The sequence below is a fragment of the Pinus tabuliformis genome, chromosome 7 (assembly GCF_031772625.1).
Source record: "Pinus tabuliformis cultivar Carrire ecotype Pingquan chromosome 7, CPIR1, whole genome shotgun sequence".
Taxonomy (NCBI): domain Eukaryota; kingdom Viridiplantae; phylum Streptophyta; class Pinopsida; order Pinales; family Pinaceae; genus Pinus; species Pinus tabuliformis.
In genome coordinates this window covers 765,484,021-765,556,109 of record NC_142293.1, presented here as the reverse complement: position 1 = coordinate 765,556,109, position 72,089 = coordinate 765,484,021, and positions in this window count along the sequence as shown.

Below are 72,089 nucleotides of genomic sequence, written 5' to 3'. Positions count from 1 at the left end.
GCAAAAATACCAACTTCCTCAGATCATATCTCCGCAAATATAGTGCGAAAAGCTCTGAAATTCGGACCCAAGGTTCAGTGCGATTTCTTCTCAAATGGGTTTTTGTTTTAGCTTCTGAAATATTGCAGAAAAAAATTTATAGCGAAAATTCCACGATGACATATTTGGAGCAGCGAAACCTTAGAATCCAAAGCTCTGATACCAAATGTTATGAAACCAGCTCAAGAAAAGATAGAAAAGATAGATCAACGCCTTAGAATTCAGACTCTTCAAGGGGGCAACCTCCTTTACATTACATAAATGAAAAATTCTTGGATGATTCAAATGAAAAAACCTCCTTTCTATATATAGGAGTCTAAGGAGTCACAATATAACCCAGCCGACCTAACAATAATAATATAAAGCCACAAAAATAACAATAGAGGGATTCTATGGGGCACAGTGATAACAATATGGAGATAATAGGGGCACAACAATATTAATAAGGGATGCAACTACAATAGTAATGGGGTAATCACTAGTATTATAGGGACCCAACACGCACTATCCTCTGCAAAAAGGTGACTAAAATAGGAAATTTCTGGAAAACATTCCTTCAAAGATGCATTTCATATCCTAATCCATAGTAGTTGTTACAAAACTGAGAGAGGTTTTTGTACATGAGGATGTTATCAAAAAACACCTCTTTCATTTTTTGAAAATTCGTTTTAACGGTTCGTAAACCATGTTTGAATTTACTTTATTCCATCATTTAATGATGTTTAAATGCATGATTAACTAAATCAACCAGTTAATGAAACTCAAATTTACATTTTGAGGGCACATTTACTCTTGCAGACCCATTTATTATTTCTAAACTACTAAATCCTATAAATCGGTAAATTTAAATTATCAAAACAAATCATGTTACAAAAGACTCTTTGACTCAACAAATCTTAGAAGTGTGAAGAACATGCTTATCTAATAAAATAATAATAATAAAATTATTTTTCTTCTTTTTGCTTTTTACATAAAATACATAATGATACAAGTGCAATGATAATTATGAAGATCGAACCTAGTTACACTTTTCAACAAGAACCACCCCATGAAATACTTCTAAATGGTAGCATATAGGCACTCCTCCCTGCATCAAGACCGCTCCCATAACATACCCACTCTCATCTATCTCCACTTCAAAGGTTTGTTGCAAGTTTGGTAACACCATAACTGGTGCTTGACGAATCTTCTTATTTAACTCCTCAAAGGCCCTCTGTTTCCCCTTTCCCCGTTGGAAACTCTTGCCATTCACTCTTATGGTGTGGAGTGGCATTGGCACTGCTAAAAATGAGTTTATAAATTTCCTCAAGTACTGTGTTGCCTTGACGAAACTCCTGACCTCGGAAACATTAATAGGCACTGGTCACTTCATTATGGTCTCCATCTTGGCAAGATCTATCTTTAGCTCTCCCCTACTTATCACATATCCTAGATATACCAAATATTGTTGTGTAAACTCATACTTATTGAGATTCACCAAAAGTTGGTGCTTATTTAATGTCTCAATATATCATTCATTAACCTGATAAATGTAGTTGGTGCATTGGATACGCCAAATGGCATGACTAACCACTCATGCAAACCTTGCTTGGTTCTGAAGGTAGTCTTCTAGGTAACTTCTTCTCTGACTCGAACCTCGTGATATTCGTACCTTGAGTTTAGCTTGGTGAAGTATTTGGCTTGCTGCAAACCATCTATCATGGGCAAGGGGTACCTATTATTGAGCGTAATTTTGTTTAATTCCATGTAATCAATACACATTTTCCAAGTCTCCCTTATTTAGCATAATAATGATGGGTGACCCACATGGTTGGGTACTTGGTCAAATGAGATCTTGTTCCAATAATTGTTCCAACTAGTTCTTCACCTTGTTTGCCTCTATAATAGACTACATGTATAGCCTAATGTTTGGCAATGAATAGTTTGACAATAGTTGGATCGCGTGTTCCACTTAGGCAGTAGCCCTTTAGGCTCTTGGAACACACCCTTGTACACCTGTAGTAACTCTTCCAGTTGTTATTTCTATTCCTTAATACACCCCTCCAGGGATGACTTTACTCTCATTAACTCTTCTATAGATTGATTCTCTTTTAAAACAATAAAACATACTTTTTGCTAAAACTAATTAGTTTCTTGGCTTAGTTGGCACTTATCAGTGAAATTTTTGACTTACCCTTGTGTGTGTTAATGGTGAAGGATTTTCCATACTTAATGAGGTGGTACCAGTTGGTTCTCCACACAAGGATTCCATCTCGCATGTACATATACAGACTTCCAAACACCACTTCACATACATAAAGGGGAAATACATCTAGTTCTATTTCATTAATAAAATAAACATTGATAGCAAATATGACTTTGCATTATTGGGTTACCTTCATTTATGTATTCTTATTTACCCATCCCGTTGGATGTGGTCTTGGATGATCACGAACTTCCAAACCCAATTTTTTGACCAGCTCTATTGCAATGAGGTTCACCTATGATCTTGAGTTAAACAAAGCATCATTTTTCATCTTCTTGACCTATGTCTTTATACGAAATAGTTTGGTCAATTGGTTCTCTTCCTATTGCTAAAGGCTACTCAGATTCACCCCATTTTGCATTGATGTACAAACAATCTTCTCATCCACATCTGAGGTTTTTTCCACCTGGTTGCTTGAATTTGTGGTCATGATTTTTTTTATTTTTTTTTTTTATTTTATTTTTATCTTAGAAACTTTCTTTCTATTCTTTGGGTTGATCTATGGATGTGTTATGAACATAAATTATGTAAAAATAGATAATAAATAATAATCATAATAATATATAGTTAAATAATAATTAGTTAAACAAAGAGGTGTGTCTCTATAGACATGACTCTTCGTGAAAGGGTACTTACCTGGCTATATATACAGGACCCTCATTCTCATTTGTATCACCTTACATCAATTATTTTATACAATATACAATTACAATTACTTTCCTACGATGGATGTCTTTATCTTCGAAGTATTTCAAATATTTCTGTTGCGTATACGACTTTTCGTCATTACATTGATATCAGAGCTACATCTGATCCGGCCTTTGGCTATCAACCTATTGTCAACCTTGTTGTCGTCGTGCTTTAGGCGTTTTGCTACACCAGTCTTGGAGATTCTCCATTCCACCGGTTTCGCTACTAGGTCTTTGGCTATATATAATAAATAAATAAAAAATTAATTACATTACCAAATATATATATATGCACAAAACGCTTTGGCATTATGTGATGCTATAAAGTGTTTAATGATATTCTCTAGTTTAATGTGACATGGCCGCTGGCGGGCAGGTGGCACGCGCGCATCCTTGCACCTGCACAGAGACAGAATAAAACATATTTACCACAGTAATTACAGGCTCTCGCGATAGCTGTTACCATTTCTTCTTACTTGTCAACATTCGGTCCCTGTGCGTGTGGTCAACTGACTCTCCGACAATTTCGATGGCGATTTCCGTCTATGGATAGAATGGATATCGAAGAGGAGGCGTTAGTTTACTCCCTGGACCTGTATGAGGGATAGTCTATCTTCGGCAGTCGCAACCCTAACCCTAACATAGAATGCCCTACTCTAAATAGGTTATCATATCTGGTTTCCACGCCGATTGTTTCGCTACCTGGATCTTCCTCATCACCTTTACGCTTCGGATCACTCTCCCTGGAAACATCTAGCCTCGCTTGTCCCCCTCTATCCCCTGGTACTCTCAATCTCCTTACCGTTGTTTCGCCTCCATCACCCGCCCTTCGCCCCTCCTTGTTCTATCCCCCAATCTTCATCTAACCCTAATCCCCTCCCCTCAGGCTGTTTTGACTTGTCGGTCATTAAAAGGCAAAAGCTTCGACTCCACAGACAGATGCGGGATCAGATCCGCTGAAATAACACCCATCGGCACTGAGAACAGGAAAAAGAAAGGTTAAGTGCGTGAAAGCTTCAGCAAAGGACCTCACCATTACATTCGGCGAAGATATCCCGATGGGTGAGGTGGTGGACAAGGTTAACACGGTTCTTGTTGGGAATGTTAGAGGAAGAGCATACTCAGCGACCAGGCTCACCAACTGGGTAAAAGAAATATGGGGGAGGCATGCTTCAAGAACTGCCAGAGGTTCAGAGCCTAGCTAGAGTTGGTTCGCAATGCATTTTTCCAAGGCAGACTACACTGAATTGATACTCGTGAAATACTGGCATATCAAGATGGCACTAGTCCTTCTCAAGCGGTGGTCTCCATTATTTGATTCAGAATGGGAGCAGATAGGAGCAGGTCCCATATGGGTGCGACTACCAGGCCTTCCACTTCAATTCTAGTCTAAATTTGTGTTTATAAGGATCGGAAATGCCCTAGGCACCTATCTGGAATACGATAAAACCTATGTGCAGACAAAGAATCGTGTGTTGGCAAGAACCTGGTACACTTGGACACAAGGGAGGGCTTGGAAGAGAAGATTACCCTCAAGTGGAGGCATTATACCAAAGTTCAAATTTTGGATTATGAGGAAGTCCCATTCCGTTGTAGGAGGTGCCACAAGGTAGGGCATGTATTCAAGGAATGCCCTTTGCTCACGAAATCAGCAGAACCTCTCGGCTCACCAGCACCTCAAAAGGGAAAAGCTACTGCTACTGCATCTCAGAACAGCACCCCAGTCCCTAAACAGCTTAGTCTCGGTGAATCATCAAAGACAGCGGAGGAGCTCCAGAGTTCGCCCTCGCCCCCACTGACTCGAGCAAGAACTGTCGCTGCTGTGGAGATGGCAAGAAAAGCAGGTACTGCTCCACTCTCTCCCCTTTCCTCTCATTTTACTTCTTTGTCACATTCTGAATGTTCATCATTGGATATATCTTCTCCTCTGTCACCTGCTATCACATGCAAGATTTCCTTACCTCCGCCCATCATTGCCTCCACCGCCCCTACCTTGCCTCCGCACCCATCCTCGCCCAGGGCTTCGGCCATCTCCCATCTGGTATTGCCCCATTCTTACAATCTTCGCCCCCGGAATATACCAGATCCTGGCATCCAAACTGGTCTAGGTCTATCCTTCCCTGGACCTACACAATCTACCCAAGGACACAAATCTTACCTATCTAAAGCCATTCAGAAGGTCGGGGCCGAAGTAGCCTCTGGAAAGCAGTCCACTATGGAAGGGGTTCTTAGAGCACTCAACACCCTAGGAGGGGTTCCACCATAAAATGCCTCTCCCTCAACTGTAGAGGTCTAGCTAGTCCCTGCAAAAAACTAGTCATGAGGAGGTTATTTGAAAATGAGCTGACTGATATTATAATGTTGCAGGAAACCTTGGGCAATGCAGATTCTATTGAGCAAACCATATCCACCATCAAACCTGGTTGGCAATTCCATGCCCTGGATGCCATAGGTAGATCTGGGGGTTTACCCATAGGATATAACCCTCACTTCATTAATGTATCTGAGCTTGTATTATCCATCAGATTCATCAATGTTTATGGCCCCTGCCAGCGAAGAGAAGATTTCTAGTAGTTCTTTCTTCAATCTAATATTACATCAGTGGATTAGGTAATCATTGGGGGCGATCTAAACTTCTCCATAGGTTATGGGGAATCCTGGGGGTCACAAGCCCAAGTTGACCCCATGTCTGATTTCTTCAAGGATATTCTGGACCAGCACAATCTTACTGATGTCCCCATGATCAAGCCTATGCCCAAGTGGAGAAACCGAAGAGTAGGGGAAGCGGCCCTAGCTAGAAGGCTTAACCATTTCCTGGTCAAAGTTCCCCTGCTTCAAATACTTTCTAAATATAGACAGTGGGTTGGATCTGGGGGAATATCAGACCATTCTCCTATCTTTCTAGAGATTCTTGGACCTGATGCCAAGCCTAAGGCCCCCTTCAAATTTAACCATGTTTGGTTACAAGATGCGGGATATACAAGTTTAGTCAAGGACTTTTGGACCTCCCACCCAATATCAAATCACAGATCGGCGGCTGAAGGTTTCTGCCATAACCTATCTCAACTTAAACACTTAACCATAACATGGGCAAAGGAGAAAAAAGCCAAGGATGATCAGTCGATTATAGCTATTGAAGCTGAGTTGAACAATTTATTGGATGACAGAAATCTTGGCTTTACCTCGGCAGAAGAGAAAGCAAAGCTGATTGAGCTTGAAAAATAGAAAGATAAGATTCTAAAGGAGAGAGAAGAATCATGGAGACTGAAGAGTAGGGCTATATGGTTACAGGCAGGAGATGAAAATACAAAGTTTTACCAAAACTTTGCAAAAGGAAGGAAGATAGCCAATACTATTTGGAAAATGCCTCTTCCAGATGGAGAGCAAGCTGACAATTTCCAAAAGCTATCTAGGTTGGGCACCTCTCACTTTCAGAATCTGTTTAGATCCCCACAAGAAGCAAATTTGGCTGATATCATACAAGTGGTTGGTCTATTTCCTAGATATGTGGGGGAGGAGGCAGCGATTGGACTTAATTCACCAGTTACCCTGGAGGAACTTGAAGGGACCTTAAAGTGGTTTAAAAAAGACAAAATCCTGGGTCCAGATGGGTGGATGATCGAGTTTTACCTGGCTTTTTATGATTTTCTGGCCCAAGACCTTCTTCAGGTTGTGGAGGAATGTCGGTCTACTTGCAAAATGTACAATTCTATCAATACTACCTTTATCGCTCTCATCCCCAAATCTGACTCCCCTGCTTCCTTCAATGATTTCTGGCCCATCTCTCTCTGCAACTGTCTCTACAAGATCATTACCAAAATCATTGCAAATCGTATCAGGCCTATCCTATCTCAGCATATCCTCCCTGAACAGTTTGCATTTCTCGAAGACCGACAGATCCATGAAGCCATAGGTACTGCACAAGAAGCCATTCATTCCATTCGATCCAGAAGACTAAAGGGAATCATCCTCAAGATCGATTTGGCTAAAGCTTTTGACCGGGTGAGTTGGCTTTACATAAAAATGCTTCTTATTCACCTTGGCTTCCCCCATCATTTTACTACATGGATCATGGCCTGCATATCATCACCCACCTACAGCCTCCTCATCAATGGCTCTGCCTCTCCATTCTTCCATGCTGAAAGAGGACTCAGGCAAGGTTGCCCTCTCTCCCCCCTCCTCTTCCTGATTGTCATGGAATGCCTGAGCAGGCTAATCTACCATGAAAAACAGAATGGCAGATTATCAAGATTAAAGATAAATGATCAGTGTTTCCTGACTCATCTCCTATTTGTGGATGATGTCCTCATCTTCTTGGATGGAAGTATTCGTGATTCGGTTGCCCTTGACAAGATCCTTGCCACTTTTTACAGGGCCACTGGTATGATGGCAAACCATGCAAAATCTACCATTACTCAGGCTTTCACTTCCGCTCAGGAATCCACTTTTGCCCTGCATCACTTCCCTTATAATCCCCGTCCTCTTGACCAGGGCTTCAAATACTTAGGATTCTGGATCAAGCCCTTGAGTCATAAGATAGCTGACTAGACTTGGCTGATCACCAAATTAGAGAAAAGAATATCCCACTGGAGCCATCATTTCTTATCCAGAGCAGGCAGGCTGGTGCTTATCAAATCTGTCCTGGAAGCTACTCCGGTATTCTGGATGGCTTTAGCATGGATCCCTAGAAGCATCCTGGCTCATCTCAAGCAAATTTGCTGTAGATATCTATGGAATGGAGGTCAGGACAAAAGAGTCTTTGCATGGATAAGCTGGAACAAAATTGCCTTGCCCAAAAAGTGGGGAGGATGGGGCCTCAAAGATCTACCCTCTTTTGCACAAGCTCTGGCTGCAAAAATGGGATGGTCTCTTCTTACCAAGCATAACCTCTGGACATCCATCTCCTATCACAAATATATCTGGCCCCTCCAAATAATGGATTGGATAAGATTGCCCGGATGGAATAGGACAGGCATATCCTCGGTTTGGAAAGCTCTATTGTTCTCACTTCCTCTTATTCGAAGTCACCTTGCTTGGAGAATAAACGCAGGAACCAGTGCTCACATTGGGCTGGACCCATGGACTGGGGGAGGGGGTAGATGTTTCCTCCCAAGAGAGCTCACTCTATTACTTAACCAACATAACATCAAGGTAATTTCTCATATTGTGGATCAAGAGAACTCCTTTGTTTTTACACAAGCTTGGAAATCAACCACTCAGCTAAACTTGCCTCCTTACTGGCACCACATCTGGAATGAATATACAAATGCATTGAGTGAATCTCATATCCGCATCAAGGAGGGACCAGACGAGCTCATGTGGAGTATGGCAGAATCTGGATTCTATACCCCAAAGGAAGGCTACCTATGTCTCCTTCAAGACAAACAACCTGAAATCATTCAAAAATGGTGGAAGCACATATGGCAATTAAAATCTCCACCCCGGACCAGACTTTTTTTCTGGTGCATCCTTCGAAACAAGGTACCAACAGGGGATATGCTTACTCACATATCCATGCATGGTCCTCATTGGTGCATACTATGCAAACAGAGCACCGAAACGACCAAGCATCTATTCCTCACCTGTAATACTACAAAACAGATCTGGCAAGACGTTGCTGCTGAGATCAGATTCATGGGAGCATGGGAAGGAGATAGTATAACAATAGCTTGGGAAGCCTGGAACAGTGCTCACACAAGGACAAACCTACCATGCCTACCCCTGATCATTTGTTGGGCAATATGGATGGCTAGAAATAAACTGACTTTCGAAAATTGCACGATCAGATGGCAGAACATAATTGCAAAAATCGTTGCTTCCTATCATGAACTCCCTGAATATTCCCCACCTCGTCCATGCAGACCCTCTGCTCCTGATCCTATAGACTACTCCTCTCCGTGGGCCTTTTTCGATGGAGCAGCCCAACAACATGGATGTGGGGGGGGCTTCATTCTCTACCTTTCAGATCAGCATTACTACAAAGTCAAGTTGGGATTGGGCGAAGGAATGAACAATTTCACAGAACTAATAACTCTTCGACATCTAATTCACTTTGCCTTAAATCATGATTGCAGAGATATTCAGATCTTTGGTGACTCAAATATCATTATCAATTGGATCAACAAGAACACTAGATGTCACGCACACACACTTTTAAATATTCTAGATGAAGTGATGCATTTAAAATCTCTATTTAATACCATCCTTGTTCGTCATATTTACAGGGAACATAACTACTGTGCCGACGGCCTTTCCAAGGAGGCCACGCACCTGCCAAGAGGACAGTGGATAATCCACGAACAGAGGGGTACTACACAGTACCAGTACTATCACAGGCCTTATATAGATCAGACCTACCATCAGGTGGATGGTACCTAAATTTTTGCAGAATTACCAGCCATATATGATGATGTAGATAACTAGTTTTTATTTATGCTCAACACCCTGTGAGGTGTAATTATGTTTTTATGAACACTATACAGCATCATCCTGTGTGATGATTTTTTGGTTTTTTTATATGGCCATTCACAGGAATGGGTTTGTAGATATTATGGACATATTGATATAAATCGCATATGCTGATAAGCATATACTATATGTAATTTTTCATCATATAATGAAAGATTACGATTTTTCTGGTGGAAAAATAAATAAATTAATTAATTAAATTAAAATAAATATATATATAGTAATAATAATAAAAACCCGTAAATGTTATATTTTTTTTTAAATAAAAACAAAATGAAAAAATAAAATATACGGCTTATCTGTCATCCGCAGCATTATACACAGTCGAAGGCCATCAGCCACCGCCACACATAGCCACACAACTCCCTGCCACTACCACCAATGACCAGCCACTTCTCTGTCGAACGCTCCTCGAGCAATCTTCCATTGGTATCTGCATCTATCCACAACCACCATTCTTGTGGACCGTTGATGTTGTCACTAACAAACCACCAAGTATACCCAACACCCTGTCCATGTACCATGCTTTTGTCATCCCTTAATCTTTGTCCACCATATTGAATCTCTTCCGAACTGTCACCACCCTTCTTTTCCCACCATTCCCCTCCACCTCTGTCAAGTTGTAGCCATAATTTTCCTTGTCTACACTATTCCCTGGTCATTCCTCCGCTACCGACAAACCTTGCCGCTTGTTCCACACCATTCGATCGCCTTCATCTCGTTGACTTCCAGCCTACACTTCACTTCCATTCCACCAGTCGTCGTCACACAGTCCGACCCCCACCTCGCTGCATCTGTCCACCAATATGTTCAATGTTGTTCATTCCACATTGTTGTGTCCACGTAAATTAACACCTAAGTAATTTATCACTAGTGTAAGACCACATCACGGTAATAACAATTATACCATAACATTTGGTCAAAAAACAACGTGGCTCGAAGTCAAAACGTTGCGTGAAGTGGGTTCATTATATAATTCGACTTTGATCTAATTGCACCGTAATATATTATACAGTTTATAATAGCTATATTATAAACTTAGTTAATACAAATTAATTAATTAATCTAAACTATTTAAAAAAACAAACAAATAAAAACAAAAACAAAAAACTAAGGTTCAAGGTTATTTAAAAAAACAAAAGGAGAGAGGATAATAATATTTATTATAAGAATCTAAGAAGGGGTGACCTTTAAACCCTAAGCTTAGCGACAAACACAAAAGAAAGTTCATCGTTGAAGAAAGAGTCTAATTTGAAGATGAACAGAGAAACTATGGATTCCATACACAACTCTACATTTTGGATTAGATGTCCATTTTGTGGAGCAGGAGATCTGTATTTATCAATTTTTAAAAATCGCACAATACCTTGTCCCATATGGCGAATATTGTTTAATTTAGAAGAATAACAAGATAGCACCCAGACACAAATTAAAAAATTAAAAGAAGAAATCGTAAAACTTCAAAAAAAGAAAGAAGCGTCAAAAAAGAAATATAAAGATCTCCAAGATCAGTTTCATGAAAAATCAACAAAAAGCAACAAAGAAATTTGGCATCTAAGGAACCACAATGAGAAACTTCTTGCACAAGTCAAAAAGTGTAAAACTAAGAAGCACAAGTTAGAACAAGAAAAAGAAAGCTTTGACAAAAAATTCAACGAAAGTCTATTAAAGAAAGAAGAGGAAAATTTATGATTAAAAGACCTTAACAAGAAATTATTATAACAAATCAAGTGTTTTAAACACGAGAAGCTTGAAGTCCAAAATAAAGTTGACTCAGAAAATGAGGAATGCTTACATCTCAAAAATCATAACCAAAATCTACTCAAACAGATTAAAAAACTTAACGACGATAAGAAATCATTGACAAATAGGTTCGAAGAAATTGTCGCAAAAGAATCATCAAAATCTCTAGATGTAGTAGTCCAAGTTGGAGAAGAAGAAATATACACTGATTCCACTAATCTCACAGTTCATGGAAATCCATATTCTATTGAAGTGAAGTCGCATGTAGAAGTTGTCGTTCAAACGATGGACATTCCGAATGGTGATTCAGTCCCTAATTCAACAATAATGCCTGAACGAAATCAGGAAACATACACTAACATGATAAGGGGAAGTCCAACCAAAAGAAATATGTATCGACATCTGAATCACAAGAGAAAACTTTCCATTCAATCTACGTACCAGTATCACTCAAAAAATAAATGACAAGTTTATATTTCCTGGAATATTGAAGTTTGCAGAATCCAATCCCACGATAATGATTCATCATTCCGCAGAAGATCAATCTAGGATGGTATGATTTGTTCTCAATACGACATTTTATATATCTCTCCAAGGATCATACCAACTTGTATCGACAAATAAGATTGTTCCGAGACGATGAGACACTCGTAGCAAACAAAGAGATCAAGCCCCTTTCATCAACAAGCTTTGAGGACAAAGCTTTTTGAAGGGGAAGGCAATGTTATGAACATAAATTATGTAAAAATAGATTATAAATAATAATCATAATAATGTATAATTAAATAATAATTAGTTAAACAAAGAGGCATGTCTCTACAGACATGACTCTTCATGAAAGGGTACTTACCTGGATACAGGATCCTCATTCTCATTTGTCTCTACAGACATGACTCTTCATGAAAGGGTACTTAACTGGATACAGGATCCTCATTCTCATTTGTATCATGTTAGGCCCCTATACTACTAGTGTAACCCCTTATTGTTATTAGTACAACCCCCTTATTATATTTTTGTACCCATTTAGTCCCCATATTGTTACTATTGTGCCCCATAGAACAATAATAATAACAATAATAATGTAAGGGCACAATAATAACAATAGTGGGCTTCTATGGGGCACAATAGTAACAATATGGGGACTACATGGGTACAGCGATATAATAAGGGGGTTGTACTAATAACCATAAGGGGTTACACTAGTAGCATAGGGGCCTAACATATCACCTTACATCAATTCTTTTATACAATATGCAATTACAATCATTGTCCTATGATGGATGTCTTTGTCTTCTAAGTATTTTAAATATTTCCGCTGCATATACGACTTTCCACCTGGTTGCTTGAATTTGTGGCCATGATTTTTTTATTTTTATTTTTATCTTAGAAACTTTCTTTCGATTCTTTGGGTTGATCTATGGATGCAACTTCCTCCACTTATCCTTTGTATGACCATTAATGTTACAATGGTTGTTGGTATCTTTGCACTAGTGTGTTGTGGATATTGTCTTTTTGTCTTTCCCCCCTTCCACTTCTTCTTCATCTCCTTGAAAGCTTCCTAGTTCTCCTTTTGCTTTGTACCACTTGATTTCCCGCACTTTTGACCTATTTTCTCTAGGTATTGTGCCTGTATACAAGCCTCATCCACCAAACTAGGTTTAAACAATGTCACTTACTTCCATAGATGGTTATGTAGACACCCTAAATACTTGAGGAGTACATGTAGGTTCTCTGGGGAGATACCCAACATTATGGACATCTTTCTAAACTCAGTGATGTACTCCAGTACACTTTGCCCATGTCTCTTCTTGAAGTAATGCCACTAGATCCATTGATACTCGCATGCCTGATAGGATAAAACTACGCCTTTGTGAGATTTTTGAAATCCTCCCACTTAGTCACTAGAGGATCTCCCTCCAACATCAAGTTCTATGTGTGGCTTTCCCATTGGTTAAAGACGTGGCCCTCTAATTTCAGTCGAGCAAAAGAAATCTTTATTCTTCCTCTATATTATTGTTATCGGGAAATCTAGTGTCCACTCAGAGCTGCTAGTCCCACTAAGACTGGTAGCTATCTTAGAAACAAACAAACAAAAACTACTTTCGCTTTCCTTTATGAGAAGTAGATAAGAGGGGAACAAAGGACACCAACCTCAGTCTTGCGCTTGGTTCCTCTTGGTTCCTCTCCTTTCTGACAGATCCTTGCCGCTTTTCTTTCGTCTACCCAGCTTCAAAGAACACCTGTGGAATCAAAGCAGCATAATACTTTCGAAGAACAGAGATCTACAATCATAAACAATATAGGATCATATATATATTGACCACATAAATGCATATATTATCAAACATACAAGAATGTGGAGGAAAACTTGAATAGCTTTATTAATATCAAGCATAGCAAAGAGGATTACAACCAATTTTTCTGACCCAGCGTCATCCTCCCAGCATGAAAGCCCTTCTTCACCTCATGAAAAGCTTAGATCACCCAACACTATGATATTCCACCTAGAAACCAACAACACTTCCTTACAAGATACAAAATTCCAGCCTCTGGATCTCTGGGATGAGGGATCCATATATAGATGATTACAGGGGGGGTGAGTCAGCTTCTGGGATTTCGATTAGTGTCCTCTCTCCAATAGTTCTTGATTCCACTTGGAGATTGATGATCTCTTACTCATCCCTGGGCGAATTCAGAGAGGCAAGTGTCACAGGAGAAGTTTCTGGAAGATTCCATGATGATCCACCTTGCAAACTGTCTCTGCCATTTGTCTACTCTCACCCATCGCACCCTACAGAAGGGCTTTCCAGTATGCATCGCACCTTTTACACTAAGCAGGTGAGATGCATCGCACCCTCTGCACTGGGCAATCTGTATGGTCCAGCTTTGACCAGTTCTGAGCAGTTTTCTGTGGAGAACTTCTAGGAGATGATGTAATCAGCTAACCTTGTTCCTTTAGGGTGGGAAGCAACACTTTTAGGGACTTAGGAGCCCTCGGTTTATGGACATGTATGATTGGGGTTGCAGTGCCCAAAAATGTCTATAACAGTTGCCCCCTAAAGCATGAGGTCGTTAATCTTTTGATGTCGGGTGAAATGCTTTATCATGAGGATCCGAAGTTTTTTCGAGCTGGAAGGCGACCTGTAATAAGATACAATACAATACCTTATCTTCATAATATTTTTCATGATCTAGCTGAGGCGGGAATTCCCATGCTCAGCTTTATAAATTCATTTTCGTGTACATAATACATACAACTGTCTGTGTGGTAGACTGATGATTCTGATAGAGCCATCATCCTTTGATTCGGATGATCATCTATGCAACAATGATGTACATTTGATATCTTTATTTTTCCTGAATATATCACAGCCTGGATGGATGAAACTAGATCCGGGGTCTTCAAACTCGTCCAATCTTCACTTGGAGTACAAGTCGATCCATCTGAAAGATGTTCTGGAGTCGAACATGGAAAGACATCACTTGATTACCAGCCAATGATGTAAGTTGTTAACAGGCGCAAGAGGAATCACCGATAATGATGATGACCCTCAAGGTACTACAGTACAATTCGTGTGGTGTGAAAAAGGGACCTGGCGTCGAACACCACGCAAAATCTCTCGGTCGAAGGCCATTGATGTAAACCTGTCGCCAAAAGTGAGAAACTTGCCATTGAGGCATGCAAGCTTCAAAGTACTGAAAGGGTTGTTCCTAGGTCGACTTCTTGGATAATGAGTTAATGTCGAAAAGAAGTGACCCGTCGTAGGAGGGCCTTAATGAATCCCACATCTATGACATGGAACGGAGTAAATGATTTTGGAGGTGAAAACAATCTGATGATACAAGGTTCAGGGTGGCGGTCATGAAAGAATGGAGCGTGAATGTATTGCAGCAGATGAGACACAGGTGAATTCTCTGAGCGACTTCTCTTGAACATACCGGCGACACTGACATGGATTGGTAGCATTAACCCCAAATATGGATGGTGCGATGGACCAATGGTGATATGACCGGTGAACGGAATAACCCAACCCAACTCGGACGTGGAGTGAAAGTGTCATGTTCAAGAGCGACTTGCTACCAATAAAGTTTCTTCAAGTTTTCTTCCCAATTTTTCCCCAGTCATTGCTGACCAGTACCTCTTTATTTTTATCAAGCTTGAGGAGGATAACATATGCTTGTTCTATAATTTTCCCTTCGGGCAAACCCGTCTCTATGTTTTAACGAACCTAGTGACAGTGAAACTCGTTCTTGTCTATATGGACAAGTTTGTCGCTATTGGTTTTAACGATTTTAACGACAAAGATAACTCAGTCCTTTTCAATTTTAGAGAGTCTGAAAGGGACGTAAAGGAAACTCCAATAATCCTTTTTCGTCATATAATCCCTTAAGTCCGAAAAAGTATAAAATAATACGAAAGGGATGAATTTTCGATAATTTTAACGAGCCGAACAAAACAAGCGCTCGATCTTTTTGTGTAATAATCCCTCAGGTCCAAAAAGATTAAAATCTAGAGGAGGGATAGCAGTTCTAGTAGCTTTAACGAGCTGGAGAGGCCAATCGCTTGGCAATATTTTCATATTTTACGGGTCAGATGAAAAGAGCTTAAAGGAGACTCGAGGAACGAGTGATAATTTCGGGTAGCAGCTGATTCCAGGTAAGGTTTGGAATTTTCAATCATGGCAGTGTCACAAGGATGGCTAACAGAATCACTCATCATAGATGTTCCTCAAAAAGGGTAAACAATCAAATGGAGGCGTATGATTGGCCAAAACAGAGTGGAGGTGATGATGAGAACACGACCAAGGCTCAATAGTTGATGATAACGCATTCACAATGGTTATTTACCGGAGATTGGTTCATTTTTTAATGAGCTTAAACTCTGGGGGAAACATTTGTTCATTTCTTAGGTTTAATTTTTAACGAGCTTAAACTTTGTATAAAAACTGCTCGTGGCGGGTTTATTTTTTAACGAGCTTGAACCCTGCGGTAACACTGCTTGTGATAAGTTTGCATGACCCCAGCATAATAACGCAAATCGAGGTGCATGCCCCCCAAGCTTCATTGCATTCAACACGGTGGTTGGAATGAAGGTTTACCTTCGAGATCTTTGAAAGACTCGATTTGGAAAGGGAGTTGTTTCATTTTTTAATGAGGTTGACACAAGATAGGAACCTTCCTCGGAATCCACCGTATTTACAGTTTTTGATAGAAAATCAAAAATTGAAGGATGATCAAGGTTTCTAGAATAATCTTCGTGGTAATTCGGAAGATGGGAACAATGGTGGTAATCTTCCCATGGTGCCTCTCCTATCATCTTTGATTGAATGATTCCTTCGTCTGTAGAATGTACATGCGACCAAGGATCTGAAGAGGTGCCATATTCCTTAGACCTATCTATCCAAACACTCGATGAGCGTTGATTTGGGTTTTCCCCCCAGGCCAAGAAAATTGATTGCTTCAATATTTCTATTAGGGCAATGATCCATGCTGACAAAATGTTTAGGAATCTTCTAAATCTAGAAGATATCATGTTGCAGGTTCCCACCGTGGCCACTTTCGCCAGATTGTTTGGAGGCGGTAGGGAAAAAGTCCCCATCAATGTAGGGTCTTTTAGTAGGCCTACTTTGATATTTTGAAGCGAATGAGGGCTTCCGTGGATCATCGGAATGCTTCCTATAACTTGTGAACTGTAGGGGAGAAATGTTTGTTAGTCGACGATTGTAATTCCTCCTTGAAAAGGAAATGCAATCTTTCTCAAGTATGTTGGCACAACTGCATCCATAGCATAAATCCAGGGCCTTCCTAGTAGGATGTTGTAATCGAGGTTTCCATCGATAATTTCAACATCAATCTCTACTGTTTTCCCCCTAGTTCGACTTGCAAGTTACTTAAAATCCCGTATGGGGTGTATGTTCATCCATCAAATGCTTTTAATGTCGTCGACGATCGCGACAAGGGTGGAGATCCTAAATTTTTCCAGCAACTCATCGACATAATACATGTAGATGCCCCCTCATCAATAATGGTTCGATGAACAGTTTTGTTGAGGGCTTTCACTTCAATAAGGAAAGCTAGTTGAGCTGGTAACTGAGGGTCATATCTTGTGATTAAAGGACATAATATTGGAATCCATTGGGTCAATCCCACCTATTGCTGATAATAAAGCCTGCTTTTGGGAGGGGCAATTTTGCAGTACCTCAAGTGTCGACATAGCAGATGGCGATTGGGCCAGATCCTCCACTATATTATAATGTTGTGCTGCTCTGGCATGAGGATTAAATGTCGATTTGTGTACTACTCCCTTTGGCGGCTTTATCGTTAGTTCAGGAATGATGGGTGGCACAACTTCGGTCGAAGTTGTTGTCGAACTACTAGGTTGATCATTAGCCTTGTTGTCTGACAGCTGTGGATTCCCGTAATCTTTATTCCTTGTCGATATCAAAGCATCATTTTGCTGCTTCGAAACCGACAACATTAGCACTTGGGACGGGGAAGCATTGTCACTAGCAACCAGATTTGTTCCTGGATTTGGAAACGGATCAGTCAATACTGCCGAGGTTTTTGAATTCTTGAAGAATTTTCTAAGCTCAACTTTATATGGACACTCTCTTGTCCAATGATCCTCATCACATATAAGGCATGGACAATTTGGTTTCATATCTCCATAAGGGTTTGCAGAAGATTTTTCAGGGGACAACTCCTCCTGTTTCTTCTTCTTCCCTTTCTTTTTCTTCTTGCCTCCTGGTTTCTTGGTTTCTTTGCCTTTGTCAGTCGATACGGCATTTACTTCCGAGGCGAGAAGTTCTTCATTTGCATTTTGACCTGAAACCGTACGGGCCTTCTTCGACTTAGCCTTTACGGTTTTCATGTTGGTCGTTCCTATCACGCCGTCCTTGGCATAAGAGTCTTTGTTTGATTTAGGAGGGGGAGGAATGGAAAATTCCGATCTAGGAGCATAAGGGATTTTATCGTAGAGCGTGCCAGACTAAGTATAGATCAAATCTAAATATTGCGCACGAGCAATGACTTGCTCTTCAGTGACGACTCCTCCCTTTGCCACATATTCTGTAATAGAAGGTAACAATGAATTAATGAACCATTCAGCCAACAGCTGATCAGGAACATATGTTTTAACCATTCTACGATGACATCGCCACTCATGAATATGATCAGATATGTGAGTGGCCGTCGTTTGCTTGAAATTGATAAGAAGCTTTGTTCCTGTTTCGTACCTTATAGGTAACTGAAAATGTGTTAAAAAGGTTGTGGCTAGGGCACCGAAGTTATCAAACGAAGCTCTAGGCAATTCGATATACCACTTTTTTGTCGGAACAATTAACGTTCGCTAAAAAAGGCGGAGCCTGATCGAATCATCGTTGAGAGTGTTGGATGAACACCACAGATGAAAGCTCATCACATGATTCGACAAGTCTTCACCTGGATTTCCATTAAATTTAGGAATATCTGATGGAAGTTTATGCGGAATCGCCGGCCACCAAGGGGCGTAAGCAATTGGATCGTTCGTTAGTCGATTTAGATCTGGTAACTCTAAAGTCGCCACGAAAGGCAACTGTTGATTCAGGTTCGGCGAAGCATACCCAGGATAAGATGGGATCGCCTGAGCAGTTGGTCTTTGCATACCAGCATAATGCATTTGATGCTGGTAACTTTGGTAAGGTTGATGGGCATGACCATTATGATATGATTGATGTTGACCGCTTTGAATATACGGCTGCCCATTACTTGCAAAGACTTGTTGCTCAGATCCTCAGTAAGCTTGTTGGAATTGCGGTTGTTGGTATTGTACCAGCCATGGTTGTGAAGCCATGAGTTGTTGTCCAGTACTGACTATTTGACCAAGATGAGGGGTAATGGTCCCCATTTGAACCTGGGTCATTCCACTAGTCGGTGATTGTGGTTGCGTCATCGGGACAAGGGGTTGTTGTATTACGACCTGAGAAACCTGAGGTTGGCATACAACAGGCAACGCTTGTACTTGCGACACCGTCACAATAGCCGGCATAGTGGGGATATTTGACACAGGTAAACTTTGTTGCATCGAGTATACAACTCTTGGTTGTTGAGGCAGGATTGGCACCCAACCGTTGGATGTAATTCCAGCATAACCTGAACTCTGTTGTGAACTCTCGTATGGTTGTTCTCCCGGAGGAGACAATGAAAGGGTATACTGCCCTCCATACGGCAGTAATCCAGTGCTCAAAGGAATGGTTTGCCTTTGGGGACCGGATTGCCCAAATTGACACTGTGAAGGATCAATTTGTTGAGACTCAACATAAGAGATTCCAGATACTATTCCGGACGAACAAACGGGAACAGACCATACTGTCGAAACAGCCCCTGGATGGATTCCATCCAGCGATTGAGAGCTAGTTGCGACAGACGGTACGCCGATGAACATTGTTGGAGTGACAGTAGGAAGTTTTGTCGCTGCTATGTCAGATGACACAGTCCTAGATGTCGACGGTTGTTCAGACATATCTAGTCTATCCAAAAGATTTCCTAGCGATTCTACAGGAACTTCCGATAACGGTAGACTAATTTCTGACGAAGAAGGATATAGGGTGATCCCAACTCCAAAATGCGATGGAGTGCTAGATGGGGGATCCTCCACAATCTCTTCTATTGCAATCAATCCAGGTGGAAGAGGTAGACCGTCAGGTCCGTAAAATATTTCCGGTGCCGAAGAAGGTATAGATTCTGCAGCGACAGTTGTTTGGGTAATAACACCTTCCGAATCAGCTGTAGATGGAGTCGGTTCAGGAATAGAAGTGTTTACCATCACACTAGGATCAGTTGTAATGTCCTTTTGTGGCTGCAGAATTTCTTCTGTAGAGGCAGGGATACCAGAAATGTTTGGAGTAACCAGAGTCTCTGAGGATGTCGGAGTACTTGTTCCAACCAAACCAGGGGACTTCGATCTGGTTAAACGAGTTCGCTTTGCCCGGAATAGTTTCATTTCTGGAGTCAAAGATGGTTGACTCGTAAGCCTCCGCGAACGACGGGGTTTTGATTGACTTTCTTCCATGATTTCGGATTACTCGATCAATTCAAAATAAAGGGGAAAATGATTCTGAATTAAATGAATTTTAGATGCTTTGACACAACTTGCTTTTTCAATTTTTAAGAGTCGAGAAAAAACAAAAGATGACTCTAGTTGCCTTCGATTTTTAATGAGCCTGAAGTGCCAAGTACTCAGATGGACCTTTTCCTTTAAGGAGTCTGAAAAGGAACAAAAGAGACTACTCTGGAAATCTAGACAAAGGGATTACCAAACTAATCACAAAACTGCATAATACTTTTTACAGTACGGTAGTCAATCTTCCTGAATGTTGTGTTCAGTGCATTGCGATCGATAGGGCGGCAGACACGGCTTCCTAAGGATAAAGGATTTATCCTATTGTGGTCTCCCAATATATACTCGACGGTACGTGGGAGCACAAGTCGGTACTGGCACTTGTCGTCTCAAAGAGGAGGAATCACCCAACCAGCAATGAAAGCAATAGTTACCAGGATTTACAATGTCAGAATACGTCTCTAGCCTAAACTTCTAGATGTTGTGCGTTAGGTTCCAAAGTGTTTTTATGTTCATTGAATTTATTTTACAGTTGATCTTGCTTAAGAAATTTGCCTTTCAGGTTCACCGCGTGATGTAGATATACAATTCCTAAAATGCAATCTAAGATGATAAACAATCATTTAATCTTCTTTTTGCAATGAAAATCCTAGCTACTAAAGAAAGAGAGATGAAATTATTTCAACATAGAGCAGAGAGCACACACTAGACACATTGTCCTAAATCAAACCAATAAGCAGTCTAAATGCAAATGCACATGCATGTATTTGTTTTCAACGTTCTTAATGTGTGAATGACAAGAAGAATGCTAAGTACAAATCTGAATTATCTTTTCAAAGCGACAGTACTAACAAATTTCTCTTCAAAAACGAAAGGAAGATAATGACGACACTTTGTTATTTTTAACTGAAAACTACTTTCGACACTTGAAAAACTACTAATTCAAATCAAATACAAGAGTAACTGTATAATCGACCATCCATAACAATATAATTATTTTCTTTCACTGAAAACGACACTTGCGACACTTCCAAATCAAAAGATGACAGTTTGATTGTGTTACTTTTTGTAAAAGAGAATTGTAAATGGCGCACAATACATAAAAAAATTCACAATTCTTTGTACTATGGAGGCGGAATCATGCAAAGGAAGGGAGTTTCCACAGTGGTATACTGATCACAGATAGCAAAACTCTTGAATAAAGCTGAAGAGAGTGAACATAGAAACCAAAATCTGAGAGCAGAAGAGGTCTTATCTGATCAGTGCACCTGCAACACAGGGAAAGTGCGATGCAGCGCACCTACTACACACGGGAGGTGCGATGCATCCAGATTCCCAAGAGGAGAAAGTGCGATGGTCCAGGGACGAGACTTCAACTTGGTTCTTGGTCATAGTTTGCAGCTTAGTTCAAGGATTTAGGCCGAGCTAATGATGGTCAGTAAATAGAAATCACAGGGGCTGATCTAAAGAGGTTACTAGAGCCACCACTAGGGCAATTAGGATGTTTGCAAATCGATTGTTCAGTTTATAAACAAAACCCGGAGATAGACTGAAGCATCATTGATCTGCTTTGCACTTGCATAGCAAATGTAGTTCGAAGGCTAGCTGGCTTAACTTCAGGCTCCGTCCGTAAGTTTATAAAGCAAACAAGCTATTTTCTCCCCAGTGGAGTCGCCATTTTGTTATCGGGAAATCTAGTGTCCACTCAGAGCTGCTAGTCCCACTAAGACTGGTAGCTATCTTATAAACAAACAAACTAAAACTACTTTCGCTTTCCTTTATGAGAAGTAGATAAGAGGGGAACAAAGGACACCAACCTCAGTCTTGCGCTAGGTTCCTTGCTTGCTTCCTCTCCCTTTTAACAGATCCTTGCCACTTTTCTTTCGTCTACCCAGCTTCAAAGAGCACCTGTGGAATCAAAGCAGCATAATACTATCGAAGAACAGAGATCTACAATCATAAACAATATAGGACCAGATATATATTGACCACACAAATGCATATATTATCAAACATACAAGAATGTGGAGGAAAACTTGAATAGTTTTATTAATATCAAGAATAGCAAAGAGGATTACAACCAATTGTTCTGACCCAGCGTCATCCTCCCAGCATGAAAGCCCTTCTTCACCTCATGAAAATATTAGATCACCCACACTATGATATTCCACCAAGAAACCAACAACACTTCCTTACAAGATACAAAATTCCAGCCTCTGGATCTCTGGGATGAGGGATCCATATATAGATGATTGCAGGGGGTGAGTCAGCTTCTGGGATTTTGATTAGTGTCCTCTCTCTTATAGTTCTTGATTCCACTTGGAGATTGATGATCTCTTACTCATCCCTGGGCGAATTCAGAGAGGCAAGTGTCACAGGAGAAGTTTCTGGAAGATTCCATGACGATCCACCTTGCAAACTGTCTCTGCCATTTGTCTACTCTCGCCCATCGCACCCTACAGAAGGGCTTTCCAGTATGCATCGCACCTTTTACACTGAGCAAGTGAGATGCATCGCACCCTCTACACTGGGCAGTCTGTATGGTCCAGCTTTGACCAGTTCTGAGCAGTTTTCTGTGGAGAACTTCTAGGAGATGATGTAATCAGCTAATCTTGTTCCTTTAGGGTGGGAAGCAACACTTTTAGGGACTTAGGAGCCCTCAGTTTATGGACATGTATGATTGGGGTTGTAGTGCCCAAAAATGTCTATAACAATTATGAACACTAAAATAAATTTTAATTGTTGTAACCAATGACTTGACTTCAGAGTGTCAATCTCACCTTGATATGGCGTAATATCAACCTTTGCTTCCTTCTTGAACAGGGACTATAAAAAATTCATGGCACTCAAACTATGTTGTTCCATTTTAGGTTCTTCCTTAGATTCCCTCTTCGATTCTTCTCGATCTGCCAATTTCCCCTTCGATCTAACTTCTATGTTAGAACATCCATCTTCTGTAAATAGCCCGAGCTTATTGGTCAAGACTATCATGAGGAGGCTCATATTAAGTTTATATATGTGACTCGTACTTTTAGCTATTCAAATATATCCTTTGTAGGACCTTGAGGGTTATTAACATATTTGTCAACCATGGCTAAGGTTTTATGACTTTTGACCTAACCAATTTGGATCCCATGAAACTCCTCGCAATATACCCAAATAAACTTACTATGTTACCAATATGATTCATAAATTGATATGGATATTCCATTGGACAATTCGTCCCAACATGTTTGATAAATTTACATCGAAAATTCAAAATCTCTACTATGAGGGTCATTTTCCTTAGATTTGTGGATTTATTAAGTTACTATTATTTTGCATATAACATAGGAAATGAAAAAAATAGAGAATAAACAAAAATACAATCACTCACAGCCATAATAACACAAGATATGACCTAGAAAACTCTTTCAGGAGAAAGCCAAACTAAGAGGTGTGATTTCTTTTCTCTCTCTTTCTCTTAATGGAGAAGGATAAAATTACAAATAAGTGAGACATGTGGCCTCTGGGCTGCTACAGTACACAAACCCTCTTTTTTTTGTCTCTTTCTATCAACTCTCAACTACTCTTGCCATCTATGGAACAAAATGCACTCGAATAGAATGGAACCCTTTTTCCTCCTTGTGGCCTGGTTATAACACAACCTGATAGCCCAATAGTGGTTAAGTTTGACTTTTTCAACTCTTAACTAGAGTTACAATATCGAATCTTATAAACAATTCTTCATCGTTTTTTCCCCAAGAAAAATCATAATTTTATTCATAATGAGAAAAATTACATGTTGTAGATGCTAAAAGCATAAGAATATAATCTGATCCTGATTTCTCATAATCCAAAAACAAAAATTGATGTATTCTTTTCTACCTTTCTTCTTTTCCACTTTTCCCCAACCACCAATGTTGGGAGTGGATATGACCATGGACATTTGATTATCTTTTGAATTTGTTGGACATTCTTTATTAGAATCAGATAACTCTGATACATGAATTCATTTGCTGCCACTTACTTCCTTTCCTGATGTGTACGGATCCTGTTGTTGCGGAGGGTTGTTGGGCCTGGGAATGCATGCAAAGTTATGTTTTATCTCATCCTTTTGTGAGTTGTTCTGAAAGTTCTGTACATTATTGTCTGCAATATTTTCTATTGTCTCTTCTTCTTTTGCTGCTTCTTCCAGAAGCTCAGTTGATTGCCAACCTTTTGGCTTTTGGTATTGTTTCTTATTTATTTTGGGGTCTTTTTAGCCTGTGGGAAGGCACTATGAAGGTGTCCGTAATCCTTGGCTAAGATCTACTTCGATGCATATTCTGGCCAAAGTAAATATGCCTCTTTAAAGTCTATCTACATCAATCTTGAGAAATTTACCCAGGGAGTTCCCTATTCCTTCTAATACTTTATGATGCCAAAAGTGTAGTGGAAGATTGTGTATCCTAACCCATACAGGTATTTTAGATACCACCATAGTGGTGGCATCAAAACCTAGGAACCAAGGGATCATGAAGAGTCTTGCATTGCCCCAGAACCATGGTCCCTCATTGAGGGCATATTCCTTATCTTTAATTGTGCTGAATCTGACAATAAAAAACCCTTTGGAGCATAAATGAATTTGACAATTTGGTGTCCATGTAGAAAATATCCATTGGTGTAGAGCGTTTGATTTGGGCCAAAATCCATTAAATCTACATATGACTGCTTTAGTATGGAAATATGAATAAAGCTCATTTACCTCAGGCAAAGAGACTGTTAAGGCTGGTATCTAGGATTTTTGCTCCACGATATAGGGCCCAGGTAGCTCTGGAGGTGGTGCTGGTTTGGTTTGGGCTTCATCCTTCCCTTTGAATGTGTCTTTAAAAGAGCATGTGCCCTTTGAGATGGTTCCAGAGCATCCATCTTGCAATCTCAGATTGAGGATGATGGTCGAATTTGAGGCAATGCCATAATCCTGTAGTGTGAAATTATCCTGTAAAATTTGTCCTGAATAAATCAAGCTTTGCATGTGTGCTGATATGCCTAGATGTGTTTGAATTTCACACTTTAATTATTGGAGCCTCCCCCTTCCAGATCCACTTGCAAACAATCCTTCCTTGTAGCGTTCTAATAAAGATTTGAATCAGATGTGGGTCTATGGTGAGTGGATTTGTCTAAGGGGTTGTTCTACTACTGAAGGTTCTGGATCCAATAAATCTGGCCAAAATGGTACCCAATCTATCACTTGAATTGCTAGCTCTGGGCCATGGAATATTTTCCTTGGGTCACACTCCAGATCTATCCAATGCAGGTGCCAAACCTCCACTGAGGAGCCAAGATCTTTGAAAGTAAATGGTAGATCAAGCTCAATATTCCTTGGAGGATTGAATATGCAATTTTCCAAAGGAAGGGCCTTATTTGCAAACCCTCGGCTCAGTTGGAATGAGGTTGTTTGTATTTCATCTGATAGGAACAATGAATGGATTTGGGATTTCCAGGCTCCTGTCAGCGCTGCCCATGTATACCCTTCTCTGCGATTTGGGCCTGTGATCCGGAGTATAACAGAGCGAAGGCATGTACAGACCTCCAGATATGGTTGGGACGTTGGCCGATCGGTCTTCTAGATGACCTGATCTGTTAGATCTTTGACGGATCTAAAGATAATACTACATTTCATAGATGGAAGGATCAGCCCAGATCTAAACAAAGACCATGCAGATGCAGTGATCTCATGCTCTGGTTCATGGAAAAAAACGCGTGGGGGGTTGTCTAGCTAAAACCACAAAGGTGATTGTGTGTAGGAAAACAGATCTGAAACTGAGGTTGCTAATGTTCCTTGTCGCTAGATGTTAGGATATTCTGACACATAGGAAATAATTAACTATAACTTGGTCTAGTATAGAGTTAGGTAAAGTGTGTTTCTTTACTATGTACTTTTGTAATTTACAATCTGACGGTCATGATATGTGATGGTTCATTCTCTCCTCGGTATTACCCACACTTCATCTGTGGCTTAACACCCAATTGGTCCATGATCTCTATTTAAAGAGCATGGAGGGTCATTTGTAAGGTGACTGTTCATGAGAGAAGCTTATGTAAATTTTCTTTATTTTACATTAATAAATTGCCTGAAGTGGCCACGTTGGCTCAGGTCATGGACTGTTTCCCTCTTTGAGGGTTTTAACCACGTCACAAATACTGGTGTATTGATCTGTGATCTGTTTGTGAGTGGTGTCCTTTGGTGTTCTATCTGAGGAACTTACCCTATAAATTCCTACACTAGACTAGAAAATCGCATGAGAGATGCTTGCATAAACCCTCTCAGCCACCATGGTCTTCACTCCCCAGAAATCCTCCCTAGACCCTAGACAATTCTTCATCATGATCACATGGCTAACCCATTTTCCATTAATAATGGGGGATGATGTGGTATCTTCTCAAATAATGGTGGTCAAAACAAGAAGGTAAACTTATGAGTGGCATAACTTTTATATACAGACTCTGATTAAGGTGATTCTTGCAACGTTGGGAAGGTGTCGCTATGTAGAATAACACTAGGGGGTGTGGCACCTAAGTAGTGAATGTTTACCCTTAAAAAATGTTGTTTGATGCCTCAAATTGTTTATGAAATTTTTGAGACCCCAATTCCAGAAACTGAGACCTACCAATAAAAATGGTCATGTGAGCTAATTCCTCCTCTTTTTCCACTCTGAAAACACCAAGATGGATGACAAATAATATAATGATCCAATCTAGATCAGACACTATGATAAAATTGGTGTAGTGTTACTCATGTTTGTCTGCAATTACTTTAACTTTGGTGCCCCTGGAATATGATAGATCTTTCCAGGCATATCATTACCCATGACATTCTCATTATCTCAATAAGAAAAGTTTGCAACATTCTTTTAATGTTGTAAGACCTTATGTCTCTCTCCTTTTATTGGGATGGTCATTTAGAGGTGCATATTGGATGACAAATAATATAATGATCCAATCTAGATCATACACTATGATAAAACCATGTAATGCTCTTTGTGTATGTGTGCAATTGCTTTAACTTTGGTGCCCCTGGAATATAATAGATCTTTTTAGGCATATCATTACCTATGATATTCTCATATCTTAATGGAAGATGTTGCAACATTCTTTTAATTTTTTAAGACCTTATGTTTCTCTCCTTTCATTTGGATGGTCATTTAGAGGTGCATATTAGAACTTCAATTGGTAACATTAAATGAGGGGGTGAGAACCTTGCATTCATGCAACACAAATAGAATCACATCCAATGTATCCTTTTGAAGTTTTCTCAACTTCTTGTTGAACCTCCTATTTGTCCTCTTTTTAACAGTTTATCTTCCCTTTTCCATTTATTTTGTCACATATTTCCATTTCATTTCATCGTCCCCATGGATTAAGAGTCATCCAATTCATAAAATTACATTGAAAAAGGTAAATGTCCATCATCAGCTCAAATTTGTATTTTTCTTTGTGAAATTTGTCTAACTAGACAATAGCTACTGAATTGTGCATTTTCTGCAGCTAACCTAATATTCTGCAGTAGGATCCAAAGTTCTATAGGTTCGCATGTGCTAGAGATCAGTGAAAGCATATGAGAAACTGCCAAATATTGTCAATATGGAGGTCCACATATTGGTTACATATGGAAGTTCACAGGATGGATGTATCCCGTTGGGCAAACCTATGGTCAACGTGGTTATGGCTCACCTATTATACGCAGAATATCAAGTGACTGATTCTACAATGAAGCGAGCAAGGATTATTAGCAGGCAAGCGAGATCTGAAGATAAAATTGAATTTGATGATGTGTCAAGAAGTGTCTTCTCATTATTCGCTCCTTTAGTGCAAATCATGAAAAGAAAAACTCTTATTTCAATTTAGAGACTTGGATGTTGATTTCAAATTTAGTTTCTAGGCAGCAACTTCTTAAGTTGTTTAAATTTTAAACATTATAAAAACACTTCATTTGTAAGCGAAACACAACTCAAATATTATTATTATTATTATTATTTAATTTTATTGTTGTGAAGACTCTGTTTACACGTTGCGAATAACATAAACTGTGCTCATGGCATTCTCTTAATTGTTGTTGGCGATTTTATTCTTGTGATCTGAGCTTTCAATACCTCGCACTCCTCAGTATGCCCACCTTAAGACATGTGAGAATAGTGTAGACGTTTTTCATTCTTTCCATTTAATTTATTTATGCTTTTTGTTTAGATTAAAATTATGTTTCATTTATATGTTTTGTTCTTAGTTAGAATTTATCTTGCCTTTTCTTTTCTACGGGCGCTTGATTAAAAAAAAAACAAACAAACAACGACAACAACAACCAAAAATATCTACTTTGATTTTCTTTTCTAGCTTAGCCTCATACTTATGTTTAATAGGTTATGATTAGCTCTGGTTCAAGTATGCACACACTAGTAATCTCTTAGGCTTTCAATTCATGTTCTTGCTTTCCATTTTAGTATAAATTTCATCACTCTTGCTTTCTAGAATAGTTTTTCTTTCACAAGTATAATAGTCTAGATTTACTTTCAAAGCCTCGTAGATTAGAATTGTCTTTAATTCATAGATTAAATTTGCTTTTTTAAAAATCAATAGATTAAGATTGTCTTTGAATTCAATAAATTAGATTTGGTTTCAAGCACAATATATTAAATTTAATTTCAAGGTTCATAGATTAAGTATAGATTTAATTTCAAAGTCTTGTAGATTAGAATTTGCTTTTATGTTTAACAGCATAAAATTTCAAAAGCTTTCATAGTTAGGAATTATAATAGTTTGCTTTGAATTCCTTTATATTTCAAATGTTGCATTGGGTGTTTTCTTAAATATAGTCCTTGAGAAAGAGCATGTATGTGTGCTTACTAAGAACTTTTCATAAATAGGATTTTATTTTCAAATTGCAATTATTTCCATAGAATAGTTTTCTTTATAATTGAAAGTTGATAGCCTAACATTAATGCAAGTATACTTCGCAATTTCACGAATCTTGGATTGGTAATTTAACGCAAGTAATTTAACCAACAATTAAGTTACCCAACATTTTTGGCATTGTTGTCGAGGAAGTATACATAGGTGTTCACTTTTAATTTAGGATGTCTTTCCATTTACACAACTCCGTTTAGAAGGAGCGATAAGACGAGATGTAAGAACCTGCGCATCACGATTGTGGGGTTCTTCCTAAACTAGAGTTGTCACAATTGCAATTCATTATAGTTGCATTCATTCTTTAGATGCATAATTAACTCATATTAAAATCATTTAGGATGCACATATAGAGAATGAGATTCTAGAGGTAGATTTGTTAGTAGATGATGTAATGCAATTCCAACATCACCAACCACACCCGCTAGACCACGCAAAGCCACACCACCTTCCATTACACGCATTTCATCATTTGCAGGTAGAACAAGACTCCTTGAAGTTCAAAGATCATAAATTCTACCTAAAGAATCACCAACTTCATCTATAGAAGTTGTGGTAGAAGAACCTACATCCCCAACTGAAGGAGTCATATTCCTTTCTTCAACAAGTGAACAACTCTTTGGACAAGAGTTAGAAGTACCTAGTGAAAAAGAAGTATAAGAGGAAACTTTTCTTGAAGAACCATTAGTAGAAGAACCAAAGGAACTAGTTGAAAACAATCTTATTGAGGGAAATGCTATAAGATCTGAAAAAACTACAATGGAAGATGGAGAAGGAGAAGAACATAATGGACAGGAAAGACCAATAATTAGTGGAGGTAGAGGTGGTCGAGGCGGAAGAGGAGGAAGGGGAGATGATGGAGGCTTTCATGAAGAGGAGGATCCTTTTGGATTCCCTATTCAGGATATTCATAATATTGCTACCATGCAAAATGTCTCTCCATCTATTCTCCCTAACTTCCATGGTATGAGAAATGAGGATCCAGAAACATTTCTTTTGGAGTTTGAGGTATTATGTAGATCCTTTGACTATTTAATTGATACTCAAAAACTAAAATTGTTTCCTGCTACATTAAAATATCGGGCTCTTAAATAGTTCATGCATCTATAAACTAATTCTATAAGGACATGGATGATATGAAAAGAATATTCTTAGAAAAATACAAGGATTATTGCAGACGTCATGACCTTAGGGAAGAAGTTTTTAAAATGACCCAAAATGAGGATGAAAGCCTCAAAGATTTAGTGAAGAGATTTACTTCTAATGTCAAAAGAGCTAAATTTCATGATTTAGGAGTAGATACATTAAAAACTCTCTTACTAAAATCCATAAGGGGTGAATGGATTGATCTTATTAACTTAATGGGTAAAGGAGACGTGTCTCAGTTATCTTTTCAAGAAATTTGTGAATTATGCAAGCATATTTCAAGAGGAAAGTCAAAATATGGTAGGAATCCAAGAGATCTAGTTATGTCAAGAGTAAGTAAATCTGCATCGGGAATGGTAAGTAGAACAAAACTTGGTAATTTTCTTGATAACTTTAAAACTGATATTTTGGGAAATCTTAGTGAACAACTAGATATGCTAAAAGTTCAAAATAAGCAAAGAGTTGAAAATGTTACTTTATCTATTTTTTGTCCTAGATGTAGGAAGAAACATGCATTACGAGAATGTCCTCTTGACAGTATTGAAATTTGTGTTATATGTGCAGAGACTCATGCTACAAAGGATTTCCCTTCTATACCTAGACTAAAAGTTGTTTACCAAGAGGAAGTTGGGGCAAGTCAAACAAAACCACTTTGTTATGTTTCTTCTAGAAGACCTCGGAAACATCAACAAACAAGTATGGCACAAGATCCCAATGTACAATATCAATATTATACATACCCACAAAGTAATTGGAACACTCCCAATATTATACATGGCAAACTTGGCCACCTCAACCACAAAACCCATCTTGGTCACAAGAATGGCAAGGTTCTTATGGTAGAAACCCTCAGTATCCCCAATATTTTCAACCTTATCTACAATACCAAACTCAGTATTATTCTCCACCCCAACCTCCACAACCTGTCCAACCACAATTTCAACCTCAATTGACTTCAAGTCAACCCCTTCCATTACCATCCACTTCATTTCCTCAAAAATCTAATCAATTACCTGCACAACCACTCCCCAATCCTAATAATAAAACACCTCAACAACCCATTTATAATGTTGAGGCCCAAAATTTTCAAGCTTGTATGATAACTCCTCTAGATTTAAATGATGTCCAACTTAGATCTGGTCAAGTTTTACGAAAGAAAACATCCACAATTGTTATTCAATAATATAAGGATAAAAATAATGAAAAGGAGACATCTCCTAAACATGAAAAGACCCCTTCAGAGGAAGATATTCCTACACAATTAGATTACAAACAACTAAAATCAACTCCTACAATTCCTATAATTTAACAACCCTTTGTTTCCTTACAAAATCCTCCCTTTCCTGAGAGACTTCAAGGCTATAAAGGAATAGAGGGGCAAATAATTTTACCTGATTATAACATGCTATATTAATTGAAAAATATTTGCATCAAGATCCCATTGCTTCAAGTTATAAATGAAATGCCTAACTTTGCAAAGACAAAAATAATAATAATAATAATAAAATAAATAAATAAATAACAATTGGTAGGAAAATTTGCAGATATTATGATGGGGAAACCAATAATTGAAAAATATTTAGATCTAGGTAGCCCCATTGTAAAAATCCATATCAATGGTATTGAAATTCCAAACACTTTGATTGACATAGGTGTAACTATTAATACTATGGATCAATTAAGGTTAACCAATCTTCAATATACTCCAACTTTATTGCAATTAGCAGACAAATTTATTATCAAACCTGATGGTATATTAGAAGATGTATCAATATCCCTAGATTCATGGGAGTATCCTATTAACTTTATGATATTAACGCCCAAAAATAATCTAGGAGGACATCTATTGATTCTTGGTAGACCATGGTTAGCTACAACTAATGCATTCATAAGTTCTAGGTCTGGTGATATGTTTATTTCTAATGGCAATACTACTAAAATGTTCACATTATATCCACCTACAAAAAACAATGACTGAGATAGAAAATGAAGTTTGGATTGAAGATGTTGATGGAGAATTTGAAAACATTCAATCGTTACTAAATATTTCACAAAACTATGAGGAAGATCAATTAATAAATTTCATGAATAATCATTATTCTCCTTCATATTGTGAGCAAAATCACTATGTACATATGCTAGATCAAATTTTTCAATAAGATTGCAAAATTTAATATTTCTCATCTTGACAATCCAAAATATCATTAAACTCTATGGAAAAATTTGGAAATTCTTTGGTAGAAATTTGTCCACATAAAACATTAAATATTAATAATAACTTGGAGGAATTTCAAAAGAAACAATTGATAAAGATGCTAAAAAAACATTCTTCTGCATTTGCATGGGAATACACTCACATGAAACAGAATTGATGCAAATACATGTATGCATCACATTTATATACAAGAGAATGCCAAATCAGTAAGACGACCTCAAAGAAAGATGAATCCTAATTTGAGGGAAATTGTTAAAGAATAGTTACAAAAATCGTTTAATGTGAATTTCATTTACCCAATTTTAGATAACCAATGGGTTTCACCCTTAGTGATTGTGCCTAAGAAAAAAAACAACAACTCTAAAATATTGTTCTACAACGAAAACCGGAAAGGAATGGAGGAATACAACCTAGATCTGAGTCTCCAGATATTTGAGATGGCCGGGATGCAAAAGGGATACCTAAGCGATGACGGGACCAACTCAAGCAGATTTCAAGGCATCATTTTTTAGGGCTTTTCTGCAGGGCAAAACCACAGATCTGGATCGAGCATCCTGACCAAGGAAGATAGTCAGCTACCCAGATCTGCTATGGAACCACCGGATTGGGCCCATAGACGAATAACAGGCCTGCACAAAACCCAGATCTGGGGGAAAATTAGAAAACCCCTACGCCCTGACACCTGGGCCAAAATCGCAGAGGAACGTCGTCCAAAAGGAGATGACCTGGGGTTTGGAAACGAGATGATCCAGGCAATAGATCAAAGGCAACCTCATGAATGGAAGCCAAGAACTATAGGGGACCCAGCAAAAGCGGCCATCTCCCTTGACGCAGTGGTGGGGCTTCTTGGGCCTCTGAAAAATGACCCCAGCCAGTCTGAACAGGAGAAAACAGGGTACCTTCCCAAACCTTGCAGTGATCTTGGGCAGACAGAGAAGGCAGATCCAACAGATCGAGGTCTAGACAATGTGGATCCACCAGGTATGGAGGAAGATCTGATGCAAATTTTTATCAGATCGACAAGAGGCAGACATTATTGCATACAGATCAGCAAGAGGATGAGCATTAAGGAGCTAAAAGAGGAGATCCAGAAAAAACTGGGAACCCCAACAACATACCAAAATCTGATATATACAGGATACAGTCTGTTGGATAATCACACGCTTCAGGACTATGGCGTCACTAAAGATTCAACCATCATACTAAATCTGAGACTGTGAGGCGGATGCAAGGGAGCCAGCTCTAAAAATTTAGGCTCTTTCTGTGATGCAGTCAAAGGAAAGGAACACATGCCAAACAAACTAGCACCAACATCAGAACTACCATGCCCCTACATTGTGGAACAGAAGCCGGAATCTCCAATGCTTACAGTATATATGCCGGAGGTAACTAATCTATACACAGTTTTAGCCCAAAATGCTATTATCTGTAGATTTAATGGGTTCTGGCCAAAGTCTGATGCACTGCATCAATGGATCTTTTCCACTTGGTCACCCAACTGTGAAATTTATTTATGCCCAAAAGGGTTTTTCATAGTCAGATTCAACTCAAAACGATATCGAGATAACATCATTAATCAGGGGCCTTGGTTTTGGGGCAATGCTAGCCTCTTCATCACCCCCTGGTTCCCAGATTTCGATGCAAATACCATGGTAGTTTCAAAAATGCCAGTTTGGGTAAGACTTCATAACCTCCCACTTCATTTTTGGCATCATAAAGTTTTAATAGCCATTGGGAACTCCTTGGGGAAGTTCCTAAAATCAGATGAAGATAGGACTTCTCGGGGAATCTTCACATTTGCTAGAATATGCGTAGAAGTGGACCTGAGTCAAGGACTACCAGATCACATCACATTGAATTTTCATAATTCAATATGGACTCAACCGCTTGATTATGAGAACACAACATTCAAATGCCATGGATGCTTTCAAATAGGGCACCTCCACTGCGCTTGTCCATTGGCTAGAAAGGAGCCTAAAAGAAATAAGAAACAATAGAAAAAACCCAAAGGTTGGCAACATACTGAACCACTAGAAGAAGACGAATTGCAGACAAAACCTACAGGCGAGCAAACGGGACAGGGAAACATACAAGAAGAAAAGACCCAGGAGACTAATTTGGGGCATAACAATATGGAATAGCAACAAGAACCTCAGCTGGAAGTAAGTGGCATCAAACGAACTCATGGCTTCGAAGGATCGAAATCTGACAAAGAACAACCAACGAATACAATGGAAAACCAGCTTGCCATTATTGATACCACTTCCAACACAAGTTGGCGAAGAGTGGAGAAGAAGAAGGGCAGGAAAGCATAGGCCAGCTGGATCATTTTTTCTTTTCTTGTTGTTTCCTGGTTTCAAGAACAGCTCATTTCATGTTTCTTTGACAGGATTGTATATCTTACATCCTGTGGGCTCTATGATTTGCAAATCATACAACAAAAATGAATGCTTAACGCATATACTATGTAACTTTTTATTTCAGTTAATAAAAAGTTCGATTTTTTCTTTGGAAAAAAAAAAAAAAATAAATATCATTTCCCACTACTTTTTGTTGATCAAATATTAGATACTCTAGCATGGAAGAAATATTTCAACAGTGTAAACTTTGAACGGGAACTGATACTGTTACTCGTTTCGTAGAGATAGCAAAAAAGTGACCTGATTTGAAAAGGGGTGATGCAGAACACACGTTTTTTTTAGAGCATAGTTTTTGGCACTTTAATTTTTTTATGTACATTACGTTTTAGAATGGTAGTGATTTTCATGCTGATTTAAAAAAGAGGGTATTCTGCATCACACCCTTTTTTTAAAAGAACTGTTTTTTGGCTTTAAATTTTCTAATGTATAAAATGTAAATAATTATTTTGTAAATTTGATCATTTTTGAAGTGGTCGTTTTCTTCATATTTTCTTGTTTTTTATTTTAATTTTAATTTTTTTGTAGTGAGGTTTTTATTGTTTTGCATTTTTAAATTAAAAAATCGATATTTTGAATTTTCGATATTCTACATATTTATACATCCTTAATTAATTTTTCAATCCACATGAAATAATTGTTTCTAAAAAACAATATTTTTTAATAATGGACATAAAAATAACCATTTTAACATAAATATAACTAGAAAACTACACGTTTTGATAATTTTTTGCTAGAATTGACATGTCAAAATCACAATTTTTATACGAAAATTTTAACTAAAAATGGTTAAATAATAGTTTTTTTTTATGAATTTCATGTCAAAATAATAATAATAATAATCACTTTTTTTTCAAAAAATAATGATTAACTTAAAAATCAATGCAAAAATCACATATTACAAATATTAAACGCATAACAACCCTAATTGAATGTTTTTTCTTCTCATAAAATGTCAAATTCAAAACATTGCAAAGCTTGATTTCCAAGCATAACTTAAATTTAATCAACAATGTCACATAATCCAAACTTTTCGTCCTCTAGAGTTTCATCATTGTCTTCTTCCACAATATTTTCTGTTTCCTTTTGCTCATTTTCCTCTTCTGATGGATCTTTGATGTCTGCGAATCTCCCAATGTATATCTTTCCAAACATTCCATGTAATGGTGGTTGGGATTCCTTTGCCTTTTTTGCCACACGTGATTCACAAAGTCTCATTTCTTCAACCCAATTTCTTGCATTGCATCTGGAATAAATTGAAGAGAATTAATTCTTTGCTGAATGAAATTGCATTGTACTGGATCTTTTTCAATTGCAATGCAATTTCTTCCTTTTTGAAGGCAACATGCTAGTGTTGTACCTAATTATCAAGCAGAAAAGAAATAATGAACTAAATTAGTACAATGACATATTAATTAAAAAATAACATATTGAAATTCAATTCCATATAATAAAACTTACCTAAGCCAGAAAATAAATCCAGAATCCAATCTCTTTCATTTGAACATATGTCTATAAGATAGTTAATCAATAATTGTGGTTTTTGATAAATGTTAACTATCTCTCCTTTTGCTTCTTTGTCTTCATATGTTAGTTTTCTCACAACAGCATCATAAGTCAGTATTTGGCTATGACTCTTTCCGTCTACCCGATTAAAAATCATAGACATATGGCTATCAACTTTTGCCCAAATATCAACATGAATGAACTCACAATCATTTATAAATTGTTGATCTTCATTGTTAAGAAGATTTGACTTTTGCCTGTAACATGAAATAGTAAAAGTTCAATTAACTTGTACATAAATAAATTTTTCAACATTAATCAAATATACATTTTAAACGTCTTACCATGTAAACTGCATCCATGAATTTGTTTTCCCCTTGAAGCTTGACAATATCATTGCCAATTGTGTGCCTGAATGAAATGTCACAAATCTCCATAATGGTGATGACGTGACTTCTTCAAATCCCGCAATCACTTTACTAAGAGCTTGATAAGTATAAGGGTCACTACCATAGTCAATGTTTGGAATATTGAAACCATGGGGAATATCTGCAATGACTAGGGCATAATCCCTTTTAAGTATGAGTTTAGCAATGTCTTCACAGTCACGTTGTATTACTTTATATTGAATAGTGTCTAGCCCATTCCAAATGAAATGATTAAGAGTTGGATCAAGTTGAACATTCTTAATACGTTGCTTCCTCAATCTTTCGATCTTTATTTTTTCAATAAAGGTTTTGAAACTATCTGGCACTCCATTATCATCCTTCCTCATCTTTTATAAAATAAACAAATATATGTGTAAGTTATAAATTAAAAATTGTACACAGGTGAATAAAAATGAATGTATAAATCAAGATACCTTTTTAAATGCAAGATAAAAAGCTTTTAATGTTGATGTAAAACATGAATCTGGATAGTTGCGTACAACATCATCCCAACTATCTTCATTCAACAATCTAACCATTTGTTCTTGAATTTTCATGTAAACTTTGTGACTGCATAGATAAAGTAACAAAAAGTTAATATAATGATATGTATAACAAATACTACCAAGAACAACATGTTTTATTTAAAATATAATTATAATCTAGAAATAAATAAAAATAATTCAACAAACTTACTTTTGAAATTCTTCAGACATTTCCTCCAATGATAATTCCCCTGACCTCACACGAGATAATATTGTTTTGACAATTTTTTCATCTTTCACTCCTTGCATCGCCCTCCAAGGTGTGATAGTCATATCGTCTGGAAGCTGCTTCATTTCAGGAGCTGATTTACTATTGCTACATATCAATGGCTTAGACTTTTTGACCCTCTGGTTTTTAATGGCAATGTCTTCCCACATGCTAAAAATCTCATCAATCAACTTCCAAACATCTCCAGTTCTAAATGCCAATTGGAAAATGTTATCAATACCTCTGAATAAATCACTATTTTTGTTGCCTTTTCTACCTTTTGAATGGTTTTCTCTTCAATTTGATAGCCTATTTCCATACAACATTCATTTCGGAAATCTACAGTAACATTTATCCTATCCTCACCACATTTTTCTTCAAATTCACTATGAATAAATCTAACCCTTTGGATAAAAGTCATAGACAACCTATATTCATTATCTGAATTATGATCCCATGCCACTAACTTTGCTTTTCTATCTGATAAACCAGCATAAATGATACATTTCATTGTTTCAAAACATGGGTTATTGGGATATTCCTCCTTCAATTGTCTTTGAGCTTCTACAGAATGGTTCCCCCCAAGTACATAATAATTGTATTCAAAACATTTTGACTTATCAAATGCTTCTTTGTTGGGAATTTGAAGTGGATCAACAAGAAGCACATAACTAACCACATGAGCATATGTATTGTACCTCATCAATGTCTTCAAGTTGTGAACATGCAGATGATGTGGCTTTCTAACTTGATATTGACATTATCCTTCACTTGCCTTATACGTTTGCCTGACATTAAACTAAAATGTACGACCACCATCAATTAAGTTTCTCTTTGTCAAATTCTCTTGAATGGCATTTTGTTTTGTTTTGATAATGCCATCCTCTAAATCAGCTCCTGGTGTAATGATTTCTCTGCTTTCTTTTGAAGTTTCACTAGGTTCTTGACTGCTGGTGATGATTGCTTCAAAATCTTCAGCTTTACTTTTCTTCGTCATAACATTCCCAACAGATTTATTCTTGGGCATTGTTACTTTTGGTCTTTTACGGCGCTTCTCAATTCCAATTTCATCTTCAGTAATGGTAACATATGCTTCACTATCAGTTTCAACTTCATCGTCCTCAAAAGTAACTTATTTACTCTTGCTAGATTTATCCACCAGAGGCCTTTTTTCTCATTCTTTAGATGTAATTTTGTAGCATCATCAATTACTACATTTTGCTTATTTTCCATATCTTCTTCTAACACTGAGTAAAAACCGCTGACAAATTTCATGATATCATGCTCTATGAAATGAATGCCTCCCTACCTAATTGAACAACTTTCAACAAAATTCTGCCAAACAAAATATTGTATGTCAATAAAAAACAAAGTTAAAAAAATATAGCGAGACACTTTCAAGAACGCAAAATACAAATATAAATAACAATACTTACGTTGTTTTGTGTCATCTCATTTACGATTTGTTTACACAACTTTGTAGATACCTCTCTTGTGTCATACAATGAATATGATAGTCGGTATTTAATCATTTCATGTGACTTTGGAGCTTTTGTAAGTATGTAAACAACTTCAGTGTCCAGTACCGAACACATATCTATGACTCTTCCCATCACCTCAAAAATTCCATTATCATTCGGTATATCAATATACAGATATATATTCACATTTGTGCTTTCGCTTTCTTTCACATACCAGATTCTTGATGGAAATTTCACCTCTTTTGAATTCTTCCAGTCTGAAATCATCTTCATATCACTTGAGGCACTTGAAAGATTTGTAGCCATGAGCTCAGGTGGAGTTCATTCACGAATGTTTCTTGAAGATGCACCTTTAAGAGTCTTTGTTTCAGAAAGATTCACAGAAATTTTCTTTGATGCCATTTTCCTGAAAATAGAAACACATAAATCAGTAAATAACAAAAACATATTAACTTAAATTAACAACGAAAGTATATCATAAATTTTTTATTTGTATAATCAGAATCGCCCAGCAACCCCTAATGGGGGAGCGGTCGGGTCGGCGCCGGGCGAGTCGGTGGGCAGGCGGGAGGTCGGGTGAGGGACGGCGGGGCGGGTGAGGGCGGGTGGGGTCGGCGGGTGGGCCGGGTCGGTGTGGGCGAGAGGGGTGCACGGATGTGGATGGGCGGGCGGTGGGTGGTGGCGAGCGTTTGGGGGCAGGCGGAGGGGGCCAGCCCCCAACCTCCCCATCCTCACCTGCACCCGACCCCCTTCACCCGCCAACCTCCCGATCTCCACCCACACTCGGCCCCCTTCCACCCCCACACGCCCACGTCAACCCTCTTCCCTCACACCCACTCGCCTCTCCCGCACCCCTCTCGCCCCCCCTCCCACACTCCCTCACCCCCTCACACAAAGCCGCCTCTCCGCCACCCCTCTCGCTCCCCCACCTACTCGACCCCTCCCACACCCCCTCACACACTAGGCACTCTCGTGCACCCTCACCCACCCGACATCCCCACACAGCCTCGCCCATGGCCTACACCTCCTTGCCCACCCTTCCACCCCCATCGCCCTCCCTTGCCCTCACCTTCTCTGTCCGCCCACCCTTCCACCCGCGCACGCCCACCCTTCCACCCACCCATGCCCCCCTCCCCACCTCCCCTCGCCCCCCTCCCCACCTCCCCTCACATTCTAAAAGGGTATGCATTAACATTCTAATGTAGAAAAAGTAAATCACGAATAAAACATTCCAAAATTAACTATGTATATATTATATGAAAGTAGTGAAAATAATAAAATTCTTACATTTTATTATTTTTTTAGTCGAAACCTTCATAGATCTATCTTGATTCTATATCTAATAAAAATGTAGAAGAATAAAAAATCATGTAAACATTTTTTAAACTTTACGCTCAAAATGATATTTACATCTTGATATCTACTAAACCCAAAAATCTAATATTTTCAAATTTAAAACAATTTATTTTAATATTTCATTTAATATATGTCTGATTTTTTTAATAAGTACAAAAAAAATATATGTAATGAATATAAAAAAATTGAAAATAAAAAAATATTTGACCGAAAGTAATTATAATATACAGCGAAAGATTTTAAATAAAAAGTATATCACCCAGTCAGGCACGAAACAAAATGAACCGTGCACATTAAAAATATTCGAAAACTTAACCATGAAAGAAGTGAATAAAATTATTTGTAAACAGAAGGTGTATAACAGAAGTTTCCATTAATTCAAAATGAGTAACAACCATCGTGAGATACAACCCTCTATTGCCCTGCCCTCCACCCATCCTACCCCCCCGCTTCCCCTCCTCTCCCCCTCACCCATGCACCCCCGCTTCCCCTCCTCCCGCGCCCTCCCCCCTCCCTCCCGCGCCCTCCCCCTCACCCACGCTCCCCTCCCCTCTCGCATCCCCCCCACCCCTTCCCCCCTGCACCCTCTCCCCTCCCTCCCTCATCCCCGCCACCCCTTCCCCCCCGCGCCCCCTCCCTTGCCTCCCTCCCCCGCGCCACCCCGGCGGCAGGGCAATTACCTCGGCGGCCCGCCCCCGCGCCCGACTGGCAGTCAAGCGATTCCCGTCAGGAGGGCCGCGGGAGGGAGAGAGGGGGAGGGGGCGCGGGGGCGGGGAGGCAGGAGGGGAGGGGGAGGGAAGGGGCGGAGGGCGCGGGGGAGGGGTAAGGGGCGAGGCAGGGGGGAGCGTGGGTGAGGGGGAGGGGAAGGGGCGGAAGGGACAAGGCGCGTGGGTGGGGGAGAGGGGGAAGGGGCAGGGCGTGTGGGTGGGGGAGGTCGACGGGAGAGGGGGGATTGCGCGAGGCAGGGGGCGGAGGTGGAGGGGGTGGTGAGAGAGGGGAAGGTGGAGGGCGAGCGAGGGAGGGTGTGAGGGTGAGGGGGTGGGGAGAGTGCGTTAGGAGGATACGTGGATGGGAAGGAGGTGAGGGGGAAGGCGTGCAGAGGGCGGGTGACGGCGGAGGCATGGGTGCGGAGGGCGGGTGAGGGGCAGGGCATGCGGATGAGGGGGCGTGGGTAGGGGGGTCAATGTGGGGTGCGGTCGGGTGGGTGTGGGGGGATGAGGGTGAGGGGGAAGGCGAGTGGGTGTGGGTGAGGGGATAGGGGCGACGTGGGCACGTGGAGGTGGAAGGGGGTGGTGCGAGTGTGGATGGGAGGGTTAGCAAATCATGTGGGTATGTGGGGGTGAGGGGTCTAAGGGGTTGGTGGTAGGGGATGAGGGTGGCGTTGAGGGGGCGGAATGTGGAGGGGGGGTTAAGAGGGCAGGGTCGCAGGGTGTGGGTGAAGGGAGTGAGGGTGTCAGGAGGGGGGGTGGCAGGCAGGGGGCGAGTTGGGTTGCGGCGCCCACCCTGGCAGCTCACCCGCCCGCTGCGGGGGTTGGGCGATTAATGTGGAGGGGGGGTTAAGGGGGCAGGGGCGCGGGGTGTGGGTGAAGGGAGTGAGGGTGTTAGGAGGAGGGTGGCAGGCAGGGGGCGAGTTGGGTTGCGTCGCCCACCCTGGCAGCTTGCCCGCCCGCTGTGGGGGTTGGGCGATTTGCCCAACCCCCACAGCGGGCGGTCGAGCCGCCGGGTTGCCCCCACACACCCAACCCACACCCTCACACCCCGCCCACTCGCCTGACCTCCCCGCCCACCCCGTGACACCACGACGGCCCACCCACGGCTATTGGGCGATTGAGTTTGATCAGGTCCACCATGCTCACGACAGACGTAATTGTTATTTTGGCTCAAAAAAAATAAATTAAATAAATAAAATCTTTTTTCATTAAGCTAATTTAATATGAAAATTTTCAAGGAAAAAAAAAAAACAAAACAAAACAAAAACAAAAACTTAAACTTACCTTTTAATTGCGAGAATTCTTTGTTGAATATGTTGTTGATAGCAATGTAGCTGCTCCACAAATTCACGAGTCTTTCAACGATTTTCAGAAAACTTGGATGTGATGTGAGTAATAGTGATAATGAAATTTTAATATATAAGTGAAATTACGGAGATGTTTTACCGTACGGTTAATGTGGGATAATTTGTTTTAAAATATTATAAAGCGAATATTGTAGAATTGTTTTACAACGGGTTGAATGTGGGATTAATTTGTTAAAAAAAATAAAAAATAAAAATCAATTGTTTAGTAAATATTATATACTTTAACTATTAAAATAATTAATATAGAAGTTGTAGTTTACAATTTTAATTTTAATGATTTATCTCATTAAAAAATATATATATATATATATATATAAATAAAAAAAAATCGTTTACATTTTTCAATAAATTGTAGAATAAAATAATGAAGGTAAATAGATCTAACAAACTTTTTGGAGGAAAATATTTTCGCAAAAATTTTTGGAGGGCAATATTTTCGCGAAACTTTTTGGAGGGAAAATTTCATTCTTTAAGTTATATAATATATTTAGGAGACTCTCCATTTGTATCATTCAAAGTCTTCTATTTGAAAGGGATGGATTGTTCTGATAGTGAAGTTTCGATTTATACACCATCAACATCTTCATCGCGTAACAACTCTATTCATATTGATGAATATAGCGGGAATTCTTCCACTATGAATAGAAAGTCAATTCTTTCACTTAGTCCTGATTCTAAGGACTGTGAGAGCAACACTGATGAAAGAGGGGATGGAGAATTTCAAATAAATAAAGAGTCACATATTCCACTTAGTCCTACTTCTAAGGACTATGAAAGTAGCAGTGATGAAGAGCATGATGGTGAAGTTCAAAAGAATGGAGTGTCACGATGTCCACTTAGTCCTAATTCTGAAGACTATGAGAGCAACAGCTTTAAAGAGCATGATGGTGAAGTTCAAAAGAATGGAGTGTCACGGTGTCCACTTAGTCCTAATTCTGAGGACTATGAGAGCAACAGTTTTGAAGAGCATGATGGTGAATTTCAAAAGAATGGAGTGTCACGGTGTCCACCTAGTCCTATTTCTAAGGACTATGAGAGCAGTAATGATGAAGAGCGTGATAACGAATTTCAAAAGAATGGAGTGTCAAAGTGTCCACTTAGTCCTAATTCTAAGGGCTATGAGAGTAGTAGTGATGAAGAGCATGATGATGAATTTCAAAAGTATGGAGTGTCACGGTGTCCAGTTAGTCCTAATTCTAAGGACTATGAGAGCAGCAGTGATGAAGAGAGGGATGATGAATTTCAAAAGATTGGAGTGTCATGGTGTCCACTTAGTCCTAATTCTAAGGACTATGAGAACAATAGTTATGAAGAGCGTGATGATGAATTTCAAAAGAATGGAGTGTCACTGTGTCCTCTTAGTCCTAATTCTAAGGACTATGAGAGCAGTAGTGATGAAGGACATGATGATGCACTTAGTCCTAATTCTAATGAGTATAAAGGTAGCAGTGACAAAGGACAGGATTTAGCATCTTCAATAAGTAAACAGTCACATTTTCGACATTGTCCTAATTCTATAGACTATGAGAGTAGCACTGACAATGCACATGAAGAAGAATATCCATTAAACATCGTGTCAGATTTTCCATTCAGTCCGAATTCTAAGGACTACGACAGTAGCACTGAAGAAGGGGAAGATGAAGACTATCCTCCAAGTCAATATTTGAAAAGCAGAGCTTATCATAGTGTGGATAACATTCCTCTTAATGATGATGAAAATCCTTATACAAATGATAATCCAATAATGGAGATGTTGCCAAGAAATATTGTATCGAGGAGTAGGAGCAGACCTTTTCATATCAATGCAAGATGTTCCAGTTATACAAAGGGTAGAGCAGAATATCTGACGAGAAGAAGTTCTATCAGCGCTCTCATTTCAAATGAATGTTGCCAAAAAGATTGCTTGAAACATATGGATTTCAAATTTGCATTAGAAAGCAGGAAGAGATATTTGTCAATGAATAAAAGCATGCAAAATTCACTTTTAGTTGGGTGCATGCAATCTACATTGTCAAGTTATGATTATCATATTGGGAATTTATTTATCTGTAGAAAAGCTTTCTAAATGTTTCATTCGATTGGGAATTTTCGTCTCTCGAGAATTCAAGAAAATTTGGAAAAGGATCCCACATTTTATTTAGAAATACATCATAAAAGAGAGTTTGGGCCATTATCAAATACTGCAATGTCATGGATGAAAGATTTCTTTTCAAAGCATGGAGAGTGTATGCCAAATAGAGAGACAATACATATTCCAGATAATTTTTCAAGACGAGAAATCTACAACTTATACAAAGAATATGCAGAAGGTGCTGAGGGACTTGCCCGGTTTATTACATATCAATATTTTGTGAAAGTATGGAAGAAATAATTCAACAATGTTCGTATTCCTAAGAAGACAAGGATGGGGATTTGCAGTACATGTGCTTCTCTTAAATCAAAAAGGGACAAATGTGAAGGGTCAGAAAGAGGTAAGCATTCATAACTTTAACTTTTAAAATTGTATAGTCATCAACTATGAAAACATATTTCTTAATGAATTTCTTTTATGTTGTGTAGATTTAATTGTTAAATAACTTCAGGATCATCGCAAACAACAAACAAACGAAAGGAAGAAGTTGTACAAGCATCGAAAGAAGTGTTATGATAATCCAAATATATATCTGGGTTTGATAATTGATGGTATGAGCCAGAAGAAAACACTTTTACCACATTTTGTTCGCACACCCAAAAATTTACAGGAGGAAAATTTTATTTAGTTTCACTTGGTCAGTTGTATGGTCTTCAATGGGAAAATGTTGCCAAGGGTGTACTTCATAGCTCCAAATATTCATAATGATGCAAATCTGACCATAACCATAATTCATGATGTGATTTCTCATTGGTCTGGTAATCTTCCTGAAGTTTTGTATCTACAATTGGACTACACTTGCCGTGAAAACAAAAATCAGGTTGTTTTTGGATATCTAAACATGCTTGTTGAATTGAGAATTTTTCAAAAGGTAAAGGTTGGTTTCCTTGTTGTTGGGCACACTCATGACCATATTGATCAGATGTTCAGTCATTTTTCAGTCACATTGAGGAGGAAGGAAGTTGGGAGCTTGCCATCACTAATTGAATGTATTAAGAAATCATACATGCCAGAGCCTACTTTTGATGTGTTGGAAGAAACTGTTGACATGCGAAGGTTTATTCTGGGATCGTATGGTGAAGGGAAATGCATTGAACAACTTAATGACATTAGCTTCCAACATCAATTTTTTTTAAAAAAAATTGATGGGAAAACACTAATATGGGGCAAGAAGTATTCAACTACTGCAGAATGGACACCGTCATCAGGTTTGCAATTTTTGAAGTTCATTCTAGATCATCCAATATTTGCATCAAAAATATTGTTATTACAATCAGTTGGTGAAGTTCAGAATGCACGCAAAAAAAATAGAGATATAAATTATTCTAATTGCCTGGAAGAAATTAAAAAATGTATTAGATATACATATGAGTACTTTGACATTGTTGATTCAGTTTGGTGGGAGTCATTTTTCAATAATCAAAGTGATATCATTTCAACAACAACAAATGAAAATATACCTTTGAAATATCCATTTATTTGGCCACAAAATGTGTCGAATGAACATGAGGAAATAAACATTGTTGAACAGCAACAATCTCAAGGTATTATTAATTCTTCACAGGCAGCAGAAAGAGAGATGTATATTGATTCCAGAAGGTCTCGTGCACAACGTGAAGCCATGGAAGACCTTTACAGGGGTTCAGTACAGGATATTAAGGAGGGTTGCATGATTGCAGTGCTAGCAGATGGAGATCCCAATGGCTATCCATTCTGGGTTGCTAAAGTTATAAAGGTATTTACAGAAAATGAGGATGTTACAAGTGTTGAAGTACATTGGTATGCCACAAATACACACCCATTCAATGGTGTGTATAAGCCAGAGATGGTAGTTGACAAAAAAAATGGCGGAAAGAGAAAAAGAAAGGGTACAAATATAAATCGTCGCCGCACAGACATATTAAAATTGGAGGATGTTGACATACTTGTTTATGACTTCAATTTAACAAAGAGAGGAACTCTTTGCTTCAAGACGATAGAGATTCTGAAAAGGTTGTTACCAGAAGGAACAGTGTTGAGATGGGAGTCTGTTGAAACCAGTTGTAGATCTAGAAGAATTTTGAAACCTGAAATGTTGGGCATGCATGTGGACTCAGATGGGGCACTAGTTGATGAAAGAGAAGAATATGGAACATCTTCGTCAGCATACAGTCACTCATCTGAAGATGTGAATTCTGATGGTGTGCAAGAAAATATGAGTGATTTTGAATAATTGTTTAAGGCAGTTTATATAACTAATGTATGCATCGTATCTTCAAATAAAATTAATGATTTCCATATGGTGTTAAATAAGAAGTTATGAGGCATTTTTATGTTGTTGGATTATATGTCTTAATTATGATAAATTTTATTGTTTAAAATATCTACAATGCAATATTAAATTAGAGATATAATGTATGTTTTATTCAATATATAAATAATGACTTTTGAATTCATTTAGTAATGTAATTTGTTCATAATGTCATGGTCTTTTAATTTTATAGTTGAAAAAATTTCAATTTCTTTTGTATCTAGCATGTTATGGTTGAAAACATGTTGAATTTATACTTAGGAAATAAAAATGATATTCTACCAAAAACATTAATGTTTTTTTCCCTCATAAACAACTTTGTTTGGCACATAAAAATTTGGTTTTACTGGCATTTTTTTTAAAAATTGAAAATTGACCCTAAAAAAAAAAATCATTGTTCCAGTATCATCACTTTCGTTTTGAAGCTATATTTTGCACGAAAATTTCATAGTAAATTTCGTAGTCACTGCCATTTTTAAACATATTCAAAATTGACGCCTAAAAAATAAAAACATCGTTCCAATATACACACTTTTCGTTTTTAGCACTGTTTGTGATGTTTTTTCGGAGTTTTTGGCCAGAGTTCCCGTTTTGAGTTTATAGTTCCTGTTTCAAAGTTTACATTGTTTTTCTCATTTCTTGATAGTTTCAATGGATACAATCAAATTCAACTTGCACTTGAATATCAAGACAAAACAAATTTTACATGTCCATGTGGTTTGTATGTTTACTGGGTACTTCCTTCTGGTTTATGTAATGCACCTGCTACATTTCAGAGAGCAATATTAGGTATATTTTCTGACTTGATCCATGATTGTGTAGAAGTTTATATGGATGAATTTACTATTTATGGAAACACTTTTGAGGAAGCTATGGAAAAATTTGAAAAATTCCTTGTTAGATGTAAAGAAATTAATCTTTCGTGGAGTCGTGAAAAATGCTTTATGATGTTAATGAAGGAATTTTTTTGGGCCATCATATTTCAGGTGCTAGAATTAAAGTGGATTCATCAAAAGTTGGATTTATCTCCAAAAATTTTGTACCAACATGCCAAAGAGATGTTAGAAGTTTTGTATAAACCTTATGTATTAACTTGTGAATCCAGGAAAAGAAAACACAGTTGTTGATACTCCTATAATAGATGGTTTTCCTGATGAATATCTTTTAATAATATCTACTAAAACTCTTTGGTTTGCAGATATTGCTAACTATTTGGCTACAGGGAAATTTCCTCCACAACTATCAGCCAAAGAAAGACAAAAAGTCATCAAAACTACTGCACCCTATTCTTGGATAGAGGGAGAATTGTACTAGACATTACCCAATTTGATCATTCAAAGATGTGTTTGAGAAGATGAAGTACATTAGATACTAAAAGCACGTCATAACGAACCATGTGGAGGAAAATTTGCTGACAAAAGAATTCATATAAAGTGCTTCTCTTGAGATATTATTGGCTTTCCCTTTTCAAAGATGCCAAAGAATATACCAAAAGATGTGATAGTTATCAAAGGATGGGAAGACCTATTAAATCAAATGACATGCCTCTACAACCATAGGTACTGGTAGAGCCTTTTGAAAAATGGTCTCTAGATTTTGTTGGACCCATCAGTCCCCCATCCAAGCCAAAGAGGTATATACTTGTTTGTACTGATTATGTCACCAAATGGGTAGAATATAAGCCACTTAATTTTTTAATTGAGAATGTTGTTGTTACATTTCTTTTTTAGGATACTTTCACTCAATTTCGTGTTCCAAGATAAATTATAACAGATAAGGGTGCTCAATTTACATCTAAGTTGGTGCAGAAGATTATGGAGCAATATAAGACCAGGCATCATAAATCCACTCCATACCAACCACAAGCCAATAGACAAGTGGAATCCACCAACAAAGTACTTGAAGCTATACTCACCAAGACTGGTGCATTTGCATAGAAAGGATTGGGCTAACAGAGTTCCAAAAGCACTCTGGGCATACCGTACCACATGGAGAAATACTATTGGACATACTCCTTATGATCTTGTCTATGGGAAGCAAGTTTTGCTTCCTATTGAATTCCAAGTGGAGACTATTGAGAGAACTATAGGGAAATTATTAGAATGATTTATCTTTTCTTGATAATTGCTTGTGATCTATTTTTACTTTTTCTTACTTATTAACTTATTTACTTTTTATTATGTTTGTATATCATCAAACGACTACCAAAACAATAAGAACAAGAACACGAAATGTAGGTTACAAGTCAGGGCCAAAACCTTTCCACTTGAGAGAAAAACCCACAAATCTCTTCTCTTCTTATAGATTCTTCAGTTGATGAATTCCAATACCTCCTAACCAATACCAATACCCTCCAAGACCAAGTCCAACCTTTCCAGATGATGTGATTCCTTTTTCCAATTCAAACCCAATCAAATCTCTTCCAGGAACACAACTTCGACCCTCGTCTTCAAACTTTTGGCCTCTACTGCAGGTTTGAAATTTCCAGCCTTCCTAGTAGCAGTTGCTACCACACCTGTGAGCTTATTATGACCTCCCAATACTTCTTAAGAACTTTGCTTAGATTTCTCCTTCTTCTAGTGATTTAGAATGGCCTAATGTGACCTTCATTGACCTTCTTTCTCTTCCTTCTTCAAGATCAAACCTATAGAAGAAAAACCCTAGACCAGCAGCAGAAAACCATAGCCTTAGCGTGAGAGAGAAATAGCCCAAACACAAGTCTTCTTCATCCCCTTCTTTCTTCCTCTTCCTCCTTCGCTTGAATGAGTGAGTGATGAATGTCTCACAAGGAGGTCAAGTTCCCTCCTTTATATAGGCTTCTTAAGGTGGACGCAGCTCCTCAAATTAGGCCGAATTCCAAGCTGCTAAGATGACATGGTCTTGAAGGGTATTTTGACACTTTTAATGACAAAAATAATTCTCTTTACAAGTTACAATGTGCCCGATGGGGTCTTCCACTTATGACAATGACTCTTTTGACTTCTTGGCCTAGGACAAATCCTAGAAGCACTCAATGGTGCTTGACCTCTAAAATGAAAGACCTTGAACATGAAACCCATGCTCCAAAAATAATAACAATAATTTTTCTTTCATTTTACAATATACAAGAATCAAAAGTACATTTCATATTAATATGACTGAACCTAGTTACACATTTTTCGATACTCCCTCTTAACTAGGGAGGTATTCATAAATGGTACATGGACATTCTCAATTTGATGAGACCTCGTAAGAAGAGTCGGATTGGTAACCCCTCTATTTAGCATCATATCAACCAACGTTGTCATGTAACAAGGCCTTGACTAATGAGCTCTATCTGTCCACAAGATCAGAGCATAATTTTGGTGAGAACAATGATTAATAGACACCAACGTCATTGTCTTTCTCTGAACATGCCCCACCCGGGTTCTCTCAGAGTATGTTCCACCAGGACTATTCTTATCTTGGATAGTCGATCCACAAATAATATCGATCCTCTATGACCACTCTTATCTTTGATGCCCTACCACATCCTAAAAGAATATCAGATGCCATATGCTTACCCAATCCTCCATTCTTTCTTCCCAAGTGAAGACAAGAATGATGTGTTTGTCTCTCCCTCTCAACTAGGGAGGACATATCAATGAAACCAAGCTTGTTTCTCAAATATACAAGCTTCTTGTTAGGAAGAGATTTTTTCAAAATATCATCTACATGTTCATCAATGGACATATACCATAGTTGCAATACACCATCTTGTCATAGCTTCTGAATGTAGTGATACTTGTTGTGTATATGCTTTGTATTTCCATGAAACATTGGGTCTTTAGACAATCTTATACTACTGGCGTTATAACAATATATCACTGTAGGGTCCATTGGTCCTTTGAATAAGTCAGAAAATAGCTTCCTCGACCAAACAACTTCTTTGCTTATTTTATAGGATGCAATATATTTAGCCTCAACACTACTCAAAGAAACACTATCTTGCTTTATTCTCATCCATGAGATCCTAGAGGATCCCAAACTAAAACATCCTCCTGTAGTGCTCCTTCCATCCTACTCATTGCCTTCCTAATCAAAATATGTATATCCAATCAAGTGGACATCATTCCTCCTATCATATTTCAAACAGTAGCGGATTGTTCCTTGCAGATATCTCAGTATGTGTTTTGTTTCTATCTAATGATCATGATTAGCCTCCACTTGGAATTGACAAAGAACATTTACTGCAAAACATATGTTTGGTCATGTATTCACCAAGTACATCGATGAGCCAATCAATTGTCTATACCTAGAAGGATCCAGGGGGCTTGATTCAGAACTCCTTAGTCTTTTCAAGTATGTGATTACTAGGGTTGTCATTGATTTGCAATCGATCATGTCAAACTTCTTCAACATCTTGATCACATACTTCCCTTGACTTAAATAGATCTCATTAGGTCCTTGCTAGACTTCTAGTCCTAAATAGTAGTGCATCAGCCTTAGATCCTTCATGTCAAATTCTGCTACTAGATGCTTCTTACATTCTTCAATTCGACCTTCCACACCTGAAAATAGAATATCATCCACATAAAAAAGAACGATTATGAACTCTCGCTTCACAACCTTAATGTAGAGGTTCAGATAGGCAGAACTCTTTGTGAAGCCTAATATTTGTAGGTATGCACCCATTCTAACATGCCATGCCTTTGGTGCTTGCTTGAGTCCATATAATGTCTTCTTTAATCTACAAAGATACGCCTCTGTCTTTAACTTCAAATCCCAAGGGTTGCTCTATATAGGCTTCCTCATCAAATGTGTCATTCGGGAATGCAGTCTTGACATCCATTTAGTGGATGTTCCATCCCATTGATGATGCCAAAGGGACCAATGAACGTATAGTTTTATACCTTGCTGTCGGAGCAAATGTCTCTTCATAATCGATGCCTTCTTATTAAGAGAAGCCCCTAGCCATAAATATTGCCTTATATTTATCAATATTTCCATCTGTTGCATGTTTAATTTTGTAGAGCCACTTGGAAGTTACCACAAATTTGTCTTCATGCCTAGGTACAATCTCCTAAACTCCATTTTTCATTATCGATTGATACTCTTCATTCATGGCATCCTTTCATTCTTGGTGTATGATATCTTCTTCAAAGGTGGATGGCTTTGCTTCTATCAATTTCGTCATATAGGTCGCATACCCAAAATATCGTTTGGGCTTCTTTCCTTCCCTGAATGTGCCTTGAACTGATCCATGACCTTCTACATCAAGTATTGTAGACTTCAACCAATTAGGTATCTTTCTAGTTTCAAGGATTGCCATAGGTCGTATATGCCCACTAGGACCTTCATCTTTATGATTTGATTCTTGTTCCTCCCTTATAACTTCTTCTTCAAATATCGAAATTTCTTCATCATCGGAGTCCGTAGGGAGATCCTTTGATTTCTTGAATGCAATACTTTCATAAAAAATCACATCTCAATTGACTTATATTCTATGTCTTTCCTTTATGTAGATCCTATAGGCCTTAGAAAAGTTATTGTAGCCAAAAAATGTCCCCTTCATGCCTGATGGATCCAACTTCTTTCTCTTGTCCTTAGGTATATGAATATAGACAAGACAACCAAAAATTTGGAGATGATCCACGCTTGGTTTCTTCCCAGTGAATACTTATTCAGGAGTCAAGTTATTTAGTCACCTGTGGGGACTTTGATTTTGAATGTATACAGTTGTCTTTATTGCTTCACCCCATAGGAATTTCGGCAAATCTTGATCATGTAGCATTGCTTTTACACTTTCTTCAATGGATCGATTCTTTTGTTCTACAAATCCATTTTGCTCGAGATTATATGGGACTATAAACTCTCTCTTAATCATAGAATCCTTACAAAAGGCTATAAGTTATTTGGAAGTATACTCTCCCCAATTATAAAATCTTAATATCTTGATTCTCCTTTCTGTAAGGTTCTCTACTTTAGCTTTGAATTCTTTAAATTTTGTGAAGACTTCATCCTTGGATTTCATTAAGTAAACCCAAGTTCTCCTTGAATGATCATCTATGAATGTGACATAGTATAGATGACCTCCAAGTGACTTTGGAGTCATAAGACCACAAACATCATAATGAATAAGATCCAAGATTTCTTTTGACCTTGAAGCACTGCTTCCAAATGGTCTCTTGGTGTTCTTACCCAATGCACATCCCTTGAAAATTCCTTCATGATCTTCTTCCAATTCAGGGATGTCATTTACTATGGTATTTAGTGTTGGTAATATTTTGTAGTGGAGATGACCAAATATTCTATGCCAAAGTTCACATGGGTTAACTTCAATGTGAACCAAATCTTGATCAAGGGGAGTTATCAATCTATAGAGTCTTCCTTCATGGATCCCAATCATTATAGAATCTTCGATGCTTGCTTTTTTACCCCATAATACAATTCTTCCATCAATGAAAGCCACTCTATCACCTTTATCTTCTAGACTTGAAATGGAAATTAAATTCTTACGAAAACCTGGAACAAATAGAATGTTGTTGAGATGAATATTTCCTCCATTCTCTAGCTCTAGTGAAATTGACCCAATTCCTCTCACAAGATAACTCTTATTATCTCCAAGCTCTATAGAGTAAGAGGACTTTCCTTTTGATAGTGTTTTTAGTTTATTTTGATGGTCGGTCATACGTCTTGATGCTTCACTATCGATCACCCAAATACTCTCATCTTTAAATGTGTCAGTGACTGCTGAGGAGAGTCCTTCGTCTTTTGTCTTGATCACTTACTTCTTTAGAGTAAATAGAAGGTTCCATACTTCTTTGAAGCCTTTATTGAGATGACTTATTACCTTTTAAAACTTCTTTAGAAACTTCTTCAATGTAGTAGATATCTTCACAATTCCCTTAGCCAACCTCAACTCTGATCCCATGTTGAGAAATATATAGGGAAATGATTAGAGTGACTTGTATTTTCTTGATAGTTGCTTGTGATCTCTTTTTACTTTTTATTACTTATTAGCTTCTTTACTTATTATTATGTTTGTATATCGTCAAACAACTACCAAAACAAGAGGAACAAAAAAACAAAATGTAGGCTACAATCCAAGGCCAAAACCTCTCCACTTGAGAGGAAAACCCACAAATCTCTTCTCTTCTTATAGATTATTCAATTGATGAATTCTAAGACCTATTGACCAATACCAATACCCTTCAAGACCAAGTCCAACCTTTCCAAATGTTTTGCTTCCTTTGTCCAAGTCAAACCTAGTTAAATCTCTTCCAGTAGCACAACTTCAACCCCCAACTTCAGAATTTCGGCCTCTACTACATGTATGAAATTTTCGGCCTTCCAAGCAGCAGTTGCTGCCACACATGTGAGATTATTTTGACCTCCCAAGACTTCTTCATACCTTTACTCAAATTTATATTTCTTCTAGTGCTTGAGGATGACCTAATGTGACCTTCGTTGACCTTCTTTCTCTTCCTTCTTCAAGATTGAACCTACAAAAGAAAAACCCTAAACCAACAACAAAATCCTTAACCTTCCTTCGCACGTGTGAGAGAGAAATAGCCCAGACTCAAGTCTCGATATGTTTATGAAACTTGAAGGTGATATACAAATTGCAAGTGAAATTTTATGTATTTTGGGTAATGGATCAAGTTACAAAACACATAAACAATTGATTTTTAAACTTAATTAACATCCAAAATAAAGACAAAATACCATATAAAACCCATAACAACAAACATGGTAAAGGATTTCACCCCTCTCCTAGGCTACATCTCCTGGTCCAGCTTCCAATGCATGGCATCTTTAATTAAGTGCTCAAATTTGTGTTTTCATGGCTTTACAATGCTCATAATGCAAAAAAAAATGTCTCCAATGGATCCATAACTGTCAAAAACCAGCATCTGGGTTCTTTTTGCACCTCATTTGGCCAAAAAATGAGAAAGTTATCCTTGTTACAAGTTTTTCACAATTTCCATAGCTAATCATCCTACGATTCGACCCAAACCCGGCTTGAGCGCCCCAAACCCAGAACCGACGCACAAACATGGCCTACAATCCCACCCGATGGGTGAAATTGTCAGACTGTTAACTTGTTCACTAATGCCCAATTTCTGAAAAAATGTGGTCGTATAAGCGCCATGTGCCCAAGGGCTAGGGCTAACCACCCACCCTTGCCGGTCGGGCCCCAACACCTAGCGAATGTTCTCATTAACGCACCCATAGAACCAGAGGTTGGTGCTATATTCCTCTGCACCCAAAACTCCGCAAGTTGTGGTTATGTGACAGGTTATATGACCCGATGTTGGCCCCAATGCAAGCACCTAGGGCTAAGCCCCCTTCTACTCCGCCTTGGTGGTCATATTGGCCACATGTGGCCTGAGGCTGGCCCCCCACTCCGTGCTCTAGGGATTGGCCCCTTCCAATATCCGCCAATAGTCTCCTTGCCATATTTTGTTAGGGTCCCACCCTAACCCCCTTATTTATGTCTTGGGATCACGTCATAGTCAAGAGTCAATAAAGCCCATATTAATATTTGTAAGTGGTTAACCCGCAATTAATGACGGGACCATAGTTAGTTGCAAATGGGCGGAAGTATTAGATAGATGGTAAATGGGCGGTAGTATTAGATAGATGGTATTAATAAAACCCACGATATTGGCCCGTGGTATTGCATGTATGAGTCATATATAAAGGATAGAGACTCCATGCGAGGAGCATCGTGTCTTGTTTTGTAATCGAGCTCTGCTCTATTGGAGGTTGCCCCCTCGAAGAGGCCTGTGAACATTTCTCTCTGAATAATAAAATCATTGCTATTCTGTGCTCTGGGTATATTTCTTCGCATATTTTGTGTTCTCGGTATCTTTTCTTCGCAAATTCTATGTTTGGGTAGTACTTTGCAGGTTAAGAGCATAACAAGTGGTATCAGAGCACTTTCCAGGGCTCGGTGGGATCTCCAAATTTTAGCAATTTTTTTTTGGCTAGAGACGTGTTCCGGCGTCTTTAAACCACGGGATCTGTCGTTAAGCGCATAAACCTGCGGATTTGGGGAGGCATGCACGCAAGAAATACAAGAGGTGGTCACGTCTGTTGGACTCCCTTGTAACCCCTGTGGGTACCCCTTCGAGTAGTAGCGCATTAGACAGAACCGCGCACGGACTGTCTTCCACGTACCCTCTGGGTATATAGGAAGCTCCCTTGAAACCTCACCATAGATAAACCTTCGGCCGTCTTGTGGCTACAGTACACCGAGAACAACACTCGGAGATATTACTCGCCCGTACGATAGGGTAGTCGGGTTGTACGGCTAAGGGTACGGTCGATCCTCCTTAGTTAGAGCCCTGAAACATTGGGCCGAGTACTACTGTCAGACCCTTATGTATATTGCGATCTGTAGCGCCTGACACTCCTCAAGACCATAGTTCCCTTTCTATCGGGGGATCACACATCACCTATTCCAGATCAGCAAGGGCAGCAGCAGCAGACATCAGTCCCGCAGCTCCATCAGATCAGCAGCAGTAGTTCTTCCACCATTCAGATCTCTCAGATCCACCAGATCGGAGTAGTTGTGAAGGGTTCCTGTCCCTAGATATAATTTTCACAGGACTTTTGGCGACAGTGACATTCTGAGGATTTGGCGACTGCAGTATTGATCAGGAAGGAGTAAAACTCCGTTAGGAGTTTTCCAAAAAAAAAAAAAAGAGTCTGAGATCTTCCGGGGCGCTTATTGGTGACCTAGCCCATCAGAATCAGGACGACGAGCTGAGCAAGGTGGTACCATTCAATTTCTTAGTAAAAATTTTTTAGGCGGTCCCAATTTTTGTCCTCGGGTTGGTGTATGGTAGGAACTCGGGCCCAAGCGATGGCCAATGAAAGGATCGACAAAATTGAAGAGCATGTGCACTCCCTCCAATCGGCGGTGAAGCTTATCGAACTTGAGCTTAAAGGAATAAGTAACCAGATAGTTGATGCACTCCCAAAGGGCAAGGAGCCAGCCCACGAGGAGGCGTATAATGGCCATGAATACCATGAGGGTGAGTCTAGCCACTCTCATCACGTCTGGCACACCCATCCACCACCTAGTCAGCGACCTCCCAAGTTGGATATGCATAAATTTGACGGCTCTCACACGTCCGCATGGCTAGCACAAATGGAGCAGTATTTCCAATTGAATCATATCATAGATGAGGGGACTAAGCTTATGGTGGGCACCATGTACTTGGACAATGAACGATGGCAATGGAAGGAATGGCATCAGCGTTGCAATGGACAGTTTCGGGATTGGGCCCAATTTGCCAAAACTCTTCGCAGTCGCTTTGAACAGGAAGACTCTTTCTTGGGGCGTCTCACTAAGCTCCGACAGACAGGTACAGTGGAGGAATATATTACTTCTTTTGAAGCCTTAGCCTTCCGCACTAAGGGTCTCACAGATGAGTTCTACATGGAATGCTTTATCAGCGGTCTTAAAGAAGCCATCAAAGCTCAGGTTCTACTCCACCACCCTCCCACATGGACAGAGGCTTGCCAGGTAGCCCGTAAGGTGGAACGTGCATTAACAGCCCAATCCAGCCGCCCCAACTTCCCCGCTAAAGGTCGTCCCTCACAGGCTCCCAATACGACTCAGACACTTAAGATTCAAAAGGTGTCACCTGCGGAAATGGCTGAAAGAAGGAAGCAAGGACTATGTTACTACTGTGATGAAAAATATTCCCCAGGTCATAAATGCAAAGAGCACAAGTTTTTTCAAATAGATGCCACTGACTACAGCTCCACCGAGGAAGATCCACCACTTGAGGAACCGGAGGAGATCGAAGAAGATAACCAAAAGGAAATTGTATCTGATGAACCAATTATTTCGCTAAATGCATTGGCAGGAATTTCTTCCCCTCAAACTCTCAAAATCAGGGGTTTTCTTAAACATCGCCCAGTAGTAGTCTTGATTGATAGTGGAAGTACCCATAATTTCATCCATCAAAAGATCGCTGAAGCAGCACATTGTTTCGTCCGGGCAGTTTCTAACTTCCAAGTCCAGATTGCAGATGGGGGCACAATGAAATGTGAAGGTCGCTGTGAAAATGTCAAAATTCAAATGGGGGATTATCAATTGAAAACCCACATGTTTGCAATACACATGGGGGGTTGCGACATTGTCCTAGGCGCGGAATGGCTCCGCACTCTTGGGCCAATCACAATGGATTTCCAGGAGTTATATATGAGTTTTAAGCAGAACAACTCCACACATACCCTCCGTGGACTACAGGCGGGAGCCCCCTCTATCATCAGCTCGCATAGAATGGAAAAATTGTTAAAAAAGGGCCGTCATGGAGTGGTAGCTCAATTTAATGCCATCCAGGTAGTAGACACCATGTCTCTGCCAATTCATCCTGAGATGCAACAGATTTTAAATAAACATCGGACGGTCTTTGACAAGCCTCATGAGCTTCCACCCTCGTGAGGGGAACATGATCATAGCATCACATTGGTTCCAGGAGCCCAACCCCCAAATGTGCGGCCATACAGATATCCGTTCACCCAAAAGAATGAAATAGAAAAAATCATCAAGGAATTGTTGGAAGCAGGTGTCATTCGTCCCAGCATTAGTCCTTATTCATCCCCAGTGGTCATGGTCCTCAAGAAAGATGGGGAGTGGCGGATGTGTCCCGACTTCAGGGCCCTCAATAAGTTAACAGTCAAAGATAAATTTCCCATCCCAGTGGTTGACGATTTGCTGGATGAACTCAATGGGGCTTAATTCTTCACTAGGTTGGATCTTCGCTCAGGCTATCACCAAATTCGCATGAAGGAAGTCGACATTCCCAAGACAGCTTTCAGAACTCATGAAGGCCATTATGAGTTCCTCGTCATGCCATTTGGTCTCTGTAATGCCCCCTCTACTTTTCAGAGCCTTATGAATCACCTCCTTAAACCATATCTCAGAAAATTTGTCCTTGTCTTCTTCGATGACATCCTCATCTATAGTGGCACTTGGGCGGCACATCTTCAACATGTAGATCTACTCTTGCAACTGCTCCGAACGCATAAATTATTTGTCAAAATGTCTAAGTGTTCGTTTGGCATGGACGAAGTTGAGTATTTGGGCCACATTGTGGGGCGTGAAGGTGTCAAGGTGGACCCCAAAAAGATCCAGGCAATGCAAGAATGGCCTCAACCTAAGACCTTGAAAAGCTTGAGAGGATTTTTGGGTCTCACAGGCTATTATCGTAAATTTGTCCGCAACTATGGCCGCATAGCGAAGCCCCTAACGCAACTCCTAAAGAAAAATTCCTTCTTCTGGAACGAGGAAGCACAACAGGCATTTACCGCTCTCAAAACCGCCATGTGTTCCACTCCTGTCTTAGCACTACCGGACTTCACCAAATCATTTGTCATTGAATGTGATGCTTCAGGAACAGGTATTGGAGCGGTCTTAATGCAGGAAGGGCGACCATTGGCTTTCACCAGCCAACAACTAAGTGGGAAGAATCTGGGCCAATCTACCTACGAGAAGGAAATGATGGCCATCTTACATGCAGTCGAGACCTGGCGACCTTACTTGTTGGGGCGACGTTTCCAAATCCGCACAGATCATCACAGTCTTAAATATTTTTTGGAGCAACGCCTATCTTCCCCACAACAAAATAAATGGTTAGCCAAAATGTTGGGATATGATTATGAGATCATTTACAAGAAAGGGAAAGACAACAGGGTAGCAGATGCATTGTCGCGCCAATTTGAGGAGGAAAGTACTCTGCTAGCAATTTCCCTCCCCATTCCCGACTGGATTGAAGAGGCTCGCAGGGAATGGTTTTTACATCCCGGGCTCTCCCAACTCATTTCTCAATTACAGGTAGATCCTAATTCCAACAAGGGCTACTCGTGGCAGAATGATATTCTTCGCTACAAGGACAGAGTCGTAATATCGCCAACATCCACCCTCAAAAGTCGCATTTTGGCAGAATTGCACTCATCTCCCATTGCAGGACATTCGGGCTTTCAGAAGACGTATGCTCGCACCAGAAGATCATTTTTTTGGGCCAGCATGAAACAGGACATCCTTACTTTCGTAGCAGAATGTGACGTCTGTCAATGCCACAAAGGGGAAACCGTCAACACACCAGGCACATTACAACCATTGCCCATTCCGGCGTCAATTTGGACAGAGGTCTCCATGGATTTCATTACAGGTCTTCCAAAGTCTGGGAACAAGTCAGTCATCATGGTGGTAGTAGACCGACTGTCGAAGTATGCTCATTTCTGCGCCCTACCCCACCCATTTACACCAACCTTGGTTGCTCAAACTTTCATGGATCAGATCTTCAAATTGCATGGCATGCCCACTTCTATTGTGTCCGACCGTGACCCAATCTTCACCAGTAATTTTTGGCAGGAGCTCTTCAGAATACAAGGCACTCAACTCAAACTCAGTACTTCATATCATCCGCAAACAGATGGTCAAACCGAAGCCGTCAACAAATGTCTAGAAACCTACCTTAGGTGTTTCACTTCAGAAAAGCAACACCTTTGGGTACAGTGGTTACCTCTGGCGGAGTGGTGGTATAACACCAACTATCATGCCACCACCAAAATGACTCCCTATGAAGCAGTCTATGGACAACTTTCGCCTTCCCCTACTTCTTATCTCACGGGGTGCTCCAAAGTACAAGCCGTGGATCAACTCCTACAACACCGCGCAACCATGCTTGCCCATCTGCGCGAGAATCTTCATCAAGCTCAGAACCGTATGAAGCAACAGGCTGACCAACATCGCTCAGAGCGCCAATTTCAAGAAGGGGATCAGGTCTTTTTGAGGCTACAACCATATAAGCAAACATCACTCAAAGACAAGGGTTGTCAAAAGCTCTCCCCAAAATTCTACGAACCATACCAAGTACTTCAGCGCATTGGAGAAGTGGCTTACAAGTTGGCTTTGCCACCTACAGCAAAAATCCACCCAGTTTTCCATGTATCGTGCCTCAAGAAAGTGATTGGGAACAATTGCCGAGTTCAAACCAGTCTACCTGAATTGGACGAAGAAGGGTCAATCTGGCTTCAACCTGAACAGGTTCTAGACACACGAGACAAGCACCTGCGCGGCCGCATGATTAAGGAGGTCCTCGTCAAATGGAAAGACACCTCTCCGGATGATGCAACTTGGGAACCAACCACTATTCTTCAGCAGTTTCCGCAGCTTCAGCCTTGAGGACAAGGCTGGTCTTAAGGGGGAGGGCATGTTAGGGTCCCACCCTAACCCCCTTATTTATGTCTTGGGATCACGTCATAGTCAAGAGTCAATAAAGCCCATATTAATATTTGTAAGTGGTTAACCCGCAATTAATGACGGGACCACAGTTAGTTGCAAATGGGCGGAAGTATTAAATAGATGGTAAATGGGCGGTAGTATTAGATAGATGGTATTAATAAAACCCACGATATTGGCCCGTGGTATTGCATGTATGAGTCATATATAAAGGATAGAGACTCCCTGCGAGGAGCATCGTGTCTTGTTTTTTAATCGAGCTCTGCTCTATTGGAAGTTGCCCCCTCGAAGAGGCCTGTGAACATTTCTCTCTGAATAATAAAATCATTGCTATTCTGTGCTCTGGGTATATTTCTTCGCATATTTTGTGTTCTCGGTATCTTTTCTTCGCAAATTCTATGTTTGGGTAGTACTTTGCAGGTTAAGAGCATAACATATTTGTGTGGGTTGTGACCAACGCTTGGGGTTGGGGCTAAGTTATAGCCCACGGTCTTGCCTCTTGGTTCTCGTGGGCGCAGTGACCAAGGTTGGGGCTTAGCCCCAACCGAACCCACAACATGTTTTACGTGCCATTTAAATATATGATGTGAAACATATGGTTAAGTCACATGTGCGATGGTGCGTTGGTGGATGGTCTTTATTCTTAGTGGGAGGTTGCTGGTTTGAATCCTGTTAGGCCCGATCTAACCCAAAACAAATTTTTACAATACATTTGGGAGGCCACGTGTCTCTCCAACATTGGACTACTTCGACGAACCCACAACCAATATAATTGCACCATCCACGAACAAATAAAAAGGAGACACTTGTCAACAAACCATTGGCCAATAAAAATATAATCACCCTGTCTAGTCACATGCCTAGTCAACGTACAGACTGCTGACTAGGCATACTTGCAACCCAACTTTAAAAATTTTCCTATTTAGGAATTCGATCAGAACGTGATATCAAGAGCATATGATATTGGTTTTGAACAATTCAAGTTTCGTTGAATTCAGACTGTCGAGATCTATGCACTGGTACAAGTTTCGAGCACTTTTGAACACTTTGAATTTTGAGCACTAAACTGATCCCTTGGAAGCTTTTGGACCTCCAAAAGACTAATTTCAGTGAAATAGATGAGGTTATGTTTCCCTCATCCTTCCAATATCAATCCATTTGGCTTTGCCTGGATTTGTACCTTGGAACCCCATACGAAGGTGCTTCACGTTCCTTCTTCTTGAAGTTCTCGTTTCTCTGTCAAGGATAAAACCCTTCCTATAATTCTTCAAGATGTTTAGAAGAGAAAACTTATGTTAAAGAAATATGAACATTCTCTCCTCGGTCTTCAATCAAGGCTTATTCAATTTCAAGTTCAATTCACCTTGAATATTGTAGTCATAACGATGCTTAGCATGTCTAACCTTGCACTTGGCTTGACTCTTTACCAAATGTGATCGTCATCGCCATGCACCATTCTTCCTCAAAGCCAAAACATTATGAAACCCACAAGAAGATATTTTAGAACCAATGTCCTCTTTGTCAAATAGCTTTTGCATCTGCTTTTTGACCCTTGCATTCTTTAACACTGGCATCTTGTTCATACCAATGTTCAACAATGATGCATCCTGCTACAATTGCACTTCATATTGTTTTCCTATTTTAGGAGGCAACATGTTAGACTCCTGAAACATCTTATCACATGGATTAGCAACCTCAATGAAATCAGATTTCAAACTTGATTCATATCCTTGAAAGGCTTCAGATTCATCAACATCTTTATGTTTAATCATCAACAATGTAAAATTCTGACTAGCATTTACAAACCTCTTCATTTGTCCAGCATTCACAAGAGATAAATTCAACTTCTTGCTATGTGCTCTAACAATGTACTCAATCCCATATTTAAACAAGTGGTACTTGTTCTCATGGTGATGAAAGATGGCTTTCCTGTCATATAAGTATGGGCTTCCCAAAAAAATCCCACAAATGTCAAGTGGTACCACATCAAGTTCTACCTCATTAATAAAATTTGCAGTGATGGAAAATCTAAGTATGCATTTTCTTGTCACTTGCAACTTGGAATTGTCACATACCCATCCCAAAGGATAAGGTTTAGGATGAGTAATGGTTTCCAAATTTAGTTTCTTTTCAATTTCTTCTGAAATGAGATTTGCTTGTGAACCACTATCAAACAAAGTATCTACTTTGTTATGTTTTGTGATGATTTTAATATGAAACAATTCTTTTCTTTTTCTTTCATTTTGAGTTTCAATGGGTTTTCTAGAAGAACTAGTACTTGCAATTGAATCCTTACCTTTCAATCCCATGGCTATGATTTTTGTTTCATCTCCAGAATCAGATCCTAGATCTTGTTGTGTAGTTGTAACAATCTTTTCTTTCTCCTTGTTATTAAACTTTTTGGGTCTCATCTTAGGATGAAGTTTCCAACAATGGTCTTCATCATGGCGTTCTTTTGAACAATGTTTACATGTGATCTTTTCTCCCTTCTTCTTGACTGAAGCATTCTTTTTATCCTTGCCTTTAAACTTCCCTTTTCCTTTTTCTCTAGACTTGAATGACTTCTCACTAGTTTCTTCATAAACATTTTTCCCTCTTGCTTCTAAATGAGTTTCCTGTACACAAACTTCATCTAGTTTTGTAGGGTTAAACATGAGAATTGTATGTCTCAAGTAACTATGCAATCCTCCAATGTATTTGAGAAAAGTATCTTGAGAGGACAAATCTATACCCAAAATCAAAGCTCTTTTTCTAAATTCTTGAGTATAACTTTGCACATTTTGACCTTTAGCTTGCCTAAAGTTTTGCCAATCCATAATAGTTTTTTGCATGTATGTTAATGGATAAAATTGCCTTCTTATTGCAACAACAAAATCATTCCAAGAGGATAAAACCTTACCATGTTTCTTCATGTCCTCTTGAGTTTTGGCTTCCCACCAAATAAGTGTTGCACCTTCCAATCTAAGAGAAGCAAGCTGAATTTTGGTCTCATCATCATTGATTCTTTGTATCTTGTAATACACTTCAATCTGACGAATCCAATTATCTAATTTCTTAGCATCTACCTCTCCATCATACATAGGCAATTCAAACTTTATATCAAGCTTAAGCAAAGGAGTTTTACCATGTCCTTTTGGAGAATTTGGAGGTGTTTGTGAAAGGGTTGAAGAAGTAGAAGAAGATGAGGATGAGGATGATGGAGTTGAAGGTGGTGGTTTGCCACCTTTCCCTCCATTCCATTTTGGAGGCTTGTCTCCTTTTCCTCCATCTCCTTTTGGAGGTTTTGAGCTCTCTCCATACAACCTTGAATTCCTCTCTTTATAAAGAACATTTACTATTTCCGACATCTTAAAGAAAGCTTTTCTGAAAGTTCTTTCATCTTCAGGACCTTCTTCATGTGCCATAACTATTGAAGCTTGAGGTGTGTTTGTTCTCCTTGAAATAATTTGAGATCTTGGCTCCACGAGTTCTCATTATCCTCTTTTAAGCTTCAACCTTGTAAGCATTAGAAAAACACTTGCAAAAAAAATCAAACCTTCACAATAACCTGATGCTCTGATACCAAAATTATCTGTTTATGAAACTTGAAGGTGATATACAACTTGCAAGTGAAATTTTATGTATTTTGGATAATGGATCAAGTTACAAAACACATAAACGATTGATTTTTAAACTTAATTAACATCCAAAACAAAGACAAAATACCATATCAAAAACACATAATAGCAAACATGATAAAGGAGTTCAACCCTCTCTTGGGCTACATCTCCTGGTTCAGCTTCTAATGCAGGGCCTCTTTCATTAAGAGCTCAAATTTGTGTTTTCATGACTTTACAATGCTCAAAATTCAAAACAAATGTCTCCAATGGATTCAGAACTGTCAAAAACCCCCATCTGGGTTCTTTGTGCACCTCATTTGGCCAAAAACTACGAAAGTTATCTCTGTTACAAGTTTTTCCCAATTTCCATACCTAATCATCCTACAATTTGACCCAAACATGGCTTCAACGCCCCAAACCCGAAACTAACGCGCAAACCTGGTTTACAATCCCGCCCTACAGACGAAATTGTCAGACAGTTAACTTGTCCACTAACGTCCAGTTTCCGAAGAATGCGGTCATATGAGGGCCACATGCCTAGGGGCTGGGGCTAACCACCCACCCCTGCCCACCCAGCCCCCAACACCTGGCGTATGGTCTCATTAATGTGCCCATAGAACCAGAGATTGGAGTTATATTCATGTGTGCCCAAAACTCCACAGGTTGCGACCATGTGATGGGTTATATGACCTGGGGCTGGCCCTGCAGCAAGCACCTAGGGCTAAGCCCCCTTCTACTTTGCGCTAGTTGTTGTATTGGCCGCATGTGGCCCAGGGCTGGCCTCTTCCAATTTCCACCAATGGTCTCCTTGCCATATTTGCGTGGGCTATGGTCAAGGCTTGGGGTTGGGGCTAAACCCTAGCCCACGGTCCCACCCCTTGGTTCTCGTGGGCGCAGTGAGCAGGCTCGGCTTAGCCCCGACCCAACCCACAACATGTTTTGCGCACCATTTAAATATAAGTCGTGAACCATATGGTTTAAGTCACATATGCGATGGAGTGTTGATGGATGGTCTTACTGCTTGGTGGGAGGTTGCTGGTTCGAATCTCGTTAGGCCCGATCCGGCCCAAAACAAATTTTTACAATACATTTGGGAGGCCACGTGAGAGTCAGCCATTGGCCCACGTGGCTCTCCAACATTGGAACACCTCAACAAACCCACAACCAATAGAATTGCACTATCCACGAACCAATAAAAAGGAGACACTTGTCAACAAACCATTGACCAATAAAAATATAATCACCTTACCCAGTCACATGCTTAGTTAGTGTATGGATTGCTGTTTGGGCATACCTGCAACCCAACTTTCAATTCGAGGAAATTTCAACTCAAGAATAGCCACCTAAGAAAAAATAAGAAATTGATAAAATAATGCCATGTAGACAATTTTTAATATATTATTTTTATTATTTTACTTTTGCCAAAATTACCCAAATAAATGTCACATTTATCAAAATAATAGTGATATATTTTATATTTAAAGTAATGTATTAGCACAAGATTTAATAAAATTTAATTAAAAAAAAAAGAGAAGTAAATTTAAAATTTAAATTAAACTTTAAATTACCCAAATTTAAATTAAAAAATCAAATTTAAAATTTAAATTACTCAAATAAAAGTCACTTTTATCAAAATAACAGTATGTATATTTTATATTTAAATTAATTTATTAACACAAGTTTTAATGAAATTTAAATTAAAAAGGTAAATTTAAAATTCAAATTACCCAAATAAATGCACTTATATATATATATATATATATATATATATATATATATATATATATATATATATAAAACACAAGATTTAATAAAGTTTAAATTAAAAAACAAATTAAGTGGGCTTGATTATGGGGAAAACCCCACAGTTAAGCGCGCTTGAGCCAGAGGCGATCTGGGATGTGTGACCTCCTGGGAAGTCCTGGTTACCAAGTGCAGGCCCCGAAAGTGATGATTGATGCTATGTGATTTATTTCACTAGTTTCAATCCCACTTCTTCACCCTCGTGAGCATCACCCACATTTTACCCTTCATTCAAAATATTCTCGATATTATAACTTTTATAGAATAAAATAGTAATTTTACTTTTAATATTTAATGTAGTTTTGGGTCACTTGGGCATTATTCACACTTAAGTCAGGGAAATTATATTATTAAAAATTTGTTGGTGTCTAGTTACACATGAATATCTTTTGAATTTTAAAGGATTTTGATTGACTTACACATTATGACATGGAAATTCAATGTTAATTATTTAAAATCAATTTTCCTTTAATTTGAAAATTTCGCATGTTTAGGAATTCAATCAGAACACGATATCAGAAGCATACAATATCGATTTTGAAATATTCAAGTTGCGTTGGATTCATATCGCTGAGATCTACACACTAGTATAAGTTCAAGAACTTTTGAACACTTTGAATTTTGAACACTAAATTGATCCCTTGGATAAAGTCTTCTTCTCCTCTCTTCTTTCTTTTCTGCCTTCTTCCTCTTCCTCCTTCGCTTGAATGAGTGAGTGATTAATGTATCACAAGGAGGTTAAGTTCCCTCCTTTAGATAGTCTTCCTAAGGTGGACGTGGCTCTTCAAATTAGACCAACTTTCCAGCTACCAGGCTAACTTGGTTTTGAAGGGTATTTTGACACTTTTAATGACAAAAATAATTTTATTTACATGTTATAATGTGCCTGATGGGGTCTTCCACTTATGACAATGTCTCTTTTGACTTCTTGGCCTAGGACAAATCCTAGAAGCACTCAATGGGTGCTTGACCTCTAAAATAAAGTACCTTGAGCATGAAACCCATGGTCCAATAATAATAATAATAATTTTTCTTTCATTTTACAATATACAAGAATCAAAAGTACATTTCATATTATGAAGACCGAACCTAGTTACACATTTTTCAACAGAGACCTTCAAGACAACAACAAAGTTGAGGTTATATTTCTTTGAAGCTGAAAAACAAAAGATGGTACAATTGAATGAATTATACGAGTTCCAACAAGATGTCATGCAAAGAACAAGTATAATCTAGCTACAAAGGACAAGGTGGCATGATAAATTCATCAAAGTGAAGAAATTTCAACCATGTGATTGTGTCATTCTCTTTGATTTCGAGTTTAAATATTTTCAAGGGAAATTTCAAACACATTGGCTTGGTCCTTATGAGATAGAATCTATTTTTGACGATGGAGCAATTAGAATTAAGACTATTGATGAAGAAGGGATCACTTGCCAATGGACATAGATTAAGGCTATATCATAAGCCTTTGACAAGAGAAGTGTTTGTTCAAAATATGCAAGAAAAATATGATCTAAGGTTGGTAGGGAAAGGAGATTTTTTTCCTCTACTAACCAAAAGAAATTTGATTTCATTTTCTAAAAAAAAAAAGAGGAAAAAAGAAAAATAAATAATAATAAGGACGTAGTTATGAAAACCAATATTGTTGGCATTCCTATGCAAAAAATCTTAGTTGAAAACCAAGGTATCTTTGACAACTTAGATTTTCTCCTTTCCTTTCCTTTTTCCCATTCCTTCTCTTCCCTTTATTCTTTTCAAAATATTTTTTCAAGTTCAAAATAATTGCTTTGAAGAATTTGTTTCTCTTTTAAAGAGAACTCATCAGCAGTCATCAGCATCATCAATGATTATCAACATCTAGCATCATCAAGCCTTAAGCAGAAACCAACATCTGAAGAATTAAAGATAAAATTTTAAAATTGTCAATATTTTGCAGCTGATTCAACATTCCATAGCTAATTCTTATGAGATACACCTTGGACCTGCCAAAAAAAACAAATCTTAAAAGTGAGGTATGCAACAAAAAGGTAACTATGTGGATAGTTAGTCAGTTTCATTAAAGTAAAAACTATAGATCTTTGAGTTGATGAATTTATTATAACATTTAGATGGACTTTTAAATTAATGGTCTGCATTTATTTCATTAATGACCTTAACCATAACCCACTCCCTATTATTTTATTCCATCATATTTAAAAATCTCCTTATTGCATACAAACAACTCAAATCCCAATATCCATGATGATATTAATGAATCAAATCCAAACGATTCATGGGTAATTATGAGTTAAAAAGGAGAATCCTACTCTAATACTACCACCTTAAGCCATTCATATCGTTTAAACCTCACCACTTCTAAATTTCATCCATTTCACCACTCATTTTTCCATTGATACAATGTTGAAAGGGACAATTTGAAGGCAAGACTTCTTCAAAACGATGGGGATTATTGTTTGTCATGAGCATGTGGGAGTGAATTTCCTAAATGCTTACACTCAAGTTCAATGTAGAAGGTGAGATGTCTCAAATTATTTGAAAAGTTTAGTGGACATGAAATTGAAGTAGCCAAAGCATTTGCTTGGGCCTTTGAGGGAGTAGAGGCGGAAATTGGGGACATAAACTGAAATTGACTGAGTCCTTCATCGTTGAGGCAACAAAACTTCCAAGGAGTGGTGAAAGTTGGTTCAAGAATCAAAGGTTAAAAGAAGAACAATGGAAGTCCTTTCTCCATAATCCAGGTATGGACATCTCAACATTCAAGAAAGGTATTTTTGTCTTTGCACTAAAATCCAGATAGTGAAATTTATCGTTGGTATTACAAAAATTCCTCACCTATGAAGGGAGGTATGGAACCCTACTCTTCTATCATGTTAAGTTGTTAATGCACTTTATTAGAGGAAAATAACTCAATTTGCCCTACTATCTTATGTGGAGCCTGAAGAAGATGATGTTCAACATCCAGAGAGACTCTAGAAACATAGATCAGGCCTTATATCATCATGGTTTGGTAAAAATCCTTGTAGAAGCACAATTGAAGATTAAGGTGATAATTGACAGGATTTCCTTGTAAGGAATCATTTTGTGGAAAGTGTAGAGGAAGAAGAGATCAAGAAAGTTAAGAGGAGCCGGAGGAGGGTTTCTACAAACCCTAATGTCGAGTATAAAACCAAAGAAAATGAGAATCTAGCCAACAACAAGGAAGCATAAATAGGGGGTTCAAGATGTTGAGGATACAAAAGATAACATTCCACTCAACGAGTTGTTGAAGGACACAAAATTTTCAAAGGGTAGACCAAAGAGGAAGTAGAAAAATCAAATGAAAAAGGAGAATGAATGAAAAAATGCTAGAAAGGAGAAAGCCGACACACATGCGAACATAGAGCCTCCAGATAAAGATATAAATGACTCTCAAAGTTAGAGCCTTAAAAGGAAAAACAACAAGGAAATGAGGGAGCTAGAACGAAAACCAAAGAAGAGTAGGAGGACGAGGAGAAGTATGACTAAACAAGTTAGTCATGGTCCACCTGAAACTATAGAAATTGACGATATCGACAAGACAGAGGTGAAGGTGCTACCGAGTCCCCTTTAAGGAAAATTCTAGAAGGAGACCTTGTTTAATAACAATCCTATGATTACTTTGAAATGTTGGAAAGATAAGCACAACAAGGAGAGGTAAATTCTCCTCATGAACCAGAATTTCATGGTGACACTCCAGTTGTTGATCATCCTGAATTAGAAATAAATATTTCTTCTTCAAAACAATAAGAAGTTATTGATACATTGAAGCAAGAGATCCTTGAACTTGAGTTGTTAAATTACCATATGAAGGATGAGAATCAGTTAGTGAAGGTACAAAATGAGAACATGCTTCTTAGAATGTGTTATTGGTATATGAAAAATCAAAATCTTAAGAAAAATAACATGACGCTCCAACAAAAAATCAAGGCATTGCAAACTAAACAGTTGATGAGAAGGCCAAGGTGGATAGTGAATGTTAAAAACAATAAAAAGCACACTAATCTTGATATTTTGATTGAAGCCACAGATGCAATCCTTTGAAGGACATCACTGCAAGTTTTGAAATTGTGTCACTCTCAAATGCACGAGGACATGCAGCACCTTCGCCGTGGGAGAATGTTGAAAATCGAATTTGTCCTTTTTTTGATAGGTTATCTTCCCTTTTTCCACTTATTTTGTTACACATTTCCATTTCATTTAATCCTCTCCATGAATTAAGAGTCATCCAGGTCATACAATTACACTAAAAAGGTAAATGTCCATCATCGGCTCAAATCTATATTTTGCTTTGTGAAATTGGTTTTTTTTTTTTTGTAAGCTAAGGTGGAACCATTTCTATTATAACGGGTTAAAACCAGTGCATACATATGATGGCCTCAACCCGCCCCGTAGGGAAACCGGGTCTGTTGGCCATCTAAAGTTCTTAATAGCCATCCAAAAACAAAATTTAACTAGTCTGCTTGTCCATGCTATATAAACTATCCATTCAAAAAAACTACCACTGTTTACTAGCTGCATTATGAAAATTAAACAAAGGGTGGCGAGCTTTTCTACTTCCTAACTAAAGAAGAGATAAACATATCTTGACATAGTCATTCTTCCATTGCGCTCGGCTGATGTTCCTCCTCTTTAACCTCCTTGGTGAGCTTCTTGAGTTGCTGTTGTATCTCGTCGAGCTTGCCATCTTGCATCATGATGGTTATCTGCAATTTGTTTATCTCCTTCTTTAGATTAGGAATACCTTGGGCTAGTTCGGCCATCTCCATGGCTACCTGCTCCATAGCCTTAGCTAGCAGTCGCTTCATGACCCAATACACATGTAAGGCCTGTTTATACAGAGACATGCGACCTCTGGTATTGCCAGGGTCTGGTAACAGGTACTCCCAATCCTCCATCTCAGACTCGGACTGCTCCTGGGTCGCTTCCTCTTCCAGGTGTTGAATTATTCTCCTAATGTCTGCATTCGTGTCTTTGCAATATGCCCTCTCTGCATACTGCACTTGGCGGCTTATCGTTTTCCTTCCTCGTTTGGGTCCTACTGTCCTGGTTCGTCCCTGATCCTGTCGACCTGCTTGCCACCGTCCCCTTCTCCCCCTGCGGCCCCTTCCTCGTCCTGCTCTGCCTGCATTGTATTCCCTTGCTCCGCTGCCCTGACCTACTTCTTTGGCTGGTGCTCCCATGTCGGCTTCCTCTTCTCGGTCTTTGTCTTTCCTTTCTCCTATATCCTCCGCTGTCTGTCATGTATTCTCCTGAATTCTCCCTTTACCTCTATCACTTCTCCTTATCTGTTGTTGCCTATCCCGTTCCAGGTCAAGTGTTTCCTCTGTGTTTACGTAGGTCTGTTCCTCTTCTTTCCATTGTTCTACCTTGGAACCTTCTGCTCGCGCAGGTCTGCCTCCCCTGTTTCCCTGCATTGCAGTCCTCATACCGTCCTCA